This window comes from Muscardinus avellanarius, assembly GCF_963383645.1.
Source record: "Muscardinus avellanarius genome assembly, chromosome: 18".
Classification (NCBI taxonomy): Eukaryota; Metazoa; Chordata; class Mammalia; order Rodentia; family Gliridae; genus Muscardinus; species Muscardinus avellanarius.
The window spans coordinates 32,633,899-32,705,068 of NC_137804.1; positions in this window are offsets into that span (position 1 = coordinate 32,633,899).

Genomic DNA, 71,170 nt, shown 5'->3' on the forward strand with positions numbered 1-71,170 from the left:
GGCACGGTGGCACACGCCCGTAATTTTAGTGCTCGGGGAAGCCGAGACAGGAGGATCACAGGTCTGTGGTTAGTGTCAGAAACTCAGAACCTCAGCAACTTGGCGAGACCTGGTTTCATAATAAAAAAGATAAAAAGGGAGCCGGGATAGTGGTGCATGCCTGTAAGACCAGTGCTTGGGAGGGTGAGACAGGAGGATTGCAGGCTGGAGGACAGCCTCGGCAAGTAGTGAGACTCTCATCAAAACACAAATTTAAAAAATAGGGCTGGGCTGGGCGTGGTGGCGCACGCTTGTAATCCCTGCGCTTGGGAGGCTGAGACAGGAGGGTCGCACAGGTTTGAAACCAGCCTCAGCTACTTTGGCTTTTAGCAATTTAGTGAGACCCTGTTTCCAAATAAAATATAAAATAGGTCTGAGAATGTAGACAAGAGTTAGAAAGCCTCTGGGTTTCACTCCAGTACCACCAAAAAAATAAAAATAAATAGGGCTGGGAGTCAGGCATGGTGGCACACACCTGTAATCCCAGCATTTGAGAAGCTAAGACAGGAGGATCACGGTTCAAGGACAGCCTCGGCTACATAGTGGGGGCACTTTGCAACTCAGTCAGACCCTGTTTCAAAATAAAGAATAAAAAATAGGGTTGAGGGTGTAGCTTGGAGGTAGAATGGTCCTGGGTTCCATTCCCAGTACCACCAAAAAAAAAAAAAAAAAAAAAAAAAACAGAGCTCGGAAGTAGAATGCCCCTGGTTTCAATACCTAGGGCCAAAACATAAAGTAAGATTAAATAAAATTAGCTGGGTGTGGTGGCGCACGCTTGTAATCCCAGCATTAGAGGCTGAGAAGGGAGGATCTTGGTTCGAGGACAGCCTGAGCTACTTAGTGAGGCCCTCTGCAACTCAGAGAGACCTTGTTTCAAAAAATAAAAATACTAAAAAAATAAGGCTTGGGGGGGGGGGTAGGTAACTCAGAGATAGAATCCCCAGGAGAAAGAAACAAAGAAGTGGGGGAAGGACAGTTGCAAAACGCAAAATAAACCAAATGCAAAAGTACAAGGCAGATGCAGCGTGCAGAAAACCGAACAACTCAACCATATCACCTGCAGGTGCGCATCGGGATGCAGAACATCCGGGTCTCTCGAAGGCATTGCGATTAAAGGCATCTGGGTCTCTCAAGGACACGCGGAATCAGAGTATCTCTCAAGCGCACTCGGATTCCGAACATCCGGGCCTCTGGGGCATTAGGTTTCAGATCATCCGGGTCTCTAGAGGCATAGCCTTCAGAATGTTCAGGTCTCTCAGAGTATTAGGATTCGAGCATCCGGGTCTCTCAGGGGCAAAGACTTTTGAACATCCGGGTCTCTCAGGGGCATCGCCTTCAGAATGTACAGGTCTCAGAGTATTAGGATTCGAACATCCGGGTTTCACAACGGCATAGACTTTTGAACATCCGGGTCTCTCAGGGGCATCGCCTTCAGAATGTACAGGTCTCTCAGAGTATTAGGATTCGAACATCCGGGTTTCACAACGGCATAGACTTTTGAACATCCGGGTCTCTCAGGGGCATCGCCTTCAGAATGCTCAGGTCTCTCAGAGCATCCGGGTCTCTCAGAGGGCATAGACTTTGGAACATCTGGGTCTCTCAGGGGCATAGCCTTCAGAGTATAAGGATTCGAGCATCCGGGTCTCTCATGGGCATAGACTTTTGAACATCCGGGTCTCTCAGAGGCATCGCCTTCAGAATGTACAGGTCTCTCAGAGTATTAGGATTCGAACATCCGGGTTTCACAGGGGCATAGACTTTTGAACATCCGGGTCTCTCAGGGGCATAGACCTCAGAACATCCGGGTCTCTCGGGGCATCAGGACTTCCAGCATCCAGGTCTCCCCAGGAGGGACGCAGGCTCCCCAGGTGAGTCTCCTTGTCTCTGTACCTGACAGCCCTCCGCCTCCCGCCTCCCTCGTCAGCCCGAGAAGAGGGAGCGCCGCCTGGGGCCTTGTCATGAATGGCCGTGGAGACGCCCTGGCTGTGGCTCACCTGGCTGCGGTGCAGCCTGACCCATGGCCGCCGCGGCCGTCCTCCCGCTCTGCGTTTACCTGACCAGGGGGCAGCTCAGACCCGAAGCCCTTGCTCAGAGGTGGCTGTTTACCTGCCCCCCACGTTGCACCGCGAGGCTGGCCCAGTGTTGAGTGTTGAGTATGGCGCGCGTCTGCAGGACGATCCTGAGCCAGCGCCCTGGCCCTCCCTCCACTGCAGCCCTCGCACCTGCAGAAGAGCCTGGCTGGCGCCTCGACGTGTTAACACAAGTTTGCTGACTGGGGAGCCGGGCGTGGTGGCGCACGCCTGTAATCCCCGCGCTTGGGAGGCTGAGACAAGAGGATCGCGCAGGTTCGAAGCCAGCCTCAGCTACTGAGTGAGGACCTCAGCAACTTAGTGAGACCCTGTTTCCAAATAAAGTATAAAATAGGTCTTGGAGTATAGGAAACCTCTGGATTCCACCCTCAGTACCACCAAAAAAAAAAAAAAAAAATTAAAAAGTTTGCCGACTGAAGATGAAGAAGGCCCTGGTCATCTACGCTGGCTCCAGAGCTGGGCCTGTCCAGGATTGGGTTTAGGACCGAGGCACGTTCGTTACTCGGCTTCGGTTTTCTCCTCCAGGGGACTGTGATGATAATGATTTCCACCCCTCAGAGGCCAGAGAATTAGTTGAGATAATGTCTATAAAACACGGTGCATGCACCTGGGGCATAATAACTGCCAGCTAAAAGCTATTAAAAGAAAAATTTAAAAAAGCCTTGAATTCTGCACTAGCATACTGAGAGACAAAAAATCACCCAAAGTTATTCCTAGTGACGTCTGCACCTCATCCTCGTCCCATTTCCTTTCACCAATAAGCACCCCAGCAGCCACTAGTGTGAATTCGTTCGACTCTGTGGGCCCCTCCAGTCGCCCACTCACCCAGAATCGCAGGCAGCAGGATGGCCCACGGGAAACTCAGAAATCAACACAGGTTTGCGCCCCACTGGTTCTCAGGTCAAGCTCAGTAGTTGCAGCTGGTCTCGGTGTTACATACCTGTAATTTCAGTACTTGGGAGGCTGAGACAGAAGGACTGTAGTTCCAAAGCCAACTGAGATTCTGTTTCAAAATTAAACTCAGCAACTGAGACTCTGTTTCAAAATTAAAATAAAGAAAGAAAAGAAAGAAAGAAGGAAAGAAAGGTTGGGGTGGATCTAGGAGCTAGAATTCTCCTGGGTTCAATCCCCAGTGCCAAAAAAAAAAAAAAAAGAAAAAATTAGATCACCGTTTGCATCTCCCAAACCTGTCATCAGCTGATCAATCACAGAGCTTCCATGGTCACTGCCCTTGAAATGTTTATGAATAAAGAAGTTTCCCAAGAATAGAGCTAGGTTCCTATGCTAGCACCTATCACCCGCGTGTGTGTGTGTGTGTGTGTGTGTGTGTGTGTGTGTGTGTGTGTATTCTATCAGAGTTTCATTCGGTTTTCTGTGACTATAACAAATTACGTGAGGCTGGGAAGTGCAAGGACCAGTCAGAATTCTGGCTCATGCCAGTGGGAGAGGCCGCCTGCTGCTTCCATAGCTTTTCCCCTTGATATGAAAACCTCAGGGCAGATTAAGAATGAGGACTGCTGACCAAGTTCAAGACTTAGCTCTGCTTTGTATCTTTGGGCAAGAAACTTGGCCTATCTGTGATAATTATAGTTACCATCTGTTGTGTGTCTGTGTACTGCATACTCTGAACATATTTATCACTTGTTGTCATTTTTCTGGTCAATGTTGATGGAGCACCAGACTCACACTGGGCACTCCAGACACAGCAGGAGACAACCTCATGAGCCCACGAACTTTAAAACTGGTGGTGGAAACAGTGAGCAATCCATTAGGTAGCTGGTTAGAAAAGTCAGTTGTTAACTCATTCAAAAGCATATACTGAGCCTCATACTATTTGAGGGTTAGCTGTGTGGCCTCGTTTTGCAGATAAAGAAAGGGAAACCCAGATCACATAACTTGTTTAAAGAACGACCGTGTCTTGGTTTTGTGACTGTAACAAAACACCTGAGGCCAAGCACGTTATGAAGAAAAGGGGTTTATTAGCTTACAGTTCTAGTGGCAAGGAAGTTCTGGACTGGGTGGCCGCATCTTCAAGGGCCTCTAGCTGTGTCTTACTGGGGCAGATGGCACCACAATGTGTATGTACGAGGCACAGAAGTTACCTGGTGAAAGAGGAAGGCAGAGAGAGAACTAAGAAAGCCGAACTCACTTTATAGCAACCTGCTCTCATGGCAACCCGTCCAGCCCCGTGACCACCCCCTCCCAAGATGGGCATCACTACCTCCAAGATAGAGCCCCCAGGACCCAGTTACCTTCCACCAGGCCCCCTCTTCAGACCCCGCCCCCAGTCCAGGACCACACTTCCAGCAGAGGAAATGTAAGGGTAGATCTTACCCAGAATGTTACAGCTGTAATGGTGCTGTGGGCTCTTCTTCCTCTATTCAACTAGGATTTGTTGAATAGGGAAATTAAAAGTAATAGGCATCTTGGTGAGGTCTAACAAGTCTTTATTACAAAATCAGTAGGAAATAGAGAAGGGAAGAAGAAGCAGTGTGCAGGCACGCACACTGGAGAGCCTGGAAATGGACCTCCATCCCCGGCCTATAAATAGGTTTTGTATTGGGATGTTCTCATCAGCGTTACCTAGGCAACAGGCTAGTCACATTTCTTAGCCAGGTGGTCCCTCTTTTCCTCCAGACAGTGCACTTGCTAAGTGCAGGGGTCAGGACTCTACCTTGTTTCCCCTCTGTTGTATTAGGCTGTAGTGCTTGTTCGTCAACTATGGGTGCTTTGAAGCAGCCCAGAGTTTGCATTTCTGGGTCCCAAAGAATAGGAGGGAGACAGAGGAGCTGATTAGAGCCAGGGTGCCTTCTTTATGGCTCTGAAATGCGCCAGGCTGAGTCCCTGTGATCTTAGGGCTTCCAATTGTCTCTGCATATTTTTAGGGCTAAACATTTAACTATAGGTAAACATTAGGATGGAGGGCAGAGAGAGCAAGATACTCTATTATAACAGCTGCCGCCCCTCCCTACCTGAGCACCTGCCCAGCACCCAGGCTCTGACTGCTGCTCACATTTTGGAAATTAATGCCAGAGCAATTTTCCAAGACCAGAACACAACCCCCAAGACACAACAACACACAGAAATCAGGACCCCAGAGCTTCTGGAATCCAGTTTTTTTTTCTTTTTTTCTTTTTCTTTTCTTTCTTTCTTTTCTTTTTTTTTTTTTTTTTTTTGTGGTACTAGGGGTGGAACCCAGGGGCTTTTCTACCTCTGGGCTATACTCCCAGACCTATTTTATACTTTATTTGGAAACAAGGTCTCACTAAGTAGCTGAGGCTGCCTTTGAACCTGTGCGATCCTCCTGTCTCAGCCTCCCAGGCGCTGGGATTACAAGTGTGCACTACCACACCTGGCTTGGATTCCAGTTTTTCTAACTCCTAATCTGGTTTTCTTTCCAGGAGCTAGTGTTCTTAGACTAAGGTACGTGTGAAAATTGCCACTCAGGGTTTCTTCACGGTCTGCAGGCTCTCTGTGCTGAGCTCTGTCAGGAGATACTAATTCAGCAGGTGCACAGCTGGAATGAGGCCGCAGCCCAGGCCCTAATGCGGCTCTCCCCGGCACCCAGGGCTGGCTTGGCATCCTGCAAAAACACCCTGCCCTCAGGAAGGCTCTGCCTCTGGCTTTAAATAGCATCCAGGCAGCCCCAGGAAAGCAGGAAAATAGCATTCCAAACAGCTCTGAACCTCCCAGGAGGCCCAGGAATGGAAAGCGGAAAGCCCTGGGGTTGCTAGGAGACCAAGGCAAGCTGGGCATGGGATTAACAGCGGTATCAAAGCAAGTCCTTAAAGTGGTGTTCCTCCAGTACGGTCTTTTCCAAGCAGGAGCTGAGGGAGGGTCAGCTTATCAAAGGACTTCCGTTCCAAAATCGGGCATGAAAGGCCCCTTCCCTTTCCGGTAGGATGAAAATATTAAGAAAAAAAAAGAGGTGACTTAAAGCAAAAACTAACGTTTTTTTGGCTTGGCATAAAATGAACTGGGTTCTCTGCTGTGGGAGTTCTCTCAGTCTTTAAGTCTTTAATATGCTAATAAGTGCTGTGACTCCCTGGGAGGTAGCTTACCTTGCAGCCCGGGTGGGAATTACTTGAAACCTTTTTATTTAGAGACGGCAAGCATTTTCTAAGACATAATATAGCAGGAAACCTTGATCCACAAAATGACTGCTATTTAATATGACTGCACTGATTTTTTTAAAGAAATTATGCATTTAATTCAATTAATCTTAAAAGTTAAGTTTTCCAGAGGTTAAGTCTTTAGCCCCAGCAATCAGCTAGTGAAGAACACTTGGGGCCTGGAGTCTGCAGACTCTAGATGGACATCTTGGCGCTGCCATTCGCTGGATGGACGTGTTTGAGGCAGAGTATTAGCTTCTCTGAACCAGTTTCCTTATGCACAGATGGGAAGAAAAAAACATACCCTGTGTCTGAGCATTCTCACTGCTACAGTGCAAAGACCTGATCATGTAACTTAGGGAAGGAAGACTTACTTGCTCACGGTTTCCATGGAGATTTTGGAGTTTAGTCTACATGAGTTTGGGGACCACGGACCTCAGGGCATGGGCTGGGAAGTAGAGGTAGAGTGCAAAGCTTCGCGCCATGGCATGGGGGCCTGAGGTGACAGACAGACAGACAGACAACACGTGCATGCGAGCGCCTGAGGTGAGGAGGAACCATCTAAAATCCCCAAGGCCGCAGGCCCAGGGACCACCTTCCCCAGCGCACCCTACCAGCCCAGGCCACCACCCAGATCAGTCCATTACGGAGTTATCCACTGCTGAGATTACAACCACGCCCCACTCTTCCATGGCCACCCCTTGTCCTTAAGGGCTGGGGGGACTTCTGTTTTCAAACCATTATCCCTTATGATTGCTGAGATTAGAGACGAGCATAAAGTGTACAGAAGTTGCCCTGTAAACAACTATGGCCACCGTTAGCAGCAGCAGCAATGTAATGTTTGAAATGGGAGTTTATACTGGTGCCCAGAAATAATTATGTGTTTTGGTTAAACTGAAGCACATAGGCAGTAGGATTTGACGTGTGATAGGCTAGGTAAACTATAAATCTCTCCAAAGAAATGAAAAGTCCTAAGCCAGGTGTGGTGGAACACACCTGTAATCCGAGTACCCGGGAGGCTGAGATGGGAGGAGCACAGACTTGAGGTCAGCCTCGGCAACTTAGCAAGAGCATCAGCAGCTTAGGCCGTGTTTCAAAATAACAAGTAAAAAGTGCTGAGTGTGGCCGGATGTGGTGCTGCACGCTTGTAATCCCAGCACTCGGGAGGCTGAGACCGGAGGATTCGCAGACAGCCCCAGCTACTTAGTGAGGCCCTCCGCAACTCAGTGAGACCCGGTTTCAAAATAAAGAATAAAAAATAGGGCAGGGGGTGTAGCTCAGAGGTCAAATGCCCCTGGGTTTCATCCCCAGTACTGCAAAAATAAAATAAATAAATAAATATATATATATATTGCTGAGTGTGAAGCTCAGAGGTCGAATGCCCCTGTGATCAGGATCAGTTAGAGAGAGGAGAGCAGGGAGAGAAGGACCTCAGCTAATCTGCTAATCCCCATCCATCAGCTGGGGACGGGCATCTTTTGCAACATTTGGAAAGGGAGGCGGCATGTTTGGGGCCTCGTAGGCTAGGGTTCTACTTGGGGACAGGGCCTGGGAAGGAATCGGTGGCTCCCTTCTGGCTGACCACGGGAATCCTTAGGAGCTTGTCTAAGCAGATTCCTGAGGCCCGGCCCTGGACATCCTGAGCCCGTGGGTCGGTGCCGGCTCCAGCGGGGTCTGATGGTCAGCCTGCTCTGATGACCGCTGGTCTGATGTGGGCTCGGGCAGCCTTCCCGCTCGGTTATCCGCAAGGACTCGGAGGAGCCTGGATACTCGTTTTCAAAGTCCAGAGAGTCTGCGGCCTTTCCTTGCACAAGAACCCGACAGTTTTCAGATTTTTCAGCATTTAAGAGACAATTGCGTCTACGCATCCTGTTGAGTGTAGCGGCCCAGATTGGTGTCATAGGACTGTGTGAGGGGTGGTTTGCGTGTGATGGGGACAGGCTAGGGCACCTGGCAAGCCTGCTCATCTCCCAGTGCTCACTGGGACAGCGGGCAGAGCTGCAGGAGGCGCAGCGTGCACGCAGCCCCAGCAGCCGGGCCCTGCTCGGTGGGTGAGTGTGCGCCATCGCCTTCAGTGCGGCGAGGAGCCAGGCTGGCGGCAGGCGCAGCTGAATCGTATTCTCATCCGTTATGTTTAAGACAGCAGGAAATACAAACATTTCTGTGTTCCCGTAGATATTGACATTTTTTCTTTTCTTGAATAACATGCAAGCAGCAGCAGCATATTAGTGGCTGGCTTTAAATTAACCTTCATTTCTCCATCAAGCAGACCTAAAATTCACTGTGAGATGCTGTGGGTGGGGGCACTGGGGATTGAGCCCAGAGGCACTCTACCTCTGAGCTACATTTTCAGCTTGATTGTATTTTTATTTGGAAACGGAGTCTGACTAAGCTGTGGGGGGGCGTGGCTAAGTTGCCAGGGCTGGCTTCGAACCCACGACCCTCCTGTCTCAGCCTCCCAAATACTGGGATTACAAGCACGCGCCACCAACCCTGGCTCCATGCTTCATTTTTTTAAGAGATAATTTCAAACCTTCTACTTATTGATATCAGCTTCCTTTTCCTTTTCTATTTATTTATTTATTTATTTTTTGTGGCATTGGAGATTGAAGTCAGGGCTATTCTACCCCTGGGCTATACCCTCATCCCTTTTTACTATTTATTTTCATTTTGGGGGTACTAGGGATTGGACTCAGAGGTGTTCTGCCTCCCAAATATACCTGTAGCCCTTTTAAATTGTTTACTGTGAAATAGGGTCTTACTAAGTTACGGAGGCTGGCCGCCTGCAGTCCTCCTGTCTCGGAGGGCTGCCTGGCCTTTTTTCTTTGGAGGGAAAAAATGGCTATCCTAACATATCCCTGAAGTATTTCATACTTAGAAATGAAATTCATATTAAAACATCACTGTGAGCCGGGCGTGGTGGCGCACGCTTGTCATCCCAGCATTTGGGAGGCTGAGAAGGGAGGATTGCGGATCTAGGTCAGCCTCACAGCTACTTAATGAGGCCCTCTGCAACTCAGTGAGACCCTGTTTCAAAAAATAAAGAAAAAAAATCGGGCTGGGGGTTTGCCTCAGAGGTAGAATGCCCCTGGGCTCCATCCACAGTACCGCAAAATAAGTAAATCGTAGGACTGAAAACAAGCCTCCCAGGGCTGCCTCTTTCTCTGCTATGGAATCAGCGCCAGTGTGGTTACACTTCCTGATCGCCACTCTCTTCATCCCTCACTCAAGGATAATGAAGGGCCTCTGGGTTCAATCCCCAGTATAAGAAAAGGAAGGAAGGAAGGGAGGACGACTGACTGGCCATTTATGGTTGAAAAAACCAAAACTCCGAGCAGTGGAGGGATGCCGGAGTTTTCTCGTATCTGATATCACACTAACTGCTCCATCCTCTTGGGGACACTTCAGTGGTAGTAAAAGTCGCACAAGAGCAAGAAAATGGAGTTAGATAAGACTGTCCCTTACCGCGGCGTGCAGCAATTGACTGACTGACTGACTGTGGTACTGGGGACTGAACTTCCTGTACGCTGGGCCAGAACTCCACCGCCCAGCTACATCCCCGGACCTTCACCGTCCTGTTCTGAAACAGGATCTAGCCGGGCTGCTACAGCTGGCCCCAAACTTGAGGTTAGAAGTATCAGGTATGGGAACCAGAACAGACATGTCTCATGATTTTTGTGGTAGGGAGGCTTGGAAGATGGTGGACAGCGGTCCTTGCCTCCCCGTGCTCACGCCCTGTGTAATCCGCGCCCCTCGAGGGTGGGCTGGGCCTAGTGCCGCCTTCTAGTGGCTCAAATACAGCAGAGGTAGCAGGGCGCCGCTCCAGGGCTGCGTTAGAAAAGACTGGGCTTTGTCTCTCTAGCCTCAGCTCACTCCTGCACCTTTCCTTTCTGCCTCTAATGAAGCTTCCTATGGAGAGACCACACACTAAAGAATGCCTTGGTGACCTCCAGTGACCACTGAAGGCTTCAGTCCAACAACTCATGAGGAACCGAGACTCGCCAGCAGCCATCAAGAGAGCTGCGAGCAGCTCTGGCCCTGGTTAAGAAGTTGGTGGCTTCAGCCGGTACCTCCTCTCTGTCCTGCAAGAGATCCCAACGCAGAGTACCCAGGTAAGCTGTGCCTGGCTTCCCGCCACGCAGAACCACGACATAACAAACGCACGTTGTTTGAGCCACCAAGTTGTGGGCTCATTTGTTACACGGCATTGTAGAACTAAGATACTATTACATGATGTCACGGAAGATGAGATAGAACAAAGTACTGCTGGCCCTGCTGAGCATCGTCGAGTGTGGCGAGGGCAGCAAAAATGGCCAGGCAGGTGGGATGAGAGGGCGCACTAAGCCTGGTGGGAGGCAGGGTCAGGGTGGAGAGGGAGCAGTACGGGTGCCGGGCAGGGCAGGGCGTGAGGGACGGCGGCAAGGTTCCCTGGGTTTATCTACAGATTTTACGACGGTACCAAGTTTAAATTCCATTTTGTACTGCAGGTAGAGATGTGACCTTTCGAGGATGAATAATGTGCTATGGTTTTGCTTTTTATTTCTCGTTCACATTCTTGTCTCGGTCTTATGATCCAGCACCTCTAAAAACTCTCCTAAGGCATCTATTAATGAATTTCGCGTCTGGTTTTGCAGTGCCGATCCAGAGCCTTATTCCCACCCCCTGGATCCTATTCCCAGGGATGTACTTCCTCTGCCCTTCAAATCCGATTTTCCTACGCATGGCTGGCTGTCTTTGGAGTTCGACTGTGGGAATCTCTCCCGGGTGACCTGGGAGTGTGAAGTCAGTCTCCGTAGATGGGGCCCAGCTCTTCCCTCACTTGAGATGTTCTCTGTAAATGACCTCACAAACCTTCAGACCATACTCTTCAGTTTTAACAGGAGCCTTAACGCCCGTTCAGCTCAGAGCAGGGGAAACGCCGAAGGATGCGGAGCCACCGTTCCGTCGCTGTGTGGCTCTGAGGAAGTGAGCCGGCCTCTCTGAGCCTGGGTTGTGGGTAGTGGTGCCTTCCTCTTGGGTTGTTCTTTGACGGATGAGCAGCCGGTCAAAGCTTGGCACGCGCTCCGTTCTGAACCCCCTGCCGCCGAGAGAACAACTGTCCTCAGTCCTTCTGGTTCTTTCCCTCCCTCTCTCCTTTTCTTCCTTCTTTCCTTTCTTCCAGGGATTAAACCCGGGGGGTAGTCTACCTCTAAGCTATGCTCCCAGCCATTTTTTAAAATTTGAAACAGCCGGGCGTGGTGGCGCACGCTTGTCATCCCCGCGCTTGGGAGGCAGAGACAGGAGGATCACGGAGGTTCGAAGCCAGCCGCACGCGCTGGCTTAGGAGACCCTGTTTCCAAATAAAAATATAAAAATAGGTCTGGGAGTGTAGCCCGGAGGTAGAAGGGCTTCCAGGAACCCCAGTACCACCAAAAAAAATAAAATAAAAATAAAATTTGAAACAGGGCCTCGCTAAGTTGCTGAGGCTGGCCTCAAACCCGTGACCTTCCTATCTCAGCCTCCAAGCACCGGGATTTAGGAGTGCACCGCCGTGCCCAGCTAGGGGTTCCCTCACCTACATGGCACACACGCAAAACCATTTTGGGAGACTGATGGGCCGGCTGCCCAAGACACGTCGTAAATGGCCCGGAGGCAATCCGTTTCAAGAGGACGAGCGGGCAGAGGGGATGCAGAGGGCTCGCAGCGGGCCCTGCCCTAAACCAGGACAGATCTGGCGCTCGCTCGGCAGGAGCGGCAGCTGGACGCACCGCCCAGGGCCGACAGACCCAGGACTGTCCCAGCGCTCCCCCACCTGCTCCCCGCTCTTGGGGAAGATCAGCCGGGGCTTCCCAGGCACTGCACGGGCCTGTCCTAGACCAGAGTTGTCTAATACTCTTGTGCCGCATTCTGTTCTGATTTTGTAACTCCACCAAGGCCCACGCCTCCTCCTGTCGGTGGAGTTCCTTGCTCTCTTTAATTCTCTCTTGGGGTGGGGGGCAGGTGCGGGGGCCGCGTCAGCACGTTGTCATGCTGATATCAGAGGGCTCAGGGGGCTGTGCCTGCTGGCAGAGGCTTGTGATCCCAGTACTTGGGAGGCTGAGGCAGGAGGATCGCAGGTTAAAGGCCAGCCTCAGCAACATAGTGAGGCCTTGTTTCAAAACAAACAATAAAAAGGACTCAGAGGTAGGATGCCCCTGGGGGATTAGTCCCCAGTACCACCAAAAATAGAAAAAGAGAAAAGAAAAAACAGAGAAAAAAAGAAAAGAGCTCAATGTTGGCTGCTGAGTCCAGGAGACCCCTAATGGTACCTGTTTCTGTGTTTCCCCCTCAAAGACCGTTTTTGGGTTCCTAGGCTTTGGCCTCCTACCCTGGGTCGTGATGCTCTTGGCCCTGTTTCAGTTTGAGCTACTTGGTAATGCGGTGGCCCTTGCTCGTGACCCTGCATATCCCTTCTCTTCATCTTTTGCACAATTATTTCCTGCTCTCTCTCTCTCTTTCTCAGAAAAAAAAAAATCTGTTGTGTTATCTTCTTAGTCCTGTCTGACATGACCCTGTCGATGTTTGTACCAGCAAGTTGTTCACTGCTCTCCCTAGAACACAGCTGAGTGTGGACAGCATCTCCAGCCACCCTGTCCACCTTCAGCTCTCCCTCCACCCGAGGTGAAGGACCGATTGCTAGCCCCCCTTTACGGATGCGTGGACGGCGCCCAAGTCGATCAGCCAGGTCTCCCACGGTCATGGGATAGCTGGGGCAGAACCAGGACTGAACCAAGGCCCAGCTGCACAGCCCCGGGCCCTGGGTGGCTGTGGGACACTTGGGTTCTGGCTGGTCCAGATGGAGACGCACCCTAAGTGCTAAAGGTATCCCGGGTCTTGAAGACTCGATGCAGGCTGAGGATCGCGTATTCAAAATGCTTGGGACAGGAAGTGCTTCCGATGTCAGAGATTTTCAGACTTTGAAACACTTACACAGACTTTACCGGTGGCGAATTCCTCGTCTGAAAAGCTGAAACCCAACACGAGTCAATGTGGTAATCAAAATTTAAATTTGGAACACGGGTGACTTCAGATTTTTGGATTGGGGGTGCTCAGCCTATAGGAGAAAGAGGAGAAAAAACGAGATGAGGGCAGATGAGGAGGAGGAGGAGGGTCATCCCGTCATCTCTGTAGCCTGGCAGGTGGGTTAAACCCCGCTTTGAACCAGAGACTTGAAGTCAGAGAGAATATTTCCCGACTCTAAGGCGATTCTTTCATAGGGCCAGGAGGCGCGCCGAGCCGCCGAGACTCACCGTGCCTTCCTCGGCCTCTCCGGGAGGGAATTTGAGAAATCATACTCATTTCAATCAAAAATCTTAGTTGCAGGCGATGAGAGCGACTGGTGCTGAGGTTTTAATATATGAGAGGAATTCAACCGGAAAATAAAAAGAGAGATAGAAGTCTTTTGCGGGTGGCCCATAGACATAAATAAACAGACTCAAACGGGAACGTCTCTGTGAAAGCTATCTGCTCCCGTCCATTACGATTTTGCTCAGGAAAGCAACCCTGGCCACAGATGCTGCAGCGAGCCGTGGGCCTGCCCTCCGTCACGGGTGGAAGATTGCCTCTACCTATCTTCTGAGTGCCGATAGCGGAACACACGGAATGAGAAACAGTTCCGATCCACTAGACGTGAAGTCCCTTCTCGATAATGTGTTCTCTTAGACGGTGTGTTCCTGAAAAATTCCTTTGGACAAACTAAAAATTCTCCCATTCGTCATCAAAAATCCTTCCCTTTTTCTTAGAAAACAGACTGGTAGCCGCGTGTGGTGACACGCACCTGTAATCCCAGTACTTGGGAGGCCCAGACAGGAGGATCACCGGTTGAATGCCAGCTTAGTGAGACTCTGAGAAATTTAGAATTAAAAATATAGATGAATGAAAAGGTGTGGGGATGCAGCTCAGGGGTGAAGTGCTCCGGGTTCAAGCCCCGGCATCAGACAACTAAACAGACTGATTGGGTCCAGCATAAGAAAATGTGGTCCCTCTGTTTGGGGCTCAAGCCCTCCATTTGCAACTCAGACTATCAAACCACTGGTTCGTCTGACCGCCACCTCCAGCACCCAAGAGCACGCCCTTTCTCACCTAGCCTTGGAAGTCACACTGGGACCCAGTTCGTTGAAAATCAAGAAAAATCACTGGCTTCAGGACTGGAAACATAATTAGAGTTGTTAATTCAGACACCAAAGGGATGGAGCGGTGGCGTATACGCCAGTCCATCCCGGCTCCGGGACCCGGGACCTCCATGGCAGGTAGGTACTGGCTCCAGGAAGAGATACTTTTAAAAGTGTGCGCGCTGCCGGGCGCGGTGGCCACGCTTGTCATCCCCGCGCTTGGGAGGCGGAGACAGGAGGATCGCGCTGGTTCGGAGCCAGCCGCGCTGGCTTAGGAGACCCTGTTTCCAAATAAAAATATAAAATAGGTCTGGGAGTGTAGCCCGGAGGCAGAAGGGCTTCCAGGAACCCCAGTACCACCAAAAAATAAAAAAAAGTGCGCGATCGGCTTCCTGATTCGCCCTTGCCTTTCTTTGTGGAAAGATACCACCGGGTCTACCCTCTGACTTTCTTTCTGGCTGCTCAGTGTCAGCTCCGATGCCGATGCCGGGGTCTTGTCTGAACTCTAGGGCCCTTAGCTATGCGTGCCTGAAGCAGTATGGGAAACAGAGGCGGGGTTCTTGGCTGGCAGCTGTCACTTGGGGGAAAGGGCTGGGAGAAGGCTGGCCTTGGGCCCAAGGGCGTCGTATCTAGTCATCATGTTCTTCGGAACCTTCTGCATATCTATTTCCACTATCTCCCCTGAGCGACAGGCACAAGAGACAGGAGCCTTTCAGTCAGTGAGCTTAAATATGCTTCTTTAGCGGCACGTATGATCAGTGCAGACTCGGGGGCTGTGCTTGTATCAGTCCTCATTGTTCAGCTTTTATGATTTGAGGGCTGACTAATGGCTTTATACAAATCACAAAATCAGAGCCAGGTGGAGCGGCGCACACCTGTAACCCCAGTACTTGGGAGGCTGAGATAGGAGGATCACAGTTTGAGGCCAGCCATGGCATCTGAGCGAGGCCCTCAGCAGTTCAGTGAGATCCTGTCCCAAAATTTAAAAAATAAAGCGAGCGTGGTGGTGCACGCTTGTAATCCCAGCATTCAGGAAGCGGAGACCGGAGGATCACAGTGCGCAGACAGCTTCAGCTACTCAGTGAGGCCCTTTGCAACTCAGTGAGACCTTGTTTCAAAAAATAAAAAGACTAAAAAATAGGGCTGGGGGTGTAGCTCAGAGGTAAAATGCCCCTGGGTTCCATCCCCAGTACTGCAAATAAATAAATAAATAAATAAATAAATTAAAAATATAAGGCTAGGGATATAGCTCAGAGGTAGAGTACCCTCGGGCTCTATGTTCAGTACCAGAACAACAATAACAAAAGAAAAAAAAATCAAGCCTGATGTGGCGGTTCATGCCTGTAATTCTAGCACTTAGGAAATTGAGACAAGAGGATCATAGACAGGTTCAAGGCCGGCCTCGGCAACTTAGACCTTCAGCAACTCAGCGAGACTCTGTTTCAAGATAAAAACAAAACAGAAAGGGCTGGCGGTACTGCTCAGAGGTAGGAGGCCCCTGGTTTCAATCCCCAGTACAAAAAATAAAAAGTAGTGCTCTCTTTGGAATGCAGATCAGTAGAGGCATTTTTTAAAAATGGAGAATGGTTTTCCTCCATGAAAGCTTTCACATTTAACTAAATCTGCAAATTAAACATTTTTACACTCCTCGTTTTCGATCCTGGCCAGCGGGTACCTTGCCTTTGTGGCACGAGAGGCAAAGCTACATGCCCAGCTTTGCAGGTAACGGTGACTCATCGCTGTAACCGAGCGGGGGGGAGGAAAGCACACGCTCTCGAGGCTCTCCATCTTCCAGCAGAACACAGAATGTCATTTCTAGAACAGTCAGTCCTTCCAGCTCAACACTGCCGGCTCCTCTTAAAGGGGCCGCTGCGGTGTTTGATTTTGCTTGGGTTCAGCTTATGATTTGGGGATCCGAGGTTATTTCAGAGCCCAGAAAAAGAACAAAGTGGATCATTTGTACAAGTCGCCAAGTATCCCCTGGTAATTATTTGCCTGTCTAAAAGGATGGATTTGATACCAACAGTCGTAAGGTCAGGAGACCCACTTCAGAATATTCCTTGAGCTGTTCTGTTTAATTTTAGGCATTAAAAGCCACCAGAGCTTGCAGCAATAAAATCCTTGGTTAGGCTTTTATGTTCCAATTTTGAAATTTTTTCTATTCTATGAGCTAGGAGAGCAGCTCCCTTATAAGACATGCTCTACAATTTAGCCTTGATGTTTTGGGTATCTGGAAAACAAATAATTTATCTTTATCCTGAGTTGAAAGAAGACATGATTAGGCAGTAAATCACTAGGACTTTTCTCTCCATAATTAAGCACTGAGCCAAGTGAATCACAGTTATCAGTAACTCCAAAAATATGGGGCAGAGAGTTCAGGATTCAGAGATCCTGCTCATGTTCCTACCCCAGGACCTTTGTACATGCCGTTCCCTCTACCTCTGACTCTCTGACCACCCCCACTTATCTGAATAGTCATCATTTCTCAGTTCAGTGTCATAGCCCTGATACTGCTTGGCTAATTTCAGCCGTTGCAGTATACTCTGATTTTTCTTGTAAGAAATTATATAATGATTAGCTGGATGAATCTTTGTGGTGTTCACTGGGTTAGTTCCCATTAGACAAGAATAGCTACAGTGTCCAGCACTGTGCCTCATACTACTAGGTATTCTGTAGACATTTTGTTGAAGCAATTAGTCAATTCACTGATGTTTCATTCACTGGTGGGGCAGAGGGTCCAAGCTTAGAAGTGATTTGTACATAGGCTGCAGTCAATCAGATCCTAAGTACACCTTAGAGGTCCAAAGGCCCACCCCAGCCGCAGTCAGGGCTGTATCTGGTCTTACAATTATTCAAAACTTCCAGCTCATGACTCAGACTTTGACAACCTCTGTCAAAAGTATCATTCTATCCAACACTGCCTCCAGCACAGGCTCTGGAAACCGTCAGCATGCATCGGTGCCTGTGGCTCATCCTTGAAGATGGCCCCGACCCCCCCGCCCTCCTGTTAGTCATTCTCATGTCTCCATCAGCATTTTCACTGTTGTAATGTAAAACAACTACCCCAGCGAGGCTGGGATCGAAGCCTGCTGTGAGGCAAGGCAGGTGATGGGGCCTCTGAGGCCGGGATCAGAGTCCGCCGAGGGGTTAGGCCAGTTCCAGGGCCATCAAGGCCAGGATTGGAGCCTGCTGTGAGGCAAGGCTGATGCTGGGGCCTCCGAGGCCTGGATAGGAGCCTGCCGAGGGGTTATGCTGGTGCCAGGGCCAGCGAGGCCAGAATTGGAGCCTGCTATGAGGCAAGGACACTACTGAGGCCTCCAAGGCTGGGATCGGAGTCCGCAGAGGGGTTAGGCCAGTGCCGGGGCCATTGAGGCCGGGATTGGAGCCTGCTGTGAGGCAAGGCTGGTACTGGGGCCTCCGAGGCCTGGATAGGAGCCTGCCAAGGGGTTATGCCGGTGCCAGGGCCAGCAAGGCCGGGATCAGAGCCTGCCTTGGGGTATGGCCGGTGCTGGGGCCGCCGAGGCTGGAATAGGAGCCTGCTGAGTGGTGAGGTCAGTGCCGGAGCCAACGAGGCCAGGACCGGAGCCTGCCATGAGGCAAGGCCGCTACTGAAGCCTCCGAGGCAGGGATCGGCACCAGCCAAGGGGTTAGGCCGATGCCGGGGCCAGCAAGGTCGGGATCAGAGCCTGCTCTGAGGCAAGACCGGTGCTGGGAACTACGAGGCCAGGATCGGACTTTGCCGAGGGGTAAGGCCAGTGCTGGGGCCAGCGAGGCTGGGATCGGAAACTGCTGTGAGGCAAGGATGGAGCTGGGGCTTACAAGACCAGGATAGGAGCCTGCCAAGGGGTTAGGCCAGTGCCAGGGTCAGCGAGGCCGGGATCGGAGCCTGTCATGAGGCTAGGCCGGTACTGGAGCCTCTGAGGTCGGGAGAGGAGCCAGCCGAGGGGTTAGTTCGGTGCAGGGGCCAGCGAGGCCAGGATTGGGGCCTCCCATGAGGCAAGGCCGGTGCTGGAGCCAGTGAGGTCGGGATCAGAGTCCTCTGGGTGGTCAGGCCACTACTGGGGCCATCAAGAGTCGGATTGGAACTTGCAGTGCAGCATGCACAGAGAAATAAGCACAGAAAATAAAATCCAGATGCTTCCCCTAATTAGCAAGAACTAGGAGGAAAGGGGTAACAGGAGGAGGTCGAGTAGTAGAAAGGGCCCTATTGAGAAGCAATTAAGGTGACCAATCAGAGGGGAGGTAATGGGGGAGGATGGAATCTCTTTAAAACTCATGAGGTACGTAAACAATTATATAAAAGATAATCACCAATTAAGCATAGGATTGAGGGAGGGGGAGGGAATGGGATGGGGATTGGATGAGGGCTTATTGGATGATATGTGCTTGTATATCCTCTCAAGTCTTATATTCCAAAGTCATGTATAATTACAAAAAATAATAAAATAAATTTAAATAAATTTTAAAAAATGAAAAATGAAAAAAAAACCCTACCCCTACAGTGTAGAGGAAAAAAGATCAATATGCTCACAGCTCTAGAGATTTCAGAGGGTCAGTCCACGTCAGGCCTGCTCTGCAGAGCTCAGGGCACAGCAGTGGGAAGCAGAGGGAGGGGAAGCAGGGGCTCTGCTCTCACATCGTGAGGGCCAAAAGCAAGAGAATCAGCAAGCAAGGGTTTCAAGAGCACAAGTGGAGTCCCCAAGGCCACATCCTCGGGACCCTCCTCCAGCCACACTCCAGCTACCTGGGTTACCACCCAGCAAGTCCATTGCAGTGTGTCAATCCATGGATGAGGGTACAGTCCTTGTGACTTAATCATATTAAGGCTAAACATTAACACATGAGGCCTTCAGGGAACATTCTATATAAACTTCAACACTCCATGTGTTTCCCCCTCCCACAGTGAGTCAGGCCTGGTCCTGCTGACTTCTGCCATGTGACTTCAGGCTTAGATCACAAAAGGTCTGGCATCTCCTGCACGGGTCCTTTAGATGATCCGCCTTGGCCCGATCTGGCCACCGTACTGGAGGACACGTGGGTAGCCACGCAGAACTCCAGACAAGGACGGGAGCTGGGGACTTGGCCAACACCATCCTGCAGTCATTTAAGCCAATCCCAGCCCCAAGCGCATGGCGTCAAGACAGACGCTGAAATACGACTTGGGTAATTTCAGACGCTTCTTCTTTTCACCATCAAATGTTGGTTGAAAGTCAGACTTTGAATACTCACTGTGAGTATGTGAGTAGGCTAATGCAGTACATTTCTTATTTCCTCCCTGTTGGGTTAAACATCGGCTCCTGGGGTCAAATGGTAGGTTCAAAACCCTCAATCCCATCAGCAAGCTCGTCTTTCTATTTTTTGCAAATATTTCCTAACGTTCTGAGTAGTTGGGTCAAAGGTGGCCCTTTACATTCCTCTCTACTGAGAAGATAGGCTCTGAGATTTCCCATCAAGGGAAAGTTTTATCTTTCCAAAGTCCAGCCACCTAACATGCAGGCTAGACCTGGCCACAGAGAGAGAGATCGACCATGTGGAAGGTGTGGGTCAGCTCCCCAGCACCTGCTCCATGAGGAGCAGAAGGTGGCGGCTCAAGGCTCTCGGCAGAGTGTCAGGCTGTGTGTCTACTCACATCCACACGCTTTGCTGTCCCTCTCACGAAGCGCCCTGTCCCCTTCTCATCATTCTCTTTACCAAGTAGCTCCCACCCCCTTTATTTTTTTATTTTATTTGTGTGTGTGTTACTGGGGGTGGAACCCAGAGGCTTTCTACCTCCGGGCTATATTCCCAGACCTTTTTTATACTTTATTTGGAAACAGGGTCTCACTGAGTTGCTGAAAGCCTCACTAAGTAGCTGAGGCTGGCTTCGAACCCGTGCGGTCCTCCTGCCTCAGCCTCCCAAGCGCGGGGATTACAAGCGTGCGCCACCACGCCCGGCTCCCCACCCCCTTTATAATTCCTTGGCAGGAATCATCTCCTTTGTCCTGGCCAGTCTGGACTCTCTTAGACCCCACACTATGCCCCCTGCTTCAAGGTCAGAAGTTGCTTTATTTATTCCTTTTATAGTTTTGACATTTATTTTATATTCAGGCATGGTGGCGCACACCTGTAATCCCAGCATCTGGGAGGCTGAGACGGGAGGATCATGGTTCAGGGCCAGCCTCAGCTACTTAGTGAGGCCCTTTGCAACTCAGTCAGACCCTGTTTCCAAATAAAGAATAAAAAATAGGGCTGGGGGTAGAATGCCCCTGGGTTCCATCCCTATTACTGCAAAATAATAATAGTAATAATAATAATAATAATAATAATAATAATAATAATGCCCATAGTTGGGCATTGTGGCACATGCCTTATTTCAGTATTTGGGAGGTTTAGACAGGAGGACCACAGGTTTGAGGCCACCCTCAGCAACTTCGCAAGACATTTAGCAACTTAGGCCCTATTTCAAAATAAAAACTACAATAGCTTGGAGGTGTAGCTCAGAGGTAGAACATCCCTAGGTTCAATCCCCAGTACCACACACATTAATAATAATAATATTTTCTTTTTTTGTTGTTCCTGTTCTAATTTTGACCCTGCTCATTCCTGACCCAGTTCATGGCCTCCTGAACTTGCCTAGCAAACCTTGGGTGTGTTGTTACAGCTCTGAAATTTCCCTCTTGACAAAGAAGAAAAGCATCATTGCTGTGAGCCAGAGTAAGGGCTAAGGCAGGGCCCCAGGGGAGCCGAAATTCATGGGAAGTTCAGACAGTGACCCTCCTGAATCTGTGGTGTGTCCTGACCCCAGGGCACTCCCATCCAACCCAGTCATTACACCTGTGACAGCGTGCCCTCCGAATGAAGCGGAGCCCTCAGGCAGCAGGCCGCGCACACCACACCCAGGCTGTGCCATTGGTGTGGCTTGCCTCCCGTGGGGAGTGACCTGGAGTCTTCAGAATTGGAGGCTTACAGCTGTCTGGTGGCAGAGAGCTCTGGCTGTTCCCAGCCGCCCTTTTCTCACAAGGGCCAGTTCAGCTGTAGCCTCTGGAGCACATCTCAGATGGCTTCCATTTCTGCAGGTTACCAGGCAGCCCTCGAGGCGTAACACTAATCACAGGGCATGCAGTTGCCATTAAGATGGAGGGAGGTGTTGAACATCAGGAGATGCCAGCAGAGATAACAGAGAACAAGTCGCATGTCAGCTGCAATTGGCCAGTGCTGACTGCTAAGAGCAGTGATTCCATAGACTCATAAGGAAATGAGGTCTGTGATCCACTAGTGATGTCTGCAGTGATGTGGGAGAGGAGCATGGTACTGTGTGCTTCGTGGGTTTGGCATAAGGATATAATGTGGAGGCTCAGCCCTGACTCTTGCTTATTGGAAGCAGAACCTTGAGGAATTGAATTAATTTTCAGAGCCTCCAGTTTTCCCATCTTCCTAAAGAGTATTTAAATTCTGGGTTATTTGGGGGAATCGTACAGTTTTTATCAAGGTATCTGGAGCAGGTATATGGAAACTATACAGATACACGAGCGGGAATCGTGGCACTACACCGATATCACCAAGCCATGGAACAAAGCAAGTGCGTGCAGTCATCTCCTTGCTAACGTAACAGTGATCCTGAGATGCCCTCTCCCACCACCTTTTCTTTTGGTACCAACTGGCTTTAATTTTCTAAGTAACTGAGCCTTAAATTTTAGGGTATGCCATGCCGCTAATTAACAGAAGCCGGAGTTAGGCTTAGACTCTTCCCTCGGCTAATATTTTCTTCACTTTGCAACTAGATTCGCAGTACTACAGCTGTTACATTCACCAGAGACTAAAATACGCTACCTGCTTGGTGGTTTTACTTGTGTGCCTTTGGGCAAATTAAAATTATTTAATGGCTCTTAGGCTGGCTCAAGTTTCTCATTAATTAAATGGGCGTATATGTTTTAGTTGATTGTCACGGAGCCTCTGCAGATAATCCAGTCTTTGTGAGCACGTTACAGAGGTCCTGTTGTAAGGTATTAGCGGTATCATAATGATCCTTTTCCTGCGTTTAGCTTCTGAATTTAGCTGGGCTGCAGGGATGATGGGAAACAAATGTCAGAACGACCTGACGACAGCAGTGGCAGGAGTTCTCGTCCCCTCAGCTTCTCTCAGCGACAGGAGCGAGACTCGTCTTCTCGTGCAAGGTTAGCGTGGTGCTGTGAGTGGTGCAGCGGGAAGCACTCGTCAGTGCCGAGCCTGCTGTCGGGGCCTTGCTCCTGAACTCCAGCCTCCGGAATCGTGAGCCAGGTAAACCTCTGTTCTTATTAACGACTTGGCCTCCAGCACGTGCTTACAGCCACACAAGATGGGCGGGGCCCACTGTGCACCCCTTTTCTTTTTCTTTTAACTAAATGAGGGCTCTAAACTAGGTTTGCTAAGATGGTGAATCAACCATTCGGAAGAGCGCGGCTCCCGTAGGAAGCACGTGGTCTGTGGTGGCAGGGAGGGACCCGGTGCCGGCTAAAGATTCCAAGCGCGGGCTCCGGAGCCATCTGCCTGCTCCTCATCCCAGCAGGATGACTTACCAGCTGGGTTTCTCAGGGCACGACACTTAGCCCCGTTCCTTGTCTCTTTATTCATCAGGTGAGAGAATGAGAGTCCCTCCTTTGTGGGACCGTTGTGATTATCACTGAGGTAACGTGTGAAGGTTCTGGAACGGCACCCAAGGCGTGCCTGGGCCCCATCAGCGATGGCTCTCAGGATGCCGCTGCCATTCAGCTGCATTTAGCAGACTAGGCCTGAGGTGAGTGCGCCTGCTTCTCACAGCGCAGTATTCATACCTGTTGCCTAGCAAAAAGCTTTCAACCAGCCGCAGAGATGTTGCCTGTCCCCGGTGCACGGAGGCTGTAAGCAAGAGGCCGCTCACCCTCTAGCCACACACCCAGTGGGCCTGCATGCCCCGTTGTCTGACCATCATATGCATCTTGGCCAGTAGTCACGGGGTTTGGGAGGCTAACGCAGGAGAATCCCAGCTTTGAGGCCAGCTTCAACAAGAGAGGCAGACGCTCAGAAACGGTGGGAGGCCCTGTTTTAAAATAAAAAATAAGAAAGGGGGGCCGGGAGTGTAGCTCAGAGGTAGAGTGCTCCGGGTTCAGTCCCCAGTTCCAGTGATGATGATGTTGAAGATGACGACCACATCACATGTCTTTCCACACCTGAGCAGCGGAGACCTGTGATGTTAGCGCGGGGCAGTGGCGAGGACTTAGAACAGTAACACCGTCTGTTGGACGTAGGAACATTCTAGAAATTCTGGGGGCGATTATCTGGTATATGACGTCGGAGTTCACTATAGCACAAAGCACCTAAATATTTTAAGGCACTTGAAGGCATGTCGTCTCCGCCTCTCCTCTTTGCAGCCCCCGAGGTCGGCAGGTTGGGTTCATTGTTCCCCTTGGCAGAGAGGGGAGGAGAAGTGCTTCCTCCGAGTCACCAGGAGAATGAGGAGTAGCGGTGCGACCCGCAGCCTCCATTTCAAAGCCCGTGTTTGTTTTCTGAGCAGTGGCACTTCCTTCATTATAAACACACGCTAGAGCTGCCAACGCTCTGCTCTGGTTTCTATTAAATTAAGCGTGGCTTCTGGACCCAGAGACCACTGGAGTGTTCCGTCCTATAAAAAAATTCCCCTATTTTGAATTTTCTTCTCCAGTTTATCTTTTTAGTTAATAAAAACAAATGATTAAAAATCCGTGGGCGAGATTAGCAAAACCAACTCTGCTGTTCACTCTGAGCTCTGAGCTGAGTGAGCAGGTGCCACAGGCGCTGGAGAATGTTCTGGAGCCTGAGCCACCTCATCATGGCCTTCGTAAGGCCAAAGTCCTGCTCCACCCGGAGTCTTTAGGAGCCGCAGGTCGGATGCTCCGTGTCATCGCAGCCGTGGAAGTGTGCGGTGGCCTCCGGGGGCCTCTGGCAGCCGGGTGTATCCTGAGCACCTCTTTTTCAGTTCCTGAAACTATTTCTCGTGCTGCTACTAGTCTGCAAAATGGAGCAGGATTGCCCATCCTTGAATTTCTTTCCACTTAGAAAAAAAGAGTAGGAAGATGTTTATGGAAAATGCTGGGTTTGGAGACTTGAAGCGGAAAGTGCTTTGAAAAGCCAGCCAGGAGTCCACAGGCTGACCTGCGGCCAGAGTCTCCAGGACGGCTCAGGGCTCCAGCCCAGAGTGTAGACCAGCGTGGAAGGTTGGACCATGGTGGACAATGGAAGGTTCATCATGGGAGAGTCCGAGAGCCTCCGACACAAGGTCGGCAGGGAGGGGAGAGCACAGGGAGGAGGAGAGGGCTGCGCTCCTCACATCATGGCGGCAGCAAGCAAGATTGTGCAGTGGAGGCGGAGACATGGATGTCAGGCCGCACCCGGGGTGGCGCCCCTCCAGCCACGCCCTGCCGGCCTGGGCCACACCCCAGATGAATCCATTACGTGGATTTATCCTCCAGACTCCACTACACCAGCTCCAACCCGTCATGAGTGAGCTCCGTAGGGGACGTCCCATGTCTGACTGTGACACCCCATCTCCAGTCACTTTCTCCCCTGGCCTGTTGCTCCGTCGACTACGGCGGGATGCCTCGCCTCGCTAGGATGCGAGTTCCTTAAGAGCAGGGCCCTTGGGGCTCTGTCCACGTCCCTCTCTGTCCTGTGGCATCGCGGTCTCACCACCCAGGACATGTGGGCCTGCCATCCTCTGTGTGTGGGAAAAAATGACTTCTCACAGGCAGACCGACTTCGGGTCCGTCTCTGAGTGTGCAGTCTTAGAAGTCCCTTTGATGTAGCAGCCGGCACATGCCTTTGCAAGGCTCTTTCTGCTGAGCCTGGAGATTTATGTGGTTGGTATTTGGTGGCATTTTTAGGAATTCCCTGTGGAGTTGTGCCAGCTATAGCATAATGTTGGCCCTGAACGTCCACTTACAGTCATAGCTTCTTGGAATTCATGGCCCCGTTCAGATGTGTTGGGCGGTACGTCTTCCTATTGTCATTCCTCAAGTATTATATCCACCTGGTATTAATGGGAGTACTGCAGGAAAAATTAAAATGAGGAGGGGGCACCTGTGTGACAGATGTGTGACAGCATCTGTCCCCAGCAGCACGGAGCCACCAGGCTCTAAAGGGCTCCACTGCAGGCACCTGCTACTCGTGGGGTGATGTCGTTCCCTGAGTGCCACACAGGGCGGCTGGGAGGGCCAGAGTGGGCTGCCTTCCCCCAAAGAGCCCCGAGTGCGTTATGACCGCTGAGAGCCCGTGGGTAGATGTAGCTGAGCCTCATCCCTGTTGGCGTGGGACAACTCTGGGCATGTTCTCCCCAGACGGCCGCAGCAAGGTTGAGGACCAGTTATCCACAAAGGAAGATCTCGTGAGCACAGCCTGAGTAGGCTGCCTTTGGCGCCCGGCCTCGCTTCCGGTCTCCTCTCCTGATGCTGCCTAGAAATTCACCTCCCAAATGGAACTGCTGCACGGAAGCCCTTATCTGCGGTCCGCCCCCAGCACAGCTGAAATCAGCATTCCACAGCTAGACCTGGCAAAGTAAACTCAGAGAGTGCTGAGTAAATAAACGCTTCCCCTGAGGACCTCTCTGCTTCTCCAGTGTGCTAATATGCATTGGGAAATTCCAAAACGGGGTCTGCGGCACCATTTCCTTTTTGTTGGCCCTGGAGATTGAGGGAATGCTGCCTGCCTGCCTCCTCCCTCCCTCCCTCCCTCCCTCCCTCCCTCCCTCCCTTTCTTTCTTTCTTTCTTTCTTTCTTTCTTTCTTTCTGTAAGCAAGTATATGGAATCAGTGTGCCTTAGAACCACATGCTTTAAGAATCACTCTTGCCGGGCGTGGTGGCGCACGCTTGTAATCCCCACGCTTGGGAGGCGAAGACAGGAGGATCGCGCAGGTTCGAAGCCAGCCTCACTGACTTAAGAGACCCTGTTTCCAAATAAAAATATAAAGAATAGGTGTCTGGGAGTGTGGCCCAGAGGTAGAAGGGCTTCCAGGAACAACAGTACCACCAAAAAAAAAAAAAAAGAATCTTAATTTCTACTCCTAATCATTCTACCCCTCCACCAAACACGGTTTGGTGACAGCTCCTGAGCCTGAAGGTTGCCGTGTTATCAAGGAGGACTTTGAATGCCACAGCATCGCCGCCACAGCCGCCCCCATATGCTCTTGGCAGAAATGGCTTGTATGAATTCACACTTCTCTCCACAAAGAAACAGAGGCTGGCCGAGGCCTCCAAAGCCCTTTCCTTTTTTTTTTTTTTTTTTGGTGGTACTGGGGTTCCTGGAAGCCCTTCTACCTCCGGGCTACACTCCCAGACCTATTTTATATTTTTTTTTATTTAGAAACAGGGTCTCCTAAGCCAGTGCGCGCGGCTGGCTTCGAACCTGCGCGATCCTCCTGTCTCCGCCTCCCAAGCGCGGGGATGACAAGCGCGCCACCACGCCCGGCATCCAAAGCCCTTTCTGCCCAGGTTGCCCCCCCACAGTGCTGCCGTTCTCCTGCGCGGCCCCTCCTTCTTCCTCGCTGTCTCCTGACAGTGCGGGACTGGAAAGGAGCTGGGGGAGTGGAGTCCATTGATAGAAAACTTAAAATGAAGTCCAGACGACACTGGGATTCCGCCTGACTCCAGTTAGAACGGCAGTCATCGGGAACACAAGCAATAACAAGTGCTGGACACTGTTGGTGGGATTGGAAAACCGCAGAACCTCTGTGCAGATCAGCATGGAGGCTCCTCAGAGGACTAGGAATGGACCCACCACAGCACCCAGCCACACCACGCCGTGGCATCTTCCCCAAAGAATTAAAGCCTTATACTGTAGTCAGCTCTGCCCACCTGTGCGCGTAGCAACACAATTCACCATCCTCAAGTTACGGAGCCAGCCTAGGTGGGTCAACATACAATGGGTAATGTGGTTCGTACACACAGTGGAATCGTCCCCGGCCGTAAAGAAAATCCAAGCCGCATCATTGGCTGGGAAGTGAGTGGACTTAGGGAAAAGTGTGCTGTGTGAGGTCGGCCGGTCTCAGGAGGTTGACGGTCATACAGTTTTGTTCTCATACATTGAAGCGAGAGAGCAAATAAGGAACATAAAGGATATCGGATGTAGGATTTTGAGCCTAGTAGAGGAGTGGAGGGGCTGGGGAAAGAGGTATGTGCTGGGGGAGGCAGGGATGGAAGAAGGAGACAATTCAAGTACCGCCGCGGGTCTCACTACCACGTGCCCAAACGGAGAGGGAGGGTGTGGAGGGAGACACACCGAGGGCCGTGTGCGTGTGCCCGCGTGCATCACTGTGAGCCCCTCCGTGACGCCTCGGTACAGCGCGCCAAGGAACGTGTCCGGCTGGAGGAGTGGAGTGTCACGCTGAGGGGCAAGGCAGACCCGAGGTCTCCCAGAGCGTCCGTCCAGCAGGGTGGGGGGAGACTGCAGAACTGAGGCTTGCAAAGAGAACGAGCCCCCCTTTTTGAAAAGTGGCCTAAACAAACGTGTGGGTTGCCAAGAGAGTACCTGTCAGGAATCTAGGAAGGCTTCCTGAAGCCAGTGGCGTTTAGGGGAGATGCCCAAGGAGGGGGTGAGCTTGGACGGCCCCAAGGCTGCGGGTGGGCTGTAGGGATCTGCCCAGTGGGGCCGGATCTCTAATGGATGAAGGAGGAGAGAGTGACAGAGGATGTGGCCAGGCCAAGCTCACAAACTTAGAGGCATTGCACCCTCCTGAGCCTCTGCGTCCTCATCTGCAAGATGGGGAATAGCAGTACCAGCTGCAGGGGCTCATCAGGATGCAATGAAGCCCACACATGTTTGGCCCCAAGCAAACCGCCTGCTGTGTGGCTTGTGCTCAGTGCCCACCGTGGCATTATTCATGTACGTGTGCCTCCTGCCAACTCACTCGTTTCCTGAGAGAACCAGCGTCTTCCCTGTCAGCTGCCATGATGTGGGCCTGGCACCGTGGATTTTATGTAGTGCTTCTTCAGGAGGACTCCTTGAATTACGTGGGGACCCTTGAATATCGAGGGCTTTTCTGTTCCTGTTTTTTGTTTGTTCGAGTTCACGCTGGGGATGAAACCCGGGCCACTGGGAACTCTTGTAGGTGGGCGAAATGCCCTTTTCACTGTGAGGTGTGTGTGAGCTTTCCAAGAGCCAGAGGCAGGGTGCTAGGGTTTGGGTACAGAATGTTCCCTGGAAGAGCTCATATTGGCGAAAATGTTCAAAGGGAAGATAATTGAATCATGAAGGTTCTCATCTCACGGGTGGATAAATCTATGCGATGATTGATGGGTCTGTTGGGTGGCAGTGAAGGCAGTGTGGCTGTAGGAGGTGGGTCACTGGGGTTGTGGCCTTGGGGATGATATATATATCCCTCACCTGCTGCCTGCTTGCATCCTTTCTTTCCTCCCTCTCTCCCTCTCTTATTCTCTCTCTCCTTTCCTCTCCTATCTCTCCCTCTTCTCATCTTTCTCCTCCTCTTTCTCCCCCCCCGCCTCCTTCTTCCTCTTCTTTCTCCTCTCTCTCTCTCCACCTCCCTTCCTTTCTCCTTCCCTCTCAGTGCAATACCTTGAGCTCTGTAGATGTGACCCAGCCTAACATGAACCAGAAACTGTGAAATCTCCAGAACTGTGAGCAAATAAATTTCCTTCTTCTAAGTTGTAGTCTTCAGATGTGGTGGGTCACAACAGTGAGAATGCTGACTGAAACATGCCGATCTACTAGTTTCCTGGGAGATCCAGGATTTGAACTCAGGCTCTCCTACCTGGAGTCTTCCCTAAGTTTTTGAACATATTTAGGAATTAAGTATGGAGAGAAAATGAGCATGAGATGTTTAGTAACAAATTAATTGTTTAACTGCACTATTATCAAATTTTTATTTACTTATTTTTGTGATGTTGGATATTGAACACAGGGGTGCTCTATTGCTGAGCTATGTCCTCCAGACCTTTATAAAATTTTTATTTTGAAATAAAGTCTCTCTGTGTTACTGTGTACTAACCTAGAATTTATGATCCTCCCCTGTCAGCCTCCCACATACAGAAATTACAGGCATATACCATTACAGGCATATACCACCATACCCAGCTTTACCTCTTAAAATATTTATAATAAGACTAGTTGTTTAAAAAGTGAAAATGGGAAAAATATCGTTGCTAGGCCGGGCGTGGTGGCGCACGCTTGTCATCCCCGCGCTCGGGAGGCGGAGACAGGAGGATTGCGCAGGTTCGAAGCCAGCCGCACTGGCTTAAGAGACCCTGTTTCCAAATAAAAAACTATAAAATAGGTCTGGGAGTGTAGCCCGGAGGGAGAAGGGTTTCCAGGAACCCCAGTACCACCAAACACACACACGCACACACATACACACGCGCGCACACACACACACACACACACACACATCATTGCTAAATAACAGAACTATGGGTGATTTGATGAATTATGGGTGAATTTGTAATGTAATCATGGGTGACTTATAATTGTTTCCCCCCAAAGTTGAAGAACCTGCTGAAGGTCCAGGTTTCCTTCCTAGCTCAATTCTTAGAAAGTTACTCATTTCCCTATCTGGAATGTGTGTGTACTTAGGGCCCACCTTGTACCAGGAATTAATTTAAAAGACTGTGAATCAAGCTCGAAAAAGAGTTAAAGCTGGTCTCCTCTCCCGTCACAGAGGAAAGGGATGCCTTCCTGCTCAGGAAGCCCGTGTGAGGTACAGGACCGGTCCACTTCCAGGCCTGCAGGCTGGCCAGGGCTCCGAGCATCCGTGGCATGAGGAAAGGGCAGCTGGGCTAGCGTCATGGCTTCACACGGTGCCCCGGCTCGGGGCGTCGGGCATTTTCCCCAGCACACTGGGCTGCGCTTGGATAATACGTTGAAGTTATTAGAGAAGTCGCCATGCAGCCTGGGTCTTGTCCAGGGAGAAGGCAGCACACGGAGGCCATGCTTCTCCTTTATAGCCACAAGCATGCTGGCGCAGGCTGAGGACTAGGCCCAGCAGAAGCACTCCTGAAGCCTGTACACGCGTGTCACACCAGTGCTCCGGAGGCTGAGACAGGAGGATTGCAGGTTCGAGGACAGCCTCAGCCACTTAGCAAGACCCCCGGCAACTTCAGAAGATTCTGTTTCAAAATAGAGAATAGAGAGGGCTGAGGATGTAGCTCAGAGGTAAAATGTCCCCTGGTTTAATCCCCAGTACTAAAACAGAGGGGTAGGGAGGGAGGGGAGAGGAGGGAGGGAGGAGAAGAAGAAGAAGAGGAGGAGGAGGAAGAGGAGGAGGGAGAGGAGGAGGGAGAGAGCGAGAGTGAGCATTCTTATTCCTGAGGCTTGTCCAGGATCATCGTGGCTCGTGATCCCTTTGGGATCAGAAGTCCATCTTCAAGCCCCCAGCCGTTCTGTACACACACATCAAAGCGCCGTGCACCCCAGGCTGATGCATTCTGACTGCTGCAAAACCTGGGGTGAGGAAACCGTGGTGCTGTGGCGTTGGGACGTTCCTGGAGCGCAAGCAACTTTGATATGGCCGAGGATGCTCTGGCCTAAAGAAAACCCTGTCTTGCCAGCTCTTCCCTCCCGTCTCCTCCCCTCCCCCAAAGCCGCAGCTGTGATTGGCCAGCCTTTGATCCCCACCGGGTACCTCCGTAGTATCATCCTCAAGAGCATGCCAACGGGCAGCCAGGACGAGGTGCCCACCACCAGTGGTGTGTCGCCAAGGCAGGCCTTGGAGAGGGGAGCAGCGGTTTCTCTAGCCAGACAACTGCTGGCAAACGTTCCAGAGGTAAATCAGGATTTATTTGAAGCTTGAGACGGAGGATGTGGGCTCCAGATGGTACTTGTAGGAGTCTAAACCCTTAAGTAAGGCAGGGCTGACCTTAGACCGTAAGCGGCACGTTTTCGCAGATTATTAGACCATCCGTCACTTGCGGACAGTGGAGTAATGTCTTTCACGGGGGACGGGGAAGCGATGCGCCTCTTTTTGAAGGTCTCAGTTCTGAGAGAACCGGCTCGCAAGGCATCCATTGATCTCAGGCGTGGACCCTCGGGGGATGTAGAGGTGTGCTGAAACCCTCAAAAGCTCATCACACTCCTCAGCGGCCATGATCAATCGCAGCGTCGCAATAATAAATAAAGGGGAGAATATTTCCATGTGTCTGTGTGGAAGGCACATGTGCAGCAGTAGGCTCCATGCCTACAACTCTGCAGCTCCAGGCGGAGTGGCTGGCTTCCCTTTGGAAGCTTCAGACGCATCTTTAGCGAGGGATGAGAGGGGTGGATACCGAGGACTTGGCCGTCGCGGTCCTGTGCTGCGAGGCCTGGCCTTGTGCTTGAAAGCGTCAGGTCAAGGTGTCCCTTCTTCGGTGACTCGCTTAGGTCACCCTGCTCGCCGCAGCGCCACCCGCCTCTCTCCACGCAGCCCCATCGTCACGGACTGGCCCCCTGCCCTGGTCCGCGAGTCCTCTGCCGCTGCAGAGCGGCCTCTTTGAAGATCTTTGCACGCCGTGGCCCGTCACAGTGGCCACACAGGACAGACCCCAAGACGGTGCTGGTCAAAAGGAATTGGAAAAGGAGACGGGCTCATCCCAGATACGAATTCAGTTCTTGTTTGTTTGTTTGTTTGGTTGTTTTTGTGGACTCCAAGAGGCACAATGAGAGATACTTGATGATCAACCGGGGTTGGTTTGGATTAAAAGTCAGGGATCTTCCTGGCAACATTCTGGGAAGTCTATATTGGGCAACAGTACTGTGAGACAAGAAAATGTAGCTTTAGCTGGGCGTGCTGGCGCATGCTTGTCATCCCAGCATTGGGGAGGCTGAGACAAGAGGATCGCGGTTCGCGGACAGCCTCAGCTACTTAGTGAGGCCCTTTGCAACTCAGTGAGACCCTGTTTCAAACATAAAAAGAACTAAAATATAGGGCTAGGGATGTAGCTCCGAGGTAGAATGCTCCTGGTTCCATCCACAGTACCATAAAAAGAAAAAAAAAATGTAGCATTCGTGTGTGCTTTTTGTATAACCAGTGTAATAATTAAAAGTGTGATTTTTACAAGTCAGAATACTTGAGTTGGGTCTGTGGTGATTTAAATCAGAAAGCGTAAGGTCGCGGTATCCTGACTTGACGCCCTTAGTCAACCTGGTATAAATCATTTACGCTCTGAGTTTTAGTATATTCTGTGTAAATGGGAGGGTAACATCTTTGTCACATAGGATTATTATTTTGATTCAACAACTTAATGCAAGTGAACTGCTTAGTTCACTACCTTGCCCAGAGATAGTCAGTAAATGGCACGTGCGTGGCACTTGGCATTCAGATATGTCCACACTCACAGCCAGCCCTTCGTTGTGTTGGGTCCAGCGACGCCTTTGCTGGGCGCCTAGCGTGTATGGAACGCCGAGTGCTGTGTGCAGCCTTTAGAAAGCCGATGGTCCCTCGCGGGAGTGTCAGAGTGTGCCTGGAAAATGAGAAGGGGGCAGCTCATTAAACTGTGGTGTCAAGTGTCCTCGACAAAGAGGGGCAGCGGAGACCTCAGGCCGATCTGAGCGCTACCTGTGGTTGCTTGGTGGGGCCTGACTGCCTCGGATCCAGTGGAGGAGGACCCCAGGTCCTGTTTCATCGGAAAGAGAACTGTGGTCCATTAGTACTGTCTGCTAGACTGGGAAGCCAGGGGATTTGTGGGTCAGATGGCCTGCATTAATCATCAGTAGGAGCAGCCATTTACATGCTGTGAGAGTCATTATTTTTAAATTAAGAAAGTGAAGTCATGCTGGGCGTGGTGGTGCACACTTATCGTTCCAGTACTCGGGAGGCTGAGACAGGAGGATCACAGATTCGAGGCTACTTAGTGAGATTCTCTGAAACTTAGTAAGGCCCTGTTTGAAAAATAAAGAATAAAAAATAGGACTGGGGGTGTGGTTCTATCCCCAGTATAATAGATGGATGGATGGATGGATGGATGGGTGGATGGGTAGGTGGAGGAGGAGACAGTAGCATTCTGCAGAGTTCATGTAACACACAGAGATTTGTTCCCTGGGCGGTTCCAGATAAGAAGCGGCTCTGAATGTCCTCCGAGAGGACACGCTGGAGAAGCTTTCATAGGATAGACACAGGGGGGAAAAAAAACAAACGCTCGGTTTCGACTGTACACTCGTGTGGTTTGGCCTGTCCGGTTGGAAAGTCCTGAGTTGCACAGATTTAAGCTTGTTTGCTGCTTCTGATTGGCTGAGCCTCTGTCTCTGTTTTTCCGTATTGAAGGCACTTATAAGAAACAGCTCAAGTTTCACGTATGCAAATCAAACGAGGAAGCCTCACAGGCTTTGCCTGCGCCTGGGTTCTGCAGGTCCAACCTGCATTCAAATTTCCATTAAAGCTGGGTGTGGCAGCAGTACATGCCCGGAATCCCAGTACTTGGGGGCTGAGGCAGGAGGATCGCAGGCCTCAAGCAGGCCTCAAGCCTGCCATCCTCAGCAACTTAATTCTCTATTTTCTTGTAATATTAGAGATTGACCCCAGAGTCCTTCTACCTCGGAGCTACACCCCCAGCCCTATTTCTTATTCTTTATTTTGAAACAGGTTCTCACTAAGTAGCCGAAGATGGCCACCAAACTGTGATCCTCCTGTCTCAGCCTCCCCAGCTTAATTAACTTTAACAATGGTGATATCAGCAAAGTCAACCTTCCTGGGCTTAAGTCTAGGGCTTTTGCCTCCCGTGGTTTGGGCAGTTACTGGGCATTTCTAAACCTCTTTGAAGAGGAAATGGAGGTAATAAGGGACCCTTGTGGTGTGGATGGAATAGAGAATGCCTAGCAGCGTGCCCCGCCCTCAGGATGTGCCCCGTCAGTTTTGTTGCCATGACTACAGACTAAACACTTCAATGTGTTAAAGCTTGCTACCATCGGGACTCCGTGCTTTCTTCTCCCTAAAGTGAAAATCTCAACTCCATGTGAAAGTCTAAGAAAATGGTTAATATTTCAGCCCAATAAAACCACAAGCCGGAAGGACGAAACCTGAAGAGAGGAAGGAGTGTCCCTGCCCACCTCCCCTGCTTGGGCACGCTGGTGGCACGTCCTCAGCAGGCAGCTCTGCAAGCGCGGGGCGTGTCCGAGGGTCCCGCGGCCCCCAGCGGTGCTCCGTGGGCGCTTAGCAGGTGGTGCAGACGAAAGTCAGAGGAAGCACCCAAGCGCGTTCACCAGGGACTGAGATGTAGGAGAAGTCGAGGGCTTCCCGCCGGGGTGTCCCTAACAAGCAGGCTTCCACTCATAAACCTCAGGGAGGCGACAGAACCAACTCGGTACTTGGCACAGGTATCAGCCACTGAGAATTCATCTCGCATCCCACGAAGATGCACCCTGCGTTCCCTAGTGGTTACACACGACCCGACTTACGACACTTTGACTTCCTATTTGTGGCTTTCACGATGGTAGAAGCAGTGCTTTGACTCTGAACCTTGATTGGTCCCGGGCTAATGAGCCGCCATTCCTCCGTGACGCTCTGCGGTGACCTTGCACCAGGGAGTCACACCGTCACAAGGGGGATCAGCTCTGTGCTGTGCTGGCAGAGTGCTTTTTGAATATCGTGTTTTGTATGTTTGCACCCCGCCATGCCTACGATATGTCCTTTTGAGGTGCACATACGGTATCCAGGCTTCATTTCCAAACAGGCTTTGTGTTAGGTGATTTCACTCAAGTCCTGGCTAATTATTCTGAGCGTATTTCAAGAAGGTTGGGCTGAGCAAGATCTTTAATAGGTCAGATGTAGTAAAGTTTGTTGGTTTTTTTATTCCTGGGCTGGAATCCAGAGGTATTTTACTTCTGAGCTATACCCCCAACCCTACTTTATTTTTATTTTGAAACAGGGCCTCGCTAAGTTGCCAAGGACATCACTATGTTGCTGAGGCTGGCCTCGAACCTGCAATCCTCCTGTTTCAGCCCCCTAAATATTGGGTTATAGGCACCTACCACCATACTCAGCAGTAAAGAATTTCCAATTTAGATTCTTTTCAATTTATGATGAGTTTATTGGGTACAGTCCTTATAAGTTGAGGAGTATATATAATATGTAGGTACTGAAACCTTACCATGTGCTAAATTCTGTTGGTAAATTGCACTACGCTAAATCTTATGCCTGGTCATTAACTTGGGTCCTGTTATATATATATTTATATATTTATATTTTTATATAAATATATAAATTTACAAATTTATATAAATATATAAATTTTAAATATATATATATTTTTATATATGTATATATTTATATTAATATATATATATTTGTGTGTGTGTGTGTGTGTGTGTGTGTGTGTGTGTGGTACTGGGGTTCTTCTCCAGGCTATACTCCCAGACCTATTTTTTATATTTTTATTTGGAAACAGGGTCTCTTAAGCCAGAGAGGCTGGCTTCAAACCTGCGCGATCCTCCTGTCTCCGCCTCCCAAGTGCAGGGATTACAAGCGTGCGCCACCATGCCTGGTGGGTCCTGTTATATTCTTAAAGTTATAGAGTATGAAGTTGAGGTTTCAATTACTCTCAAGGATTTAAAGCTTGAAATCCTTGATTCCAAAGTCCATGCCCTTGGCCCTTTAAAATTATAGTCCACAGTCTCCAAATTGTGTGTGTAGTTTTAATGTTTAAACAGTGGAAAATATCTTTAAGTTTACTATTTTAAGAATGCAGTGATGTATCTTTGTATGGATCTCACTTTGGCTGTTCAGTTGATTTAGTCGTGTATGTATGAGGTTTTGTTAAAGCATGACTAGAAACTGGTGGCACACACCTGTAGTTCTGGAGCTTGGGAGGCTGAGACAAACCTGATTTGCAGGTTGGAGGCTAGCCTCAGAAGGCCTCTCTCTTAGTGAGAGTCAAAATAAGTGTTTCAATTAAAAAATAAAAAGGGCTGGAGGTGTAGCTTGGAGGTAAGAATAACCCTGAGTTTAACCCCCAGTACCACACACATACAGAAGCACACTCAAGGTATTTGGGACTTGTGAACAGGAGAGGGTGTAGCAGAAGGGTTGATGCAGGGCCACCTAGCCAGTGACAGCTATAAAGATAATCCATTGAGCAAAGCATTGTGGGTAGCACAGTACATCTTACAGAGGAGATTCCCACATCGTCGTTCTCAATAATTGGCCTTAGACGTTCTCAGCTACCAAGCAGTCTCACAACTGTTTCTGGGGTTTAGCTCCTCTTTATCGGGGGATTATCAGCTCTGCGTGGTTGAGCATGTTCTATGCCTGAAGGAGTGACTGGCCCGCAACGCTCTTTAGAGATTGGGCCGCTTCCTTTTTGCTTAAGTGACCAGTAGTAGCCACATTGAGAAATTAATTGATCCATGTAAGTGAATGTATTTGCCCTCCACAAAGCCCTCTTAATTACTTATTCTCAAAGTCTGTTGTCTGCCCTGAAAGCAAACTGGGGCCATGGTAGTAGAACCTGGCAACTGTGCACAGGTCAATCCCACAGCTGCCCTCTCAAGCCAGCCACCAGCAGAGCTTTAGCAGCGAACGTGGCGGACTGAGCATCGCCCAAGGACCACACACGTGATGGGTGACAGTCTGCATGTGGACGAGCGATGCCGAAATGTTCCACAGACACACAAAAAGAAAATCAGAGGAATGGGGGGGGGGTGGCTTAGTGGTAGAGTGCTTGTCCAGCATGAGCAAATCCTTGGGCTTGATTCCCCAGCACTGGAAAAAAAAAAAAAAAAGCCACAGCATTTGTTTCTTCCATTCCTGACTCAAGGACTCAAGGACAAGCACAGGGTCCCTCCGAGCCTGCTCTCAGTGTGCAGAGCAGGTCTGCTCTGCTCTGAGCCCACGGGTGCGAAGGTAATGGGTATTTGGCAGGGCCGGCCGATACAGTATGCTAATTTGTGGGAAGCCATTAAGGTTTTCCCCTAAAAGAATATTTCTTACTCTGCTGACTGCCCTTCGCCCAGAGTCAACAAGGTTTGGGATCATGGAAAGTTCAAAGTAAAAGGTCTGGGAGCAGATCAGGTGTTGATGGCACGAGGGTACTGATTAACCTATCTGTAATGTATGTGCTTTGGATTGGTCTTTATTGTATTCTGGTGGTGATAGCATGAGGATATTGATTGACCTGTAACTGTAAAAATACCTCTAGAGAAATAAACCCATAGCCGGCCCAATAGAGAAGATTGACCCAGGAGTAGTCGGCGACCAGTAGAGATACTGACCCAGGAGCAGGGGTCGGCCAGTAGAGACAGTAGGCTGGCGGCAACCCCCAACCCCCACGTTAGAATTTAAAAATTCTTGGAATCAAATTCTTAAGAGTTGAATTCTTCATCCTCATGCCTCTCTTCGGAACCCGTACTTTTGCCGGCTGGCTCTGGCACTAATTAACGTCATCTTACGTTTCTGTACATACCATTTGTAGATTACCAAGTGTCATAGGGGTCGATTGCAATATAACACGCTAGAAAGCTGTTTCCTGGGCATTGTGGTCTAGTGAAGACGGAACACGCACACTCCCCCAACTCCTCCCACCGAACACAGCCGACACCTAACGTGTGCCTGGGCACTGGAAAGGATGGACAGCAGCACTGTGCAGAGAATGAGAAACCCAGATAGGATGGAGACCCTGCATCTTTTGGACTTTTTCCTTTACTGTCTCTTAGCCTGGGCTCAAAGGAACATGAATCCTACAACAGCACGTGGGTCAGAAAAGGTCCCTAGAGCAACATTTGCGTACAGTCTGTGTTGTGGGGTTGATGCGTGTGTTTATTCTTGTGTTGGTTTTTCCTTCCTCTCCTCCTGCAGTCCTGGTCAGTGATTTGGGCAGCACTGAGTTGGGCAGATCCTTAAAACCAGAACAAACGAAGAGATGGAGGGAAGAAGGGTCCCTGTGCCTTTCCTGTTTGTGCCCCATTCACTCTCCTGCTCTGGGGCAGAACCCGACCGAGTCCCTAGCCGCTTGTCAACACTGAGCCCATGAAATACGGCCAGCCCCAATGGAAATGTATTTGTTTGGAGGGTAAAGTCCACATCAGATTTCAAAGTATATTTGGAAATATATTCTTAAGTCGATTTCCCTGGAACAATATGGCCCCCATGTTGCGTTTTGTTGGCTGGTGCTAATAGAGACACTACAGCCGCACTGTACGAACCTGGGAGATGAACGGTAGAGGCGGGCTGTGGTCCAGGGGACAGCGCCACAGAGCCTGGAGCCTGATGACAGCCGGGGCAGGTGGTGGTCAGAGCGGTGCCCCCCACGGGAGCAGGTCTGTGTGGGCAGCTGGGGAGGAGACAGGACGCAGGATGCCTGCCCCTCCAGAGAGGGTCCACCATGCTCCCTGCAGGCTGCTGGGGGTGAGCGTGCGAGCCTGGGAGGTCCAGGAAGGCGCAGGCACCCGCTTCAAAGCTCAGGCCTAGAAGCTTCTGCCCACAGAGGCTGCTCTGCAGTGCGTGAGCCGCAGCCAGGCGGCCCTTGCTCATTAGAGTAACAAAGGCCCGGAGATAAGATCTGTGACTGTTCCTGGGCCTCGCTCAGTGGCACTTTCTCACTTGGAAACTACATCCTGTTGGCGTGATGGAGGAAGAACTGTCACAGGTGGCTGCCCCTTTCTGCTGTACTGAGTGTTCAGCACAATGACCCTGCCTCATAGACTTCAGGTCTTAGGATGTGCCTGGGAGTGCGCTGGGCCTTTATCCCCTTCATGCTCCTGGGGATCCCATTATTATTATTATTATATTAGGATTAGCATCACCACCATCATTATTATTAATTACCGTCATCATTGGTACTGGGGATTTAACCCAGGGCAGTTCTACCTCTGAGCTATACCTCCAGCCCTTTTTATTTTTATCTGGAAACAGGGCCTCGCTTAGTTGCTAAGGCTGGCCTCAAACCTGTGATCCTCCTGTGGTAGCCTCCCCAGTACTGGGATTACACCATGCCTGTTTCTGGGAATCCCGTTCTATAGGTTTTATTGATAATTTTACTTCATAGCGAGGAAAGAGATGCTCAGAGAAGTAAAGAGAGCCCAGCCTCCCTGGGTGGGCGGAATCTTGCCCTGTCTCTAAGGACGCATCCTTGGCCCTGAACAAAGGCGTCCGAGCAGGCCGCGCCTCTGTCCCGGAGCTCAGCGCCATGCCTGCTCCACACACTGCTCTGCCCAGCCTCTGGGCGTTGGTAGTCTGCAGAAGTCTCCTCTGCCTCTCAGGCTTTGCATAGCACAGCTGCAGAACAGCCACTCAGCCAGGGAAGGGTTAATCTGAATAGACGCCATTTTCCCCCCTCCCTGGCTTGTCTCCCCATCAGGGACTGAGGCCATGCTCCCTCCTCGGATCAAGGCTCCGGGATGCATAGTTTTGAGGTAAGCTGGGCATGGTGTGCACACCTGTAATCGAATCCCAATTCCTCGGAGGCTGAGACAGGAGGATTGCAGGTTCAAGGCCAGTGCACTGTAACTTTAGGGCGGGAGGTATATAGTTCAGAGGTAGAATGCCCCTAGGTTCAATTCCTAATTTTTAAAAAAAGTCGGAAGGACACACCTCCAGGAACTTTATCTGTGGGGCAAGAGAAGAGTCTGGAACACCCGGTGAGGCACAGGCCGGAATCATTAAGAGGCAAGGAAACGCAAGTGTGGGAATGACCTCCGGAGGCCGTGGTGTTCCGGAGGCTTCTGGGAGGCTTTTCATGTGAACTCCCTAACCTGGTGTTCTTTAAACCCTGGGCTCTGATCCTGAGGTCAGGAAATCATTTTGGTGAATCATGACTAGAGGTTATTTTTTTTCTTCTTTCTTTTTGCATAAAACTTAAACAACTTAATTGAACAGATTATTATTAGCCCATAGCATAAATGTACTTCTTCCTGAGAGCTGTGACCTAAAAGAGTTAGAAATACCCCTAGCTGGGTATGTTGGTGCAGGCCTGTAATCAGGAGGCTAAGACAGAAGGATCGCAGGGGTGAGGCCAGCCTCAGCAACTTAGCAGGACCCTCAGCAACTTAGTGAGAACAAAAATTAGCAATAGGGCTGGGTTCGATAGCTTAGAGGTAGAATATCCATGGATTCAATAGGAAGGGAGGGAGGGAGGGAATTATTATTTAAACTGTCCTGCCAGCCTCATTCTGCTTCATGACCCTCCCTCAGGTCCCTTTCAGCTCCCCTGGCCGGCCTTCTTCCTTCTTGCCGCAGGGACTTGACATGTACTGACTCCTCCACCAGCATTGCCCTGCAAACCAGTCCCCGGTACCCTTCATCTGCCGAGTTCTTGCCCTTTCATCGGGTCTTCATTAATGTTATCAGCTAAAAGAGTTCCTTGTCCTCCCTGTACAGAAGTGGCACATTCCATGATCTCAGGGCACCCCGAGTTTTTGCCTAACAGCAGTATTTGCTGTAATTTTGCGCCTCCTGCTATGGTTCTTGGCTGACCACCTCCCCACTGGACTGTGGCTACTTTGGGGTAAGAGTTGTGTGTTTCTGACTTTCGTCCTGGGCTCTAGAGTAGTGTCCGGGTTGTGCGGCAGGGAGGAGGCCACTGAACTCGCTCGGCCTCCGGGAAGCAGGCGTGGGAGAAGCCCCAGGTGCTTGGCGTTGGCCGCGGGCCTCCGGGTGGAGGGAGGGCCGAGGGCAGGTCTGCGAGGGATTACGGAGCTGTGTGAGCGCCCGGCTGGCGTCTCCGAGCTGTGGTATTTATGGTTCTCCTGTTTTTGCTGTATTTGCGTTGCACACAGACTGTCCTCCTCCCCCTTTAGACCCCGTCATGTCTTTGTTGAGGAGTGCACTGAAGCCTGTACCTAACACGGTCCAAACAGCGGGAGTGAGCTAATGGTTTATGGCTCCGGGGGAAATGTCCAGCAGGCAGAGCTCAGTGTGGCCGCAGGATTTACCGTGTATTTAGCTGCCGGGTGGTTTGCACGTCCTTCTGTTAGCTTCGTCCCACAGTTCAAGCTTTTCCCTGGCTATGGATTTCTCTAAAGGATTTAAGGATGAACAAGGGGGAAACCCAGACATCTGCTCTGGTAGCAAAGAAAGGCATCCCCTGTAGGCAGTTACTGAGATCCCGACTTCTCTGACCCCAGTGGACCTCAGCGAGGGGTACTGTCAGTGATGGAAGGAGTGGCCGTTATAATAACGGCTGATATGATAATATAATAATGGCCTCTGTAGGCCGCTCCGTGTGTTAAGAGGTCTGCCTGCACTGTCGTATTGAATCGTCTCAGCCATCCTAGAAAGGGGGCTGCTTGACCAGGGAGGAGACTGAGGCTCAGAGGAGCCGCTTTCCCCCAGACCACACGCAGGGCGAAGGGGCGAAGGGACTTGGAGGCAGGCTTTTCTCTCCCCTGCTCTTGACCACCGTTTTATCTGCCCTCTTGGGTCTGGAATCTTTCCTTAATGCATCTTCTGTTCCATGCACTGGCGGGACAAAGGAAGGGAACTTGTAGACGACCCCTCTGGGGAAGTTTGTCACCGTGGGAAGGGCCCTTGCTCTCCCCGGCTGCTGTTACCGAGCACTTGCTGTGGGCCAGGTGTGGCGCTCACCTTCCTCCAGTGCTGCCTGTATATTCATTCATTTATCCATCCATCCATCCACCCATCCATCCATCCATCCATCCATCCATCCATCCATCCATCCACCTATTCATTTATTTTAGGTACTGGGGACTGAACTCAGGGCCTTTCTACCTCTGAGCCACACCCCCAGCCTTTCAAATTTTCTCTTTTGAGGCTGGGCCTCCTTAAGTTGCTGATGCTGGCCTCAAACCTGCCATCCTCCTGTCTCAGCCTCAGGCATGAGGCTGTCTCCACACAGCAAGAGATCTGGGCTGGACAAACTGAACTTTGCCAAAAGAAGCCAGAGAAGGTTCCTTGAGGGATTCTCCAGCTGGAGGAAGAAGTGTAAGGCCTTCCTGTTGGATAGGGATAGGAAGACCAACAGGTCAACATCCTTGGAACTTTCTGGAAACTGCCCTGGGAAGTACTGAGCCCCACCCCCTGGCATCCTGAGAGGGCTGGACGATGTATCTGGGCAGTGGATTAGGTCAAGGGTACTCAGTTTGTGCATAGGCACTGGAGAATGGTTCTCCGAGCACCTGCCCAGGCCTCCAACTGCATGTTCTGAATGTCCAGGATCCAGTAATGGAAGCAGGACAGGCTCCCAGAAGTCCGCCCCATAGCGCTCTCCCAGGCCCTTCTGACGGGTATGGTCATTATGAAGTCACACAGCCACAAGTGAAGACTTTTAAGATGTGATGACCTTTAAAATCCTTGCCAGCATTAGGATTGACCAGGCCAGCGTTTTCCAGTATATATTCCGTGGGACACTGACCTATAAGTTTCAGGGAACTTATTTACACAGTGTGTGTGGAGCCAGGAGGAGTGGAGCGCCCCTGTCATCTCAGCACTGGGGAGGCCGAGACAGGAGGGTCCCGCTAAGAGGCCAGCCCCAGCAATTGAGGGTCCCGCTAAGAGGCCAGCCCCAGCAATTGAATGAGGCCCTCGGCAACTTAGCCAGACCCTGTTTCAAAATAAAAGGACTGGGGTGTAGCCTGCAGGTAGAATGCCCCAGGTTTGAGCCTCATTAGGAATAACAATGACCACCAAAAAAGCCAAATGGTGAAGACTTCACTGTCACCCCTGGGGAGGGGAGTGTAGTTGTGGGGGGGCCAGTGGTGACCAGGATTGCTGCCAGTGGCCGGCACTGCTCCAGATAACCGCTCCCCGGCCCCCCAGCAAGACCGGTGCAGCCCCCAGGTCGCAGCGCACTGTCCTGAAACCCCGACAGAGGCCCTCCGGTTTGCACCAACCTGTGTGGTGCGTGCCAGGTTGGGCCGCACCTGCAGCCCTGGCACTCGGGAGGCTGAGACAGTGTCAGGAGTACATTTTTATGGCATCGTAAAAAAAGAGACGTATTTGAAAGAAGCTCAACAAGGCGAATTTTACATTTATTTATTTATTTATTTATTTATTTATTTATTTATTTATTTATTGTGGTACAGGGGTTCCTGGAAGCCCTTCTACCTCCGGGCTACACCCCTAGACCTATTTTATACCTTTTCATTTTTTGGAAACAGGGTCTCTTAAGCCAGTGCGGCTGGCTTCGAACCTGCGCGATCCTCCTGTTTCCGCCTCCCAAGCGCAGGGATTACAAGCGTGCGCCACCATCCCCGGCCGAATTTTACTTTTTGCACGAAGGGACCCTGCCACCAGTGAAGTCAGGCCCGCAGGAACAGCATGGCGGAAACCTGCTGGGCATTTTATTTCCAGCGGGGACTTCTGTGCTGCGCTCCCATTGGTGGGAACCGAGCCCCACAATCTCGATGCCATTGGCTGCAGGGGAGCTGGGGGCGGGGTCGGCATGCCCAAGTTCCGGGAAATGCTGTCTTTACAAGGGCACAAGGTCACTCAGTGGCGGTTTTACAACGCGGAGCCCAAGTCAAGCCATCCCTTTTACAGAAAAGATATTATTATTTCTTACAACAGGATTGCAGGATTGTAGCCAGTCTCAGCAACTTTGTAAAACCCTCTGCAACTTAGAGATTGTTTCAGAATAAAAAATAAAAGGGCTGTGGGTGTAACTCAGAGGTAGAACACCCCCCCCCCTTCAGTCCCTAGTAACCTAGTAACACGTGCTCACAAGCATCTTTCTTCAAGGTCCTCATACTCAGAGATATCATGAGTCAGCACGTGTGTGTGTGTGTGTGTGTGTGTGTGTGTGTGTGTGTGTTACTGGGGGTGGAACCCAGGGGCATTCTACCTCTGAGCTACATCCCCAGCCTTATTTTTTATTCTTTATTTTTATTTGTTTTTTTCTTTTTTTTTATATTCTTTATTTGGAAACAGGGTCTCACTAAGTTGCGGAAGGCCTCAGTAGCTGAGGCTGTCTGCAAACCTGTGATCCTCCTCTCTCAGCCTCCCGAATGCTGGGATGACAAGCGTGCGCCACCACGCCCGGCATTATTTATTTATTTTTGAATGCCGCCTGAATCACTATTCTGAGAAGACAGCTGTGGCCCATAAGAGGTTAACAAATTCTGCCGTAAGCTGGGCGTGGTGGCTCCCACCTGCACACCTGCAACCTTAGTACTCAGGAGGCTGAGACAGGAGGATCTCAGGTGCAGGAACAGCCTCAGCAACTTAGTGAGACCCTGTTTCTAAATTTTACAAAAAAGAAGAAAATAGGGCCGAGGGCATGGCTCAGAGGTAGAATGCCTCTGGGTTAGGTAGACTGCTGCTGGGTTCCAAGGAAGAAAGAGAAAGAGGGAGAGGGAGGGAGGAAGAGAGAAAGGAAGGAAGAAAGCAGAAAGGAGGAAGAGAGGGAGGGAGGAGTCCTGCTTTCTAGATCAAGAGGTGCTGGATGGACAAACGCCTCAGGATTCTTTCTCCACCAGCCTCCAGTCCACCAGCGCTGGGCTTCGGGAGAACAAGGGCCTCACTAAGCAGCTGAGGCTGGCCTCAAGCCTGCAGTCCCCCATCTCAGCCTCCCAAGTATGGGGATTACAAGTGTGCGGCACCACGCCAGCATCCAGTTACCTTTGGCAGAGACGAGTTTCCCTTCCTTGGCCACTCACAGCCCCAACGGGGTCCTCCCGCCCCCACCACGTCACTGTCCCTTCTTGTCGCCGTGTCCCCGGTCATCTGCTCCCCATATACCGCCCACCTTTCTCCAGAAGTCTCTCGGAGACCATAGTCCTGCTTGCTCAAGCCTTGGGCCCCCCTGGAGCCAGGCCCAGCGCTCAGGCTGGCTGAGGTTCCTGACGTGAAAGGGCCCATGATTGGCCTCACCGTCTGGAAGGGCACTGCTGAGGAAGCTTTTCCACCTTAATTCCACTGAGATGGAAGCCTTGGCTCCATATTGTGCTGGGGAGGGGGCTGTCCCAGGAACAGGAAGCCTCCCAGAGAGCTGGGGGTGGAGAGTCTTGAAGGCAAAGGCACATGGCAAATTCCTCGGTCGTAGACCAGGCCAGCTCCCTCTCCCCAGCAGCCTGCAGAGCGTGAGAGTGGGCAGCGGAGGGTCTGGACAGCGTCGTCACCAGAGGATAGATGTGTCAGCCCTGGTATTTGGCTGGGGGAAGGAGAAGCCGGGAGGTACTTGTAAGGCCGCACGTTAGATGGTTAAAAGTTCCTTCTAGAACTCTCTCTCCAAAAGCACAATGGACCAGCGTGGTGGCTCATGCTTGTAATTCCAGCCTTTGGGAGGCTGAGACAAGAGGATTGTGGTTCGTGGACAGCCTCTACTAATACTTAGTGAGGCCCTTTGCAACTCAGTGAGTCCCTATGTCAAAAATGAAGAATAAAAATGAGGGCTGCCAGAGTAGCTTGGAGGTAGAATGCGCCTGGATTCCATCCCCGGTACCCCCCCCCCCACACACACACACACAATGCACAGTCGAGGTTGTGCGTGGTGATGCACTCCTGTAATCCCAGTATTTGGGAGGCTGAGACACGAGGATCCCAGGTTCAAGGAACAAGACCCTCCACAACCTGGAACTGTAGCTCAGAGGTAGAATGCTCCTGGGTTCCATTCCTAGTGAAGGAAAGAAGGAAAAGAAAGACGGAGAGAAAGAAAAAGAAAAACAGAGAAGAAAAAGAGAAGCAGGCGATGGGAGGTGGCATAGTAAACAGGCTTCCAGGAGTAAGTGGTGGTCTGGGCACCGTGATGGTTTTCAAGGCGTTCTTGTCCACACGGGGTTAACAGCCCTCAGGAGCACAGTTGATCTCTTTCCCGTTATCAGTTCTTCAGTGACTCAGGCCGGGCAGCCCTTTTAGCCGGGAAATCCTAGAGCGGAAAGGGAGGGGGAGGGGCCCTTTGTGATTTCTTCTCCAATGAATCACCCGTGCTTAGCGCCAGTTTCAACGTGGGTGCATTCAGTCACCTTGAACAGTGGAAGCGCCCTGGCCGGCCCCTTTTCCTTTCTTTGTTCCCCTCCCAGCCATAGCCGGCCCCCACTACACCCCTGACCCCTCACACAAAGACCCCCGGATCCGGAAACCCCAGCGGCCTCCCTGGGGAAGAGGCCTGCGACCTCCCTGCATCCTGCCTCCGCCCTCCCGCGGCAGGTGTGGGTGGCTCAGTTTCCCCTCTGCAGCCTCGCCCTGTTTGCTGTCCGGTCTTGCGGGAAACCTCCACTGCTCAGGAGTCAGCTCTGTGCCATGGAGCTGGTTAAGGCTCGGGGAACCTTAACTAGTCCTCCTGGGGACAAGACACGGAGAGCCGGGGTCACTGTGTCACAGGTGAAGGAACTCTCTGCGCCTCTCAAAGGACTGGAGAGAAAAAATTGGAAGACTGCGTGTGCCAGGCCAGCCCCGGCAGTGTATCAAGACCCTGCTTCACAATTTTTAAGAAGGGCCGGGGGTGGAGCTCAGTGGAAGAATGCCCCTGGGCTCCATCCCCAGCACCGCCAACCAAAAAAAGAAAAAAGGAAAAAAAAAGTCCCGTAGGGCGTGGTGGGCACGCTTGTCATCCCCGTGCTCGGGAGGCGGAGACAGGAGGATCGCGCAGGTTCGAAGCCAGCCGCGCGCGCTGGCTTAGGAGACCCTGTTTGCAAATAAAAATGTAAAAATAGGTCTGGGAGTGTAGCCCGGAGGTAGAAGGGCTTCCAGGAACCCCAGTACCACCAAAAAAAAAAAAAAAGAAAAAAAAGAAAAAAAAACACCAGCCCAGCATATGACAGGAGAATGACAGGTGATGTGTAAATTCTGGGCATTTCATCTCAAGGACCTGAGCGGCTGCGGTTTCATGTCCCTGAGGGCCTGGGCCTGCCCCCGGCCACAGAGGGACGACTGAGCAGGCATCCAGACATAAGCACTCCTCAGAGCACGTGCTTGGGACCAGAACAGCCGCGCTGGTAAGAGTCACCTCCAGCTCGGAGGGCGGCCATCTGAAGGACCCTGGAATTAGGAGCGTAGAGGAAGCAGCTGAGCCGGAGGGCCTGGAGCCCTGCCTCCTGTCTCACCCCGGCTTCCTAGGCTGAAGGCCGCTGGGCTCCTAACCGAGTTCCCAGGCCCTGGAGGCCCCGTGCCTCCTGCGAGCCGCTGTGAACTGGCCCGCGCGCTGCTCGGGAGGATGGCTTCTAGTGGGCGCCATGGCCCGGCCGCTCCTCCCCACCGCGCTCTTCTCCTCCGGGTAGCTACTCTTTTTTCTCTTTAAATCTCACGCTTTTTTTTCCCCCGGGTGGAGGAAAATCCAGTTTTTAGAAACTGGGAAGGAAATGGAATTTCTCAGTGTGAGCAGCGGGGCTCGCTGGAGGCCGCTCGGTGAGACCAGGCCTGCCCTGCATCAACCAGGACCTTCCGCTCAGTCAGGGGGACCAAGGGGACCACGCGGGCCCCACTCAAAGCCTGGCCTCCCGGCCCAGGAGTGCGCCTGGCCACTGGCCGGGACTGGGTGTTAATCCCCCAACACACACACACACACACACACACACACCAGGACTTGAGGAGTGTTAATCCCCTCCACCAACACACACACATCCACACACAGTGACGGGGACTTGAGTGTTAATCCCTGCACCAACACATACACTCGTGACTTTGACACACACGCACGCACCTCTGTTTTGGCACTGGCTTGTGGAAAGCAAGCCTGTTTCAGCACAGGGCAGGGTTTTAGCACGATCGTTCATTCCAGGAGCAACGTACCAACCAGGTTAAAAAACCGCCTTGCCACTTAGAAGTCAACGTGTACACGAATCTGCCTGCAAATTCACTACGATTGCAAACTTTTGACGTTAACTCTCCTTTTAAAAAATGTTTGGGGGGTACTGGAGATCAATCCTAAAGATGTTCTACACCCCTAGCCCTTTTTGGTTTTTATTTTGAAACAGGGTCTTGCTAAGGTGCTCCCTAAATTGCTGAGGCTGGCCTTGAACCTGTGACCTCCCAAGTACTGGGATTGCAGGCGCGCACCGCCTCGCTGAGCCACTTATTCTCTGTATTATGCGGTAGGAGGAGGAGATGCTCGAGGCTCCTGTTCTCCTTATTGATTCATCCTCCGTAATCTCGCTCCTGTCTCCTCCCACTATCTACATTATCTTGGAGCAAATGCCACACGTCGTAAAATTTTAATATAATTCAGTATATGTGGTACGGGCGATGGAACCAAGGGGCCTTCTACCACTGAGCTCCACTGTTGACCCTTTTCATTTTTTATTATTTATTTTATTTGTGGGCCTGGAGATGGAACCCACGGGCACTCTACCTCTGAGCCACACCCCCTGCACTCGTTTTTATTCTTTAATTTGAACCAGGGTCTCACTGAGTTGCAGAGGGCCTCACTAAGTAGCTGAGGCTGGCCGCGAACCGCGATCCTCCGGTCTTGGCCTCCCAAATGCTGGGATTATAAGCGAGCGCCACCACGCCCGGCTCTTTCTTTCTTTCTTTCTTTCTTTCTTTCTTTCTTTCTTTCTTTCTTTCTTTCTTTCTTAATCTTGAAACAAGGTCTTGCTAGGCTGCAGAGAGTCTCCCTAAGTAACAATGAGAGCCTAAGAACTGTGCTCCTCCTGACTCAGCCTCCCAAAAACTGAGATTACAGACATGCGCCACCGTGCCTGGCCTCGTAGCTTAGCATTTTACCCTTAAACACTTCAGCATCGTACAGGGTTTTGAATAGACTGATATAAATAGCGTGGACCACCTGCCGGTTCATGGAAAAGCCTTGTCATACACAGCATGTGAACGAGCTTCATAAATAGGCCCTGCTTCTTCCTCTGGAGCATTTCTCTTTGTCAGATTCTACAGGAAGAAGTCTCTTTGCTGATAAATCAGCTACACTAAGGATCTTGTTGCTGTAAGTTATAGTTCTAGCACAGTCATTTTGGTGAAATTAACTAGGTGAAGCCACTTTTGTTATAAGACTTGTTTTTAAAAACACGATTTTAGCAGCCGGGCGTGGTGGTGCACGCTTGTCATCCCAGCACTTGGGAGGCTGAGACAGGGGGATCCCGGTTCGCAGACAGCCTCAGCTACTACTTAGTGAGGCCCTTTGCAACTCAGTGAGACCCTGTTTTAAAATAAAGACTAAAAGCAGGGCTGGGGCAGGGGGATCCCGGTTCGCAGACAGCCTCAGCTACTACTTAGTGAGGCCCTTTGCAACTCAGTGAGACCCTGTTTTAAAATAAAGACTAAAAACAGGGCTGGGGGTGTAGCTTGGAGGTAGAATGCTTCAGGCTTCCATCCCCAGTACCGCCAAAAAAAAAAAAAAAAAATTTTTTTTATTCTAGTGCCATCCATGTATTAGGGGACAGTTTGAATGTAACCAAATCTCTTCTTCACTTACGCACAACCTGGTCTCCAGAACCACCGGATGAATACAGAAAATAGTACCTCGCTTAGCCCACGGTCACAGGAATATAGAACACGCACCCACCCCCCACATCACAGTCCAGGGCGGGCCACCAGGGTGTAAGGAGCCACGCGCATGCGCCCTGCGTCCCCTGGGCTTTAGATAGCCCCTCCCCCTTTGCAGCGGCCCATCGCGCTGGCCCACGGCCACTCCACGGCAGGGGCCTGGCCATTTCCAAAGCCACGTGCAATAGTTACTGTTGTATTTATGCATTTCTGAGCCACTTAGCGTGGGCTCAGCTGTGCTGTTCCTTATTTTATTAGATTCCTATCTTTTTATCTTTTTCTGTTTAATGTACCCCCAACATTTTTCTTTAGGAGACACCCCACCACAAATGTTTGGGCGTTCCGTCCTGAGCCCGGGGTTTCCTGTGTCAGCACTCATTACTGGCATCTTGGGCTGGATAATTCTGGGCTGGGCTGGGCTGGGACTGCCCTGAAAGCTGTGTAGGGATTGAGCAACAGGTCTGGCCTCCCAGCACGTCCCCACCCCACTGTAGCAACCCCCCCACTCCGTGATTAGAGACGTTGCCCAACACCCCCTGGGCCGAGGCACCAGATCGGGTACGGTTGACGAGCACCCCAGGTTTCCACTGCCCCGTCCCTGGGGTGTTCACTGCACTGGCCTGCGGGGCTGGTGATTTCTAGGAGCGCACAGGTGCCAGCGCAGGAGAGCTCCCTGTGCGTGCTACACGAGTCTCTTCGGAGCCCTCAGACCAGCATCTTTTACAGCCACTATTGTATTGGTTTGTTTTTTATCGCTCTCAAGGTAAAGCCGGAGTGAAGGGACTCTGTTCTCTAGCATGAGGCCGTAGCCCATGGTGGACCGCAGGGGTCCCTGTCTTGTGCCGTCAGAGGACTAGTGGAAGGGCGAGGCCAGGCGGTCCTGACCCGCAGCCTGCTCCACTCCAGGGGCTCCTGCAGGCCCGCTGTCCTGGACCCGCCTGGCCCTTCCCTGCTGCCCCTTCTCTTCCTGACCCCCTGACTTGCCCTGCTAAGTGAATCGCCTTGTACCACACGGGGTCTTGTGACAAGCGTATGGTCCCCAACAGCGGCTGCTATTTCGGGGCCTCTCCTCCCTCACAGCCGGCACGTGCTGCAAGTGTCATATTCTCAGTGGTCTTTTTTTGTTTGTTTGTTTTTGCGGGTCTGGGGATGGAACTCAGGGGCATTTGACCTCCGAGCTACACCCCCTGCCCTATTTTTGATTCTTTATTTTGAAACCGGGTCTCACTGAGTCGCAGAGGGCCTCACTAAGTAGCTGAGGCTGTCCGCGAACCGCGATCCTCCAGTCTCAGCCTCCCAGATGCTGGGATGACAGGCATGTGCCACCACGCCCAGCTTGCAGTGGTCTTATAGCTTCACGAGATCCCGTTGGGGGAGCTGCCGACCGTCACGTGCCAGCCGTTAACAGGAGAACGTGGTCAGGGGGGAAGCCGAGGCCCTCAGTGTGCAGCGATTCCCCATCAGGGGTGAGGACGAGGGGCATCGGGCCAGCGCCTCAGCTCTGAGGTCGGCCTTCTCCTACCCCCAGCCTCCTCACCTAGGGAGACCTCAGAGCTACTTCCTGGCCACCTGCATCCCTTCCCAAGGTAGGGGCTGTACCATTTACAAGCCAGCAAATCGCTGAAAAACCAAACTGCCCACTCAAAGGAGCCATGCCCGGGAAAACATCTCACAGTACCAGAGAAACCGTACCAGTGGTGAAGATCGGTCATAGGAAAAGAACTAATGATATGGAAATGTGTCTGTGTGATAGTATCCAGTAGTGCCTGTATCTGTCACACACACACACACACACACACACACACACACACACACACACACGGAGGCCTTATCTCAGGTCAGGCAGCGCCATTATCTCTGCCTGCTAGGATATCTCAATGAGGATGTTTGACCTGTTTATTTTGCTTAAACATCTTTGTGATCTGTTTAGCCATGAGCATGCATTACATATATATGTATATATGGTTTTTTTTTAAATAAACACATTTTTAGAGAGGAAACTGAAGTCCAGGATCTCATAAGAGCTAGCAGGAGGGGAACTAGATACATAATGAGTTCAAGTTGTATTAAGTTCTAGAACACAGGAAGAACGTGCCGATGTGATTGCAGAGCGCTGTCAGCGATCTCCGAGGACTCAGACTGGGAGCCAGGCCAGGGATGGAGACAGAGATATGTTAGTCCAGGTCTCAAAAATGAGAAAAATGTGGATTTTTGAACACTGGCAGGCAGTGGGTCTAGCATTCGGAACCTGATTGTCTTACACATTTTAGGAACATTTAGGAAAGAAAGCGTAGCCAGGGGTGGCTGGGGGTCGGCAGAGGTTCAAGTCGCACTGGTCCGTTTCCTCTTTCAATTATTTATTTTTGATAGATCAATAAAATACTCCAGGCACCGTGCCCTTCAGCTCCAGCAGGAGCATTTGAAACACAGATGTGCGATTCTCCTCATGGCAAGCACGGGCTAGATGATAATTTGATGACTCGGATTCACAGCTCACTGAATTTTTTAGGATTACTACCATAGCTGTGAACCGCCAACCCGGGTACTGTGCTGAGTCTTCCACCTCACAGCTGGGTCACACGGACGCCCTGCTGTTCTCCCTTGGCAGGATGAAGAAATGGAGGCATGGGGAGGGAGTCCTTTCCCGGAGACCTCTAGCAGAGCTGGAATCCGGCCTTTTGAACACACTCCTCTCCTGGCAAGGAATTGAGTTCTCAGTTTGCAGGGTCCCATGTAAAATACCGATGGGTGCCCTGGAAGCCACCGTAGACCCGCAGCCAGCTGTCTTGCTGGAAGCTGGGAGGTCCGCCCTCCCCGTTGGTCCCACTTGCTTTGTTTGGCGGGTGCATCTGCAGGGAGGGCTGGGTCAGGCTGCGGGAGGGAGCGGAGCGAGGCATGTCCCGGGTGGAAGCCAACTCCATCCTCTCTCCAAAAATGCAGGTCAGCGCGAGGTCCATCCCTTTCAGAACTTTCCGTGGACATTTTGCCTGAAAAATCTGGAAGCCTTTGGCCCCTTTATTTCACTAGTTCAGCTGCAAATAAATCTTGGGCCAGAAAAAAAAAATGCTCCTGGCTCTAAAAATAAAGGATTTATCTTTTTTTTTTTTTTTTGTAACTTTCCCCTAAAATGCCTAACATGTACAAGGCAAAGCCGTGGGTTTAATCCCCAATACTGCCCCCTCAAAAAAAAAAAAAAAAAAAAAAGAAAGAAAAAGAAAAACTAACAACTCCCCCCCCCCCAAAAGTACTTTATTTTAGAAGTTGAAAATAAAATAGAAGGAGTTAAAGGCAGAAGTTGAGCTGCAGAGAATAAGAAGGACTTCTCTCGCGTGCGTGGGGCAGAACCAAATGCGTCTTTAAGGCAGGGGGACGGAATTAAAGTGCTCCCAGCTCCCCTAGCTGTCTGGTCCAGGATGCAGTGTAAACAAGGCGGCCCCTCATCTGGACCCGGGGAGCTGGAGCCTTGTCCTCCCAGGGCTCCGCCTGCCAAACCCACCAAACCCCAAGGCGCCTGCTGCCCGCCTGCTGAGTCAGCAAAAGCCGAGGAGCACAGGAGCTCCGGTGCTCCCAGAGTTCAGGAGCTCCAGAGAGGAGCTGGAGGTAGCGGGGGCCCAGTATGCAGGTGAAAGGTGAAAGCTGCCTCGCCTCCCGCCAGGGAGTTGGGACATCATATCCTTCCTGACTTCCTGACTTTGTGCACTTGGAGTCCGCGGCGCCATCACTCCCAAAGCCTGCCTGCACCCCAGGCTTGGCCCAGTGCCCACGACTCAGGCTTGCGTTCTGCTGGGCTCCGCTCTGTCTTCTGCTCCGCCAGGACTGGATCCTGGCGTGCCTGCATCCATGCAGCGCCCTGCAAGTGAGTTTAAGAGGCCCTACGCTGCAAAGCAGGGCGTACGTACTACTCAGCTTAAGAAGATGCCTGGGAATGTCCCCCAGGAGAGCGCAGGTGTGATAGGACAGCCGGCATGGTTACCGTGGTGGGTGGGAGGTTGCAAGTGGTGTCAGATGTTATGTTTTGCTTTAGTCTCATATATTTTTGACTAGTGATCATAGCTAATGTGCACGTAGCTCATGCCGAGTACCCAGGGGACCACTTTACAGGATCCTTGTGAAGCACCTGCCAAGTAGGTCCTATTGGCAGCCTTATTGCGCTGGTGAGATGGCGTAAATACATCACTCACTAGGTCCCCAGACCCACACTAAAACCCATTCTTTCAAAAACCATATCAAAATATTCTCCCTGCAAACAATAGGCTACATATGTATGGCTCTAACCCCGCAATTGGTTGGATCCATTTCTAAGCCAAATGAGCCTTTTTTTTTTTTTTTTTTTTGGTGGTGCTGGGGTTCCTGGAAACCCTTCTATCTCTTGGCTACACTCCCAGACCTATTTTTTATATTTTTATGTGGAAACAGGGTCTCTTAAGCCAGCAAGGCTGGCTTCGAACCAGCGCGATCCTCCTGTCTCCACCTCCCAAGCGCGGGGATTACAAGCGTGCACCACCACGCCTGGCCTTAAATGAGGATATTTTAAACGAATTGGTAGACCAGCTGAGTGCAGTGGCACATACCTGTAATCCCAGTACATGGGAGACTGAGACAGGAGGGTCGCAGGTTCAAGGCTAGCCTCCACAACTTAGCAAAATCTTCAGCAACTTACTGAGACTATTTCAAATGAAAAATAAAAATAAAAGGGGCTCGTGAGTGTAGCTCGGAGGTAGAACACCCCTGGGTTCAGTCCACAGTACCAATAACAACAACAACAAGAATAAAAACTTGATAGAAGCCGGGCGTGGTGGCACGTGCTTGTCATCCCTGCGCTTGGGAGGCAGAGACAGGAGAATCGCGCAGGTTCGAAGCCAGCCGCGCGCGCTGGCTTAGGAGACCCTGTTTCCAAATAAAAATGTAAAAATAGGTCTGGGAGTGTAGCCCGGAGGTAGAAGGGCTTCCAGGAACCCCAGTACCACCAAAACAAAACAAAACAAAACAAAAAACTTGATAGACAGATAGCCGAGGATATGCAAACACATTCCTGATCCTTGGTGACGTGGAGACGCTGGCGAGAAGGCTCGCTCTCTCGAGCGTGTCTGCGCCTGCGCGCGCCTCGAGAAAACACACAGTTATCAATCTCACACGTTAACTGCTACTCTTCTAATGAGGGGATAGGATAATTTTAGAGTCTTGATTCATAGTTCTCAAGATGTCTATAATAGCAAGTACTACTTTTGTGTAAGGAAAAAAAGGCAGGAGACTCTTTGCCTTCCTGGCATCCCTGTGTGGCTGCCTGAGCCCTCCTTCCTAAGGAGCTTGGAGATACATAATATGCATTTATATAGCTTGTCTTTCTCTCTTCTGCCCCCTGGATCCGCGACTCCACGGGCTTCTGTGTCCTTTGGCTCGGATGAGAGACAGCTAAGGCCTTGGAGACTAGGAACTGAATCCTGATGCCCAGGAGCCAGCAGAACTCTGGGAGATAAGCCTGCCTCCAGAGTTTCACAACTCCATTCTCTAGGCCGCCATAGGTGGCTCAGAGGTTTGCCCAATGGGGTGTGTTAAGAGATAAAGGCTCTTGAGGTCCAGGGCTTAGTATGGAGGCTGTGGCTGTAGGACAGCTGGCAATCTCAAAACTGTGTCAAGATTCCTGCAGGGGACACTACAGAAAGCACCTGGGAAATGTCTCTCACACCCAAGGAGCGGCCATGTGTCGGGAAGGGAGACTGGGTGCAAACCAGGCCACCCTCCCTCACGCACGCCCTGCTCTCAGCTGATGGTCCCCTGTTTATTCACGAAATACTGGGGAGTGCCGACCATCGTCACGCACTGTCCCGGGAACTTGGGGGGCAGTAGGAATTCACACCAAGCCACCATCGCAGTGACTTCCCCCGGCCCCGTGTGCTAGGAGAGCCCAGAGGCAAATCTCAGGCCCACTCTGGACAATTCCATGGTCACCCAGGAAGAAAAAGATTGGGCACTCTCCTTAGACCCCGCTGCATTCTGTGGGCGCTTAATTGTTCAACGTATAGTTTGTTTACAGTAATGTTAGCTGTTTGTTTGGGGATCTTTTTCTCAAGGACACTTGAGTTCAAATTCAACTTTTCACCGTACAGCAAGTGGTGACCCTGGTCCACCCACTTCCTTGAAACCCAGCTTCGTCATGTGTATGGTAGGGATGGCAGTTGATATCTACCTCGAAAGACGGATGTGAGATTCGGAGTAGGGGTGGAAAGCCGTGCCTGTGAAAACACGCGTGCGCATCTTTAGAGCATCTTTATTCACAAAAATGCCAAACCTGGGAAGAGCCAGATGCCATTCATGTTGTGAACAGATCATCAAACTGTGCTACGCCTGTAGCACAGAATACTACTCAACCGGGAAAAAGCACGCTGGCGCACAGAACAACATGGATCGATATCATATATGTCAAGGACAAGAAGGGAGAATCACGCAGTGTGATCCTATTTTGTGACATTCTGAAGAAGAGAAAACACGGGAGCAGAAGACAGCGGCGGTTGCAGGGGGCCGGTGTCGTCACGAGTGATGGGTGACTCCTCCAAGTGAGCGTGAGGGAGTCTCTGAGATGACGGGCCTTTTATTCCCCTTGGGTATGGTTGTCTTTCTACAGTGGCACACAGTGGTCCAGACTCAGAACTAGACGCTAGGAAACTATTGATGGACAGAAAAGAAAAGATGCACGACTTGAAATAGCAAGGTGCGCACTACCTGTGAGACTTTCACCAGTGGGAAATGAAACCAGCGGGTAAATTCTCTTTAGAAGATGGTCTCACAAGAACCATTGGTCAAGCTGGCCATGGTGGCGCACGCTTGTAATCCCGGTACTTGGAGGCTGAGACAGGAGGATCGCACTTCATAGCCAGCCTCAGCTACTTAAGTGAGGCTCTCCACAACTCAGTGAGACGCTTGTAATCCCCACACTTGGGAGGCTGAGACAGGAGGATTGCACAGGTTGGAAGCCAGCCTCAGCGACTTAGTGAGGCTCTCAGCAACTTAGTTTCCAAATAAAATATAAAATCGGTCTGGGCGTATAGCCCAGAGGTAGAAAACCTCTGGATTCCACCCCCAGTACCACGAAAGAAAAAAAGAAAGAAAAAAAGAAAGAAAGGAAGGAAGGAAGGAAAGAAAGAAAGAAAGAAAGAAAGAAAGAAAGAAAGAAAGAAAGAAAGAGAGAGGAAGCCGGGCATAGTGGCACACACTTGTAATCCCTGCATTTGGGAGGCTGAGACAGGAGGATCACTGTGGACAGCTTCAGCTACTTAGTGAGGCCTTTTGCAACTCAGACCGTTTCAAAATAAAAATAAAAAATAGGGCTGGGGCTGGGCGTGGTGGCGCATGCTTGTAATCCCCACACTTGGGAGGCGGAGACAGGAGGATCGCGCTGGTTCGAAGCCAGCCTCGCTGGTTTAAGAGACCCTGTTTCCAAATAAAAATATTAAAAAAATAGGTCTGGGAGTGTAGCCCGGAGGTAGAAGGGTTTCCAGGAACCCCAGAACCACCAAAAAAAAAAAAAAAAAAATCGGGCTGGGGTGTAGCTTGGAGGTAGAATGCCCTGGGTTTCATCCCCAGTACTACGCGCGCGTGTACACACACACACACACACACACACACACACACACACACACACCATGGGTCACCCTTACCACAGAAAGTTAGCCACCTCAGTAAATGTAGCACCACAGTTGTGCTTGCTTTCTTCTTGCAACATTCTGTGCACCCACTCCTTGGCATCGACTCTCTAACAACACAGCACAAAAGCTGTGGCCGTCGGCTTTGACTTGAAAGGAACTTAGGGCACGGTACTGGTGGTGAACCTCTAACTTTAGGCTTGAGCCAACAGAAATGGAGGCTGCTGTAGGTCCTAGGCGTTCAGTCGCTGGGTGTGTTCTCCTTTTTTCCTTTTTCTTTTTTTTTTTCTGTGTGGTGGGTGTGGGGGGGTCACTGGAACTTGATCCCAGGTGCATTCTGCCTCGAGCTTGGGCATGCTCTCTCTCCGTTCTACCTCCTCTTCCCCTCCCTGTGAGCAGGGCCAAACTGTTACCTAGACTCAAACACGTTAACAAACTCAATCTCCCGAGAGACCGAGGATCAACAATACGGGAAGGACTTGGGTGTCTGGATAACCCTGGGGCAGGGACTCTCAGGACTGTTTCATAAGAAAGGGAGAAATCTCCACATTCTTTAAACCACCCTGTTTTGAGGTCTTTTGTGTGTGTGGGGGGGTGTGTGGGTGTGTGTGTCTGTGGTACTGGGGTTCCTGGAAGCCCTTCTACCGCCGGGCTACACTCCCAGACCTACTTTATTATATTTTTAAATTTGGAAACAGGGTCTCTTAAGCCAGCGCGGCTGGCTCCGAACCCAGTGCGATCCTCCTGTCTCTGCCTCCCAAGCGTGGGGATTACAAGCGTGCGCCACCACGCCCGGCGTTTGAGGTCTTTTTGTTATAGCAGTGTAACTTTCACTTATACAGATCACCTCTGCCCAAGCACAGGTTAAGCTCTGATAAGTTATAAGTTATGATCGCAAAGCTTATGGCTGTACTTGTGACAGTTTTAGGGTGACGGAGTGCTAGTAATAATGATGCCGGGATAATAGAAAGAAACTAGGCTTCCTCTCTGTAAGTGACTTTAGACTTTCTAAACCGATCCTTGATATTTACTTGGTTCTGCATTTTCGTTTTCAAGATTGGCAGCTGGGATGGAGAGTGTCATTGGCAGCCATAACAGCCGTCCAGGTGGAGGTTGTCAGCTCGCAAGTTGCCGGCCTTTGTATATATGATACTTTTAGGCGTTTCTATTCCCAGGAGATAGGGACGCAGCGGTCGGCTGTCTCAGTGATCCACGCACACTGCAATTCTAGATAAGCCCAAAGGGATTTCTAACATGTCTGGGAAAAATCAATCCAGGACATCTGCACTTGCATCTGAATGGGGCTGAGTCTAAAAGGTAGATCTTGAAATAATATTCCCAGGCGGAGAGACAGGCGGCCGCGCGTGGTCCAGCCTTGCGCCTGGAGCTGAAGCCTAAGGACCCTTTTCTTTTTTTCAGACAGCTCAGAGACACGACAACACCACCGGGTTGTGCCGGGGCCCCGTCACCAGCGCACTGCATTGGGCTCAAAGAGGGTCATCCCCACAGCTAGAATGTAATGAAGTGAAAATGGCTGGAAGTTGAAAACCCCCAGGGACCCGCTGGTGGCTGCATAGACGGCAGCTCGCCGACCACTGCAGCTCAGCTCCCCTCCCTTTTCCCTCTCTCCTTCCTTCTCCTCGGGTGGCTGCATGCACGCCCCTGGAGAACACGCATTGCTTAGTCAATGAGGTGAGCTTTCTTTTTCAAGATGCCAACCTTGGCACCAGCAAACGGACCCATTGGGTAGCTCTAAAAAGAAATCGCTCCTCCGGGATGAGTTTTACCACCTAAAAAGAGTGGAATGGCACCTAGGCCTTCTCCCGTGAGGACCGAACCTTTACCCACACCATTTTCCTTCCATCGCAACCCCTGTTGGTGAGCAGATGAGGATTCTTAGCACCCCGAAGCTCACTGTTATGGTTTGAATCTGGAGTGTTGCCCTCCCCAAACTCGCCTGGCTCCTGTGTTGAAAGCATGTGGCCCAACATGGTGAGATTCAAAGGCAGGGTGCAGCTGGAGGCGCTGGGCGCGGGGCATGGCCATGCGGCCGACATTTGCCCTGGCCCTTCCTCTTGCTCCTCCCTGCAGCTGCCATGAGCCGAGCAGCCTCCTCCACCCCACCCCGCCCCTGTGTCGCTCCTGCCTCGGAGCCGGCCAACTCTGGACTGACCCTGAAACCGTCAGCTCAAGCCTTCCCTTCTCTAATTTGCTCCTGCCAGGTGACTATACATCCGCATCCCTGTTTGACCCCAAGTGCACTCCTTTTTGTGTTTTAGCTTCCACTGTCTTCCCTAATTACCGGCCCCTTGCACCACCACACGAGGCAGTAGAGGGTGAGACAAAGTCCCATCAGACTAAACCTCTAACAGAGGAGGAGCCGCAGCACATGCGATCCCCAAGGCCGCGACATTAAAGACACAGAGCAGTTAGCCGGAGAGAGAAAATGTTAGCATTCCGATGCAAGACATTGGAAAACCATCATCTGCCAAATCAGACTATTTCCTTGGGGCTAAGTAAAAATTCTCCCAGGGACAAACCTGAGACAGGAGGCAGATCCATCTGTGTATGGTCCCTCCTGTGCTGCCCTCTCTCCTCGGAATCCAACCGGCTCTGTGAGAAGCAGCGGGGTTCCTTTATTAAAGCCTCCCTGCTCCCAGCTTGGGATAAAAGTAGTGAAACAGAAAGCTAGCTGCCAACAGACATCCCAGGTGCCTGCCTGTGTGTGGAGCAGGTGGAAACATCTCTAATATTTCCCTTTCCCTGAACACCTACTGTGTTCTGAGCGCCGTGTTTGTGACTCTCTATGCATTAGTTCATATAATCCCCACAAAAACTAATAAAACAGCATTACTGCCCCATTTTACTGATGTTCAAAACTAGGGTTTAAAAAGTGTTAGCTTTTTGCTAAAGGTGACCCAGCTAGTAGGAGAGATCTTCTAAATTTTAAGCCTCTCTCTGTGGGAAGAAATTTGGACTACAGTGATAAACGTTGAGCACAATTATAAACTAGGTAGAGTTATTTGGGCACCATGGTGTGTGGGGGGTCATTTGATTTGAGGAGGCACCTGGGGGGGTCATTTGATTTGAGGAGGCACCTTTTGAACATCCTCTTTTCAGGCCATGGAAACACCCAACTTTTCCCCAAGCTGCCAAAGAGCCCAGCGGCCCCTAGAGCATCCTTTCTTACTGACATTTGCACTTGAATAGAAGATTCTCATAAATAAAACAGTTGAAAGACCCAGATAAATAAACCTGTAAAGGCTGAATTCCAGAGCCTGGCATCGAGCTACAGGGAGAGCCCTGCCAGCTCTTGCTCTGTGAGGACGTCTTCCCCAGGACTTCTTTGGCGACTCCAGGTGGGTGGTGGCTGTTTTCAAAATTATAACAACCCTGCCTGCTCAGCAACGTCAGATCCACACACAAGAGTTATCAGAATGGGGCATGATGACACATACCTATAATCCCAATCCTTGGGAGGCTGAGACAGGAGGATCTCAGGCTTGAGGGCAGCCTTAGCAATTTAGTGAGGCTTTCAGCAACTCAACAAGAGTCTGTTTCAAAGTAGAAAATAGATAGGGCTAGGTTTTACTTCAGAGTTAGAATGCTCTGGGTTCAATTCCCAGTACAAAAAAAAACCCAAGACAATAGCAACACTAAAAACGACCTACAGCGGGCGTGGTGGCGCACGCTTGTAATCCCTGCGCTTGGGAGGCAGAGGCAGGAGGTTCGTGCTGGTTCTAAGCCAGCTGTGTTGGCTTAAAAGACCCAGTTTCCAAATAAAAATATAAAATAGGTCTGGGAGTGTAGCCCGGAAGTAGGAGGGTTTCCAGGAACCCCAGCATCACCAAAAAACAAACAAACAAACAACAACAACAAAAACACCTACGTATCAAATTTCCCATTCATTAAAAGCAGAACAACAAGAATTCTTGAGTTCTTTCAGGCTCTGATACCCCGCATTTGTAGGGGTTGGAGGAAAAAGCGCAATTTTATAAAAGCAGTAGAAAGATCCAGATTCCTGCCTTAGTTATAATCAAATGAGCCAGGTGGCGGTTTTCTAGCAAATAAAAATGTGTTCTCTGGATGCTCGCCTGCGGAGGTCTGCAGGACATGCCTTGCTCTGCGGGTGAAAATCTAAAGCTTTCCCATTGGCAGGACCGGAGGCTTTTCTCTCCGTGAGACGATTGTTCTGTTTCCAGACAGCCACTGAGGAGCAAGGAAGGAGGGGGCTTGGAAACGCGGCCAGGTGCTAGGCACCTCCGCAGGGGCCTCCCCCCAACCCCAGGCCCCCAAGGGGCCCTGCCGGCTTTGTCCAAAGTTTGAACTTTAAAGTTAGAGACAAGGGACTGTCTTGGTTTCCTTGGAGTGTTGGGTTTTTGAGGTTGTGTTGTTTTTCCCCCGCAACACAGTTCTTCACTTCTGGGATCCTGGATCTGGCTTCCTGGTCCAAGAGACCTCGCGCACACCAGCCTCTGAGTCGCCAGGCGGGAGGCAGGCTCCCTTCCTTTCCACGGGCCTTTTCTCCTTTTCAGGAAGAGAAGTGGAAGCTGAGGTGTCCTGGGGATTAGCTATTTGGCTTAGAGGAAAGTTGGTGGAAAGGAGGTCACCCTGAGAGTCTCCTGTGATTGGTACATTTATCCCCTTACTAAATGAATAATTAATGTTGTTTTAATATGCAACTGGCTCTTAATGCAGACAATTTATATGCATGAAAGCCCCACCCCTCCCCTCAAAGCAACTAGATTCTTTTTTTCCCTTGAAACTCGCTGGAAGGACAGCTTAAAATAAGTAAACATTTGGGTGGTCTGTTGATATCCACAGAGCACATTTGAAATGAACTAATTTGCCTTCTATGAGAAACAGATTTCAGTGCATTCAAAGAGCCGCAGCTTTGACACCAAGTGGCCAGAGCGGCCTCTGCCTGCGAGGTTGTCCTTCGCCCGTGAGGGAGGCGTGCGGCCAGGGCCAGCACGGGGGCTCCTTCTCCAGAGAGCCCCGCCAGCAGCAGGCGGGCAGTCGTAGGCACCGTGCATTTGACTCCGGGTCTTTTTAAATTTTGTTGTTGTTCTTGTTTCTTCTAGCACTGGGAATGGAACCCAAGGGCATTCTACCTCTCAGCTACACCCCAGCCCAGCCCTGTTTTTTATTCTTTATATTGAAACAGGGTCTCACTGAGTTGCAAAGGACCTCACTACTAAGTAGCTGAGGCTGTCCTCAAACCCGGGAACCTCCTGTCTCAGCCTCCCAGATGCTGGGATTCCAAGCGTGCGCCACCACGCCTGGTTTTGAAAAATGTGATCCTTGCCAGGTGTGATGGGGCACACCTGTAGTCCCAGTACCAGGGAGGCTGAGGTAGGAGGGTCTTATGTAAGATTGAGACCAGCCTCAGACACTTACTGAGATCGTATTTCGAAATGAAAAAATAGAGGTCTGGAGGTACAGCCTGGAGGTAGAATGACTCTAGGTTCTATCTCCAGTAGCACAAAAATAAATAAATAAAGGCAAAAGTAAAACAAATAAACAACAACAACAAAAAACAAATAGTCCTTCTCTTCCGTCTTTGCCACTCTGCTCTAGCTCCTGCTCAGTTCCTTCTGCCTGGGCCCCTTGGGCAGCTTGCCAGGCATGGGTTTCCTGGAGGCAGGCACTGAGAAATTCGGAGGATACTCAGGAGGCTGAGGCCGGAGAAGGAGGTTGAGGCCAGCCTGGGCAACTTAGGGAAACCTTTTCTCAAAAGAAGATGAAAAAGGCTGGAGTTTTACATCGTAGCCTCTCAGCCTTGGGTTCAGGCCCCAGTTCAGAGGGAGGACGGGTCGATTAGAGGGGAGAGGGGAGAGAAGTTGCAGTATTTCTGTTCTTCATCCGGTTCAGAGCTGCCATAGCCTACCCCCTCTTCTCTCTCTTTGTCCTGAAGGTCTTGTGACGGCCCCTCAGGTTTGGGGGTCTCTGAGTACCCCTCCCACCTCTTCTTGTGTGTTTTCTAGCCAAAGCTACACCTTCCTTCACTAACCAGTTATCATCATTTCCACCAGCTCTGGGGGTAGAAATGGCTGCCAGAAACCTGAAAAATAATGCAAATGGATTCTTTCCTCAGTAAGCCTAAGAGACCCCGGGAACTGGCCTTTGTGTGCTGACCCTGGGCTTGGAGCCAAAGTTAAAACATTGGAGCCTGTATCAGTAGTGGGAAAGGGCTTCAAAATGTACTAATGTGCCAGTATTGGGCAAGGACTGTATAATTCCAGGCACCAAGTGTGATTAGCAAGAATAGAGGAAGTCCGGGATCTTTTACATTTCTAAGAAACGCAAACTTCCCCAAGGATAGGGGGGGGGGGCTGCCATGAGCCTTCAAGAGATCCCAGATGCTGATAATCAATTAAAATATTTTGGGGTGTGACAAAAGGCTTGGGGATCTATGCTGGAGATAGGGCAGGTCTACTGGAAGGAATCCCCACATCAAAAGACTGCAGATCTAGTCTGGTCAGAAGACTTGGTATAAAATGTTCTGGGTCGCGGGGCGTGGTGGCGCACGCTTGTAATCCCTGCACTTGGGAGGCTGAGACAGGAGGATCACATGGGTTCGAAGCCAGCCTCAGCTACTTAGTGAGGCTCTCGGCAACTTAGTGAGACCTGTTTCCAAATAAAATTAAAAAAAAAAAAAAACGGTCTGGGAATATAGCCTGGAGGTAGAAAGCCTCTGGGTTCCACCCCCAGTACCACCAAAAAAAAAAAAAAAAAAAGTTTCTAGGTCCAAAACCCTCCAGTGACAACTTTTCAAGTCACCCCCCTATACTGCCTCTGGTATAGGGCTTTAATCGGTTCCTTAGTTCAGTCTTTGTAGTGGTGCCATAACAGTTTGGCGCCCAACGTGGGGCTCTCTATCTTTGGAACCAACGGTGGTTCCAGCCGACAGTAGTCCCGGTATCACTGCACCCCAAAAGCTATGTACTTTCCTGGAGCGATAAGGAGTTCCTCCAGAATGACCATGATGGTCCAGCATCTGGGAGGCAATTCTGGTTTATGGGGAACCCCTGGCCAAGGAATTAGCCCATGTTTGAATACCCTCCAGGAAGTAACGCCTTTAAATAGTGTAGTGTAGGAGACAAGAAGGAACTTGAACCTACTCCCAGCTTACTAAAGAGGCTCACTGGCCGCCAGTGGGTGATCTGGGATCTGTACCTTTTGGGGGTTAGATCCGTGTGGCCTATTGCCCACGTCAGGAAAGCAGAGCTAGGACTTGGTCCTTATCGAGGCATCAAGGAAATCCACTTCTGTCTTGTAAGGTCCATTCTGCCCCATCAAAGATGGGACACTCAAAAAAAAAAAAATCCCTGTATAAAGTTATATTTGAAAAATACCCAGAGCCACCTTCAGAAAAACCCAAAACAGGAGATGTCAGCTATCATCCCTTGCTAAACAATAGCTGCAGGATACGGCGATAAGCCAGGCATACCTGCCGGGTGAGCAGCTGTACCCTGCAGGCGTTGCCACTAGCGATTGCATTCAGTAGGCAGACACAGCCCGGTGGGCATCAGAAAGCCCTCAGGGTAGAAACTGGAAAGGAAAAGTGCCTGTAGGTGGCCAAGTCAGACCTCTTGACAGCCTTGGGTTTTTATTCCCACCAAAGTCCTGGTACATTGTCAGGGAGGCAAATTAGAGTATTTTTGAGAACTGCAGTATTTTCCCAGTTATGGAAAACCTCAGACCTCATCCAGATAGAGAGAGGACACAGGCAAGGGGAGGAGTAAAGTTGGGCAGGATTAAGAGTGGCCAAGCCTCAAGCCGGCAGAGATCTGGTGGACAGTGAGGCCACTCCCATGACACCCACACACACAGGCACCCAGCTGGATACCCCTGGCTGAGTCACTCAGTTTCACAGGGTGCAAGGAAGGAGGGCAACCTTCTGCACACTCCAGTCACGCCCTCTCTCTCTCCTAGAGGGGATCCCAGCAATCCAGAGTGGAAGCCGGACCTTCACTAAGAAAGCTCTCATTTTTTCCTGCACCCAAGCCTGGCCACAGTAGAGCCGGACCATCCCAGGCACAGCTAGCCTACCGCTCTCCAGCGGGCTGGGATCCTCAGGGTCCTAGTGCTGCCGGATTAGCCTCCAATTGGCTCTGCCCGCTGGCCCCTGTGCAAAGCGGGGAGGGGAGTTTAGAGTCTGAACTGTCCAGAAGCCGATTTTACTGGCTGAGCTTAAAGAAATTAAAAGGGACCTTGGTAGTTACACCACTAAACTCAAACAATAGGTGCTGGCAATCAGGTTGCTCAGTTCTGGTAGAAGGGGGAGGCCATCCTCAGAAACAAAACTCCAAAACACTGGTGTCGACATCAAATAAATTTAATCTAAAATCACTATTGCAGGCTACTAATTCAGTTTACAATGAAAAGGAAGAAACAGAAGGACAAATGCCACGAAAGAATTCTGGCTGAACACTAATCCCACCACAGCCTGAGCTCATCTGTGTTTTTTTGTTGTTGTTGTTGGTTTTTTTTTTTTTTTTTTTTTTTTTTGGTGTTACTGGGGTTCCTGGAAGCCCTTCTACCTCTGGGCTACACTCCCAGACCTATTTTTTTTTTTTTACACTTTTTTATTTGGAAACAGGGTCTCTTAATCGAGTGCCGCTGGCTTCAAACCTGCGCGATCCTCCTATCTGCCTCCCAAGCGCGGGGATGACAAGTGTGGCCACTGCGCCCAGCTTCAAGTCTATTTTGAGTGTGGAGAGTCAGGGCATCTCCGGTGTGAGTCCCTCAACCAGGAGGCTAGAAAGGCCCTCCAAGGCCCTGCCCACAATGCAAGGGGACCATTAGAATTCTGAGCACCCCCAGGTCTGAATGGACCTGGGGTCCCCAGATCCAGGTTCCCAATGAGAAGTTCCAGGACCATTACTCCAGGCTCCCACCACCTGACTTAAAACTGAAGAGCCTTAGGCCATCCACACGGTGGGATCTCAGACTGCCCAATTCTTTGTAGACACCAAAGCCAGACTTACGGCATTACCCTTCTCTCCTGGCCCAAGGTCCAAACGTGTAGCTAGAGTCAGGGGCATACCAGGCCAGCCCCTTAAGCATTTATTTAGCCTGCTCCTGGGTAACCGCCAGTTCTCCCATTCTTAGTTATACTAGAGATTCCGGCTCCTCTATTAAAAGGAGATAGAAGGTCAGGAAACCAACTAACTTGGGTACAAGCCTCTCCCTTGGTCTTGTTTAAAATTATACCATGTCTTATCTCATCCGTCCATAAAAGCCCCAAAAGAAAAAACTTAAGCTGTTCTTTTTTTCTATTTTGCTGACTGTACTAAGACAAGGTACTGCTCAAAGTTTTTTTTTTTTTTTTTTTTTTTAATCTCAACCAATCTTAGCTAAAATGTAAACTTCTAAGCCAGGCGTGGTGGCGCACGCTTGTGATCCCCGTGCTTGGGAGGCTGAGACAGGAGGATCGCACGGGTTCGAAACCAGCCTCAGCTACTTAGTGAGGCTCTCAGCAACTTAGTGAGACCCTGTTTCAAAATAAAATAAAAAATAGGTCTGGGAGTGTAGCCCAAAGGTAAAAAGCCTCTGGGTTCCACCCCTAGTACCACCAAAAAATAAAATAAAATAAAGTAAAATGTAAACTTCTAAACAGCTGTCCAGATCATAGTAAAAATTAGACCTCTGTGAGATGCGATTAAATACAATATGCATTGCCTTTAAAGTTCATGGTTTTTTGGCAGAATTTATGGGTTGTTTGTTTGTTTGTTTGTTTTTGGTGGTACTGGGGTTCCTGGAAGCCCTTCTACCTCCGGGCTACACCCCCAGACCTATTTTATATTTTTATTTGGAAACAGGGTCTTTTAAGCCAGCGCGGCTGGGTTTGAACCTGCGCGATCCTCCTGTCTCCGCCTCCCAAGCGCGGGGATTACAAACGTGCGCCACCACGCCCGGCAGAATTTATGTTTTAAAATACTAGTGATGAGATCCCTGGAGAAACCAGGCCCAGTAAGACGCTGGGTTCTGGGCAGGGGTCGCGCGCGGCGCACAAAAGCCGGGGCCTGGGTCGCGGGACCCTGGGCCCCGGGCCGAACTGCGCGTAGCACGCCAGACCCCTGGAGAAACCAGGCCCAGTAAGACGCTGGGTTCTGGGCGGGGGTCGCGGGCGGGGCACGCCAGATGGGGCCCGGGTCGCGGGACTCTGGGCCCCAGGCAGAACTGCGAGTAGCACGCCAGATCCCTGGAGAAACCAGGCCCAGTAAGACGCTGGGTTCTGGGCAGGGGTCGCGCGCGGCGCACAAAAGCCGGGGCCTGGGTCGCGGGACCCTGGGCCCCGGGCCGAACTGCGCGTAGCACGCCAGACCCCTGGAGAAACCAGGCCCAGTAAGACGCTGGGTTCTGGGCGGGGGTCGCGGGCGGGGCACGCCTAATGGGGCCCGGGTCGCGGGACTCTGGGCCCCTGCCGAACTGCGCGTAGCATGCCAGACCCCTGGAGAAACCGGACCCAGTAAGACGCTGGGTTCTGGGCGGGGGTCGCGGGCTGGGCACGCCAGATGGGGCCCGGGTCGCGGGACTCTGGGCCCCAGACCGAACTGCGCATAGCACGCCAGACCCCTGGAGAAACCAGGCCAAGTAAGACGCTGGGTTCTGGGCTGGGGTCGCGGGCTGGGCACGCCAGATGGGGCCCGGGTCGCGGGACTCTGGGCCCCAGGCAGAACTGCGAGTAGCACGCCAGATCCCTGGAGAAACCAGGCCCAGTAAGACGCTGGGTTCTGGGCAGGGGTCGCGCGCGGCGCACAAAAGCCGGGGCCTGGGTCGCGGGACCCTGGGCCCCGGGCCGAACTGCGCGTAGCACGCCAGACCCCTGGAGAAACCAGGCCCAGTAAGACGCTGGGTTCTGGGCGGGGGTCGCGGGCGGGGCACGCCTAATGGGGCCCGGGTCGCAGGACTCTGGGCCCCTGCCGAACTGCGCGTAGCATGCCAGACCCCTGGAGAAACCAGACCCAGTAAGACGCTGGGTTCTGGGCGGGGGTCGCGGGCTGGGCACGCCAGATGGGGCCCGGGTCGCGGGACTCTGGGCCCCTGCCGAACTGCGCGTAGCACGCCAGACCCCTGGAGAAACCAGACCCAGTAAGACGCTGGGTTCTGGGCAGGGGTCGCGGGCTGGGCACGCCAGATGGGGCCCGGGTTGCGGGACTCTGGGCCCCAGGCAGAACTGCGAGTAGCACGCCAGACCCCTGGAGAAACCGGGCCCAGAACAGAAAAAGATAAAGAAAAATATCGGAGAGGTGGTAAGAAAGCCGTTATGGATGCCAGGACACTGGAGATGCAGACAAAACTTATCTAAATGCACTGGAACTTATGGAAAAATTCGCCGTGAAAGAGGACTGCTATTTCTCTATATTGTTAAGAATCTCAGACATCACATATAAGGAGAGAGTTTAGCGGAGACCAAGGAGAAATGCGGTGCTGAAAGAGTTCTTCGCGATGGTGGTAGAGACTTGTATTCAGGAGAAGCAGAAACCGGATCTTACCAACTTTATTTTTTTGGAGAAATTACACCAAATGTCGAATGCTACCATCACGCATGCTTAGGAACACTGGACAACACTCAGAGTGGAAAAAGAGCCTGGGAAGGATTTGAAACGGTGGAGGCAGTGGCAATGCCAGTGGCCAATATTCGGGGGAGGCAGAGATCTGATACATTACAACTGGAACCTTTGAAATACTAACCACAGAGACTGTGATCGGAACCTGCTGAGGGGTTAGGCGGGCGCCGGGGCCAGTGGCCGACATCGGAGCTTGCTGTGAGGCAGGGCCACTACTGAGGCCTCCGTGGCCGGGATTGGAACCTGCAGAGGGGTTAGACCGATGCTGGGGCCAGCGAGGCCGGCATTGGAGCCTGCCATGATGCAAGGCTTGTGCTAGGGCCTCCGAGGTCGGGTCCGGAACTTGCTGAGGGGTTAGGCCGGTGCTGGGGTCAGCGAGGCCGGCATCGGAGCCTGCCGTGAGGCAAGGCCAGTGTTGGGGCCCCCGAGGATGGGACCGGAGCCTGCTGAGGGGTTAGGCCGGTGCTGGGGCCAGCGAGGCTGGCATCAGAGCCTGCCATGAGGCAAGGCCGGTACTTGGGCCTCCGAGGCCAGGATAAGAGCCTGCCGAGGGGTTAGGCCAGTGCTGGGGCCTCCAGGGCAGAATAAGAGCCTGCTGAGGGGTTAGGCCGGTGCTGGGGCCAGCGAGGCCGGCATCGGAGCCTGCCTTGAGGCAAGGCCGGTACTGGGGCCTCCGAGGCCAGGACAAGAGCCTGCCGAGGGGTTAGGCCGGTGCTGGGGCCAGCGAGGCCGCCATCGGAGCCTGCCTTGAGGCATGACCAGTGCTGGGGCCTCCGAGGCCGGGATCGGAGCCTGCCGAGGGGTTAGGCCGCTGCTGGGGCCAGCGAGGCCGGCATCGGAGCCTGCCTTGAGGCAAGGCCGGTACTGGGGCCTCTGAGGCCGGGATCGGAGCCTGCCGAGGGGTTAGGCCGCTGCTGGGGCCAGTGAGGCCGGCATCGGAGCCTGCCGTGAGGCAAGGCCGGTACTGGGGCCTCCGAGGCCAGGATAAGAGCCTGCTGAGGGGTTAGGCCGGTGCTGGGGCCAGCGAGGCCGGCATCGGAGCCTGCCTTGAGGCAAGGCCGGTACTGGGGCCTCGAGGCCAGGATAAGAGCCTGCCGAGGGGTTAGGCCGGTGCTGGGGCCAGCGAGGCCGGCATCGGAGCCTGCCGTGAGGCAAGGCCAGTACTGGGGCCTCCGAGGCCAGGATAAGAGCTTGCCGAGGGGTTAGGCCGGTGCTGGGGCCAACGAGGCCGGCAGCGGAGCCTGCCGTGAGGCATGACCAGTGCTGGGGCCTCCGAGGCCGGGATCGGAGCATGCCGAGGGGTTAGGCCGGTGCTGGGGCCAGCGAGGCCGGCATCGGAGCCTGCCGTGAGGCAAGGCCGGTACTGGGGCCTCCGAGGCCAGGATAAGAGCCTGCCAAGGGGCTAGGCCGGTGCTGGGGCCAGCGAGGCCGGCATCGGAGCCTGCCTTGAGGCATGACCAGTGCTGGGGCCTCCGAGGCCGGGATCGGAGCCTGCCGAGGGGTTAGGCCGGTGCTGGGGCCAGCGAGGCCGGCATCGGAGCCTGCCGTGAGGCAAGGCCGGTACTGGGGCCTCTGAGGCCGGGATCGGAGCCTGCCGAGGGGTTAGGCCGCTGCTGGGGCCAGTGAGGCCGGCATCGGAGCCTGCCATGAGGCAAGGCCGGTACTGGGGCCTCCGAGGCCAGGATAAGAGCTTGCCGAGGGGTTAGGCCGGTGCTGGGGCCAATGAGGCCGGCAGCGGAGCCTGCCGTGAGGCATGACCAGTGCTGGGGCCTCCGAGGCCGGGATCGGAGCATGCCGAGGGGTTAAGCCGGTGCTGGGGCCAGCGAGGCCGGCATCGGAGCCTGCCGTGAGGCAAGGCCGGTACTGGGGCCTCCGAGGCCAGGATAAGAGCCTGCCAAGGGGCTAGGCCGGTGCTGGGGCCAGCGAGGCCGGCATCGGAGCCTGCCTTGAGGCATGACCAGTGCTGGGGCCTCCGAGGCCGGGATCGGAGCCTGCCGAGGGGTTAGGCCGCTGCTGGAGCCAGTGAGGCCGGCATCGGAGCCTGCCGTGAGGCAAGGCCGGTACTGGGGCCTCCGAGGCCAGGATAAGAGCTTGCCGAGGGGTTAGGCCGGTGCTGGGGCCAACGAGGCCGGCAGCGGAGCCTGCCGTGAGGCATGACCAGTGCTGGGGCCTCCGAGGCCGGGATCGGAGCATGCCGAGGGGTTAGGCCGGTGCTGGGGCCAGCGAGGCCGGCATCGGAGCCTGCCGTGAGGCAAGGCCGGTACTGGGGCCTCCGAGGCCAGGATAAGAGCCTGCCAAGGGGCTAGGCCGGTGCT